At 41.5% G+C, this 71,942-nt stretch overlaps 2 protein-coding genes across 2 annotated transcripts; one reads left to right on the plus strand and one right to left on the minus strand.

The window, feature by feature from the left end:
- Positions 1-217: 217 nt before the first annotated feature.
- Positions 218-11,401, plus strand: CMAS (cytidine monophosphate N-acetylneuraminic acid synthetase). The gene is made up of 8 exons (XM_086610769.1): positions 218-390; positions 3,236-3,378; positions 3,588-3,743; positions 6,324-6,457; positions 7,765-7,859; positions 8,605-8,776; positions 10,256-10,406; positions 11,169-11,401. The coding sequence occupies exons 1-8, from the start codon at positions 230-232 to the stop codon at positions 11,399-11,401; spliced, it is 1,245 nt and encodes a 414-aa protein (XP_086466895.1). The 5' UTR covers positions 218-229.
- A 10,913-nt stretch (positions 11,402-22,314) lies between these two features.
- LOC104383581 (sulfotransferase 6B1) lies at positions 22,315-30,141 on the minus strand. The gene is made up of 6 exons (XM_009991771.2): positions 29,997-30,141; positions 29,060-29,244; positions 28,073-28,199; positions 25,535-25,629; positions 24,302-24,488; positions 22,315-22,433 (listed from the first exon to the last, which is right to left on the minus strand). The coding sequence occupies exons 1-6, from the start codon at positions 30,139-30,141 to the stop codon at positions 22,315-22,317; spliced, it is 858 nt and encodes a 285-aa protein (XP_009990073.1).
- Between the last annotated feature and the right edge of the window lie 41,801 nt (positions 30,142-71,942).

Genomic DNA, 71,942 nt, shown 5'->3' on the forward strand with positions numbered 1-71,942 from the left:
CATGACAGCCCCTTCCCCTCAGCCTCAGCCCCGCCCTCCGCCATGCCACCTCCCCTCCTCCGTCACGCCCCCGTCACGCCCCCCTCTCGCCCCGCGTGCCCGCCCCCTCTCTGCACGCAGGCGCAGTAGGGAAGAGGACTACACTTCCCAGCATGCACCCTTCCGGGCGCGTGGCAGTGAGCGGCTGGGGCGCGGCAGGCGCGCGGGGCGCCGAGGAGCGGAGCGCGGCATGGAGGCGGGCGCGGGGCGGCCGCGCGCCCACCTGGCCGCGCTGGTGCTGGCGCGCGGCGGCAGCAAGGGCATCCCGCTGAAGAACATCAAGCTGCTGGCGGGGGTGCCGCTCATCGGCTGGGTGCTGCGCGCCGCCGCCGACGCCGGAGTCTTCCACAGGTGCGCATGCGCCTTCGCCCCTTTTCCCCCCCTGTTCCAGTCCCTGCGTATCCCGCCGCCGAGGTGCGGAGCCCGCGGGGCGGCGAGGGCGAGGCGGGGGGGTCGCAGTGGGCGCGGGAAGGGGTGGAGGAAGCGGCTCCTGCCCGCAGCAGGCTGCCGGGGCAGCCCTCCCTCCCCAGGTGGCTTCTCCCAGGCAGGCTCCGAGGCTTGGCGCCGAGTCCCGGTACAGTGGAGCGGCTGGGCTCCCCCGGGGCTCGCTGCAGGTGCTGCTTCGTGTTGGTGGGCGAGGCGGGTGTGTAGCGGGGGATCCTCGCAGCAGGCGGGGGGTGCAGGTAACGTGGCGCCGGGTGAAGCATCAGGCGGGGCAGGGCGCACCCACTCACCCTCAGCGGGAAGGGAGAGCCGACCTGACGGCCGTCAGCTTCGCTCTCCCTTCCCGCTGAGGGTGAGCTGCGAAGGAATGAAGGAACCAAAGTCTTACAACACCGTAGTTTGAAATCGAAGTTGTTCAGATGCCTGGTTGAGAGCTGCTAGTTGACAACGTTTGCCAGTAAGCACTGATGTTTTTAGTTTATTGAGATGGCTGCATTAAGGGAAACTGCTAGAGTGTAGCTAATATCCTATGAATCACAGGATAACTGGTCCCACCCGCTGTGCAAAGCTGGGCTGGTTAGGGTCGCACAGGGTCGCGTGAGGCTGGGCTTTGGCATCTCCAAGGATGGAGACCCCAGAGTCGTTCCAGGGATCAATAGCCTTCATGGTTGAAAAATTGTTTTGCTGTTATCTAATTGGCACTTCTCTTCTTGTGGTACGTGTCTGTGTCCTCTTACTGCACTCATCCAAGAGGATTCTCTTTTCTCTCTGCCAGCCCAGCAGGTACTTGAAGATGGCAATAAGGTCACCCTCTTGCCTTCGCTTCGTAAGACTGAATCGAGATGGCTCTTTCAGCATCTCCTGGAATGCATGTGCTCCCAGGCCCCAGTCGTCGTGCTGGCTCTCTGCTGGGCTTGCTCCAGTTTTTCTTTCGTGTATCAGGGAGCCCACAGCTGGACACATCATGTCAGAGGCAGCCTCATAAACATCGAGTGGAAGAACATAATTGTGTGTGCCCATATGACACAGAACAAAAGCTCTGTTTGTGGCAAAGTGCGTGAAACTTTGGTAGCAATAATTAGAGCTAGATAGAAACAGCTGTGTTTTTAGTGTTTGGAATATGGGCATTACAAATTCCTTTTTTCTGCCAGAACAAACCTGAGAATTTTCTACACGCATACTGATAAACTTAAAACCAGTGCGCAGTTAGGATGCATTTGGTATGTAGCATACCTAGGTGCAGGTTCCCAGTACAAACCTACTGCACTGTGTTCAGAGCAGGGGCTTGATGTAGTCAAGTAGAAATGTAGCCCAGCTAGATTCAGAGCTGGAAGTAAGTACAAGCCTTCTGTATCTCACAGGTGCTGTACCATTATTTATTGTGGAAAATCTTCTTTACTGTATCTGAAAAGTAGAGGAAGCATTGCTGACTTGGCTTTATTTTTAATAAAGAAGCAGTCAAAATTGTTTCTGACCTAGATTACTCATAATTACTTAATGTATGTGAATCCATGTTGCTTAATGACCTGTGATGGATATGGTGGTTTGAGTCACCTCCTCATTTTCTGTTTGACATCTGAATTTGCCCAATAGGAAGTCAATTAAGGTTGCATAACCTAACTTTGAGGTGTAACAGGTGCATGAGATGGAAGTGTGCGAGGTTTTCTAGTCAACTTTGAAACAGCTGTGCTGACAGGGTACATAGAATCGTTTAGTTTGGATTCCAGAGACCTTGAAGATCATCGAGTCCAACAACACAACTCTGTTAGTTGAATGGGGAGCGTGCATTTAAGCTAACCAGCCTGAAGCAATGTATGGAAAATACCTCTTCTGCATTTGTTCACATGGGTGTGACTTGACGTTGCTGTCACTGTCATACATATTTTTGTTCTGATAATCCCTTGATGTCTTTGGGTGAAAAAACTGAAGTAAAGCTCCCTTTGCTATGTACAATACATTGAGAATGCCAGAGTTGCTGAGAGAAGAAAGATTGTTTTTCATAGTTTTTGTTTTCGTATCTCACATGTTTTTTCTTGTCACAGTGATGACTGCAGTGGCATCACAGTGTTCAGCCAGTGTTTATCATCACATAATGCTCAGACTTAGCCCTTCCTTTGGTAAATGTTTATTATCCCTGAACAATCACAATCTTGCTTTACCAGTATTGGAGGTTTTATGTGCCAAATCATATGTCATTGTAACTTGAACAGCTCTTTCTCTGGGATTGTATGAAGCCTAACACGTTTTAAACCACTTGCAGATTAAGCTAATCTTATAATTTATATAATCTTATAACTGTGTGGCAGTTTTGTTTCTTGTCAGCCTTGTTTCTGAACTCTTGAATGATTTTGAATGCCTCATTCAGCCCATTCACAATTCATTGATCTGTTAGCATGCCCAACAAATTGTGGCATGCTGACACTGGATTTTTCTGTAACACTTCTGAATTTTATGTTGTTTAAGCTTCCTACATGGAAGGTAGATCAGACACCCTACAGTATTAGACTGAAGTGCAATCCAAGCTTGAGATTTTACAATCTAGTGAATGTGTATGTTTTATCTCTATTGTTAAAAGTTGCTTGTTGGACTGACAGGGATAGTTTTACGAACACAAATGTAAGAACTAGTTCCTTTCCTTGCAAGGTGTAGTACCTACATAAACCAGGATCTGGTTCAGATTAGATTATGGCAGGCAAGCCAACAATATTGGGATTTGTTCTATATGTTCATTTCTTTCACTGTCTGCCAACAGTATATGGGTTTCTACAGACCATGATGAAATTGAGAAGGTTGCAAAGCAGTTTGGTGCTCAAGTTCATCGCAGAAGCCCCGAAGTGTCTCAAGACTCCTCAACTTCTCTGGAAGCTATCAGAGAGTTTCTTAATCATCATCATGGTAAATCAGTAATGAAATATTCTGATCTTTTGTGTTGTAGCCCCAGAGGGATGATGTACTGATTATGTAGAAAAATTAGTAAAGCCTTTAGTAAATAAAAGCTAGATAGATTCTCCTTTTTTTGTGACATTGACTCGCACCACACTGCAGTTGTGTGTATTAATAATATTTATTATTTCATAAATGTTTGTTTGTTTGTTTTTCTTTAGAGGTTGATATTGTAGGAAATATTCAAGCAACCTCTCCCTGTTTACATCCCAGTGATCTTATAAAAGTGGCAGATCTGATCCAGAAGGAGGGGTTTGATTCTGTCTTCTCTGTTGTGAGACGGCATCAATTTAGATGGAGCGAGGTAAAAAAAGGAGGTAATATTTAGCTGTTTCTGGTTGCAGTTTTACTGAATCAAATGTTTTTTTTTTCATACCCATGGTATTTACGTTAAGAATTGATGTCAGAGGCAGGGTTTGAGTTCTTGGAGAGGTGTGAGATGGCTCAGTAATTCCTTTTAAGTAGTGCTGTTTTGATATTAACTGATGATTGCTCAGCCTTTTTGTAATTGTTTTGTAGAGTTCTAAGGTATTGAAAATTAAAATGTTATTAACTTGTTTGGGCTCAAAACATAGCTCCTAAAAACTTTACATGTTAAATTCTGCTTGGTGGATGTTTACATGTATATAGACACAACACTGAGGTCCTGCCTTAACTAGGAAGGTGTTTGTTCTCACTATGCAGTAGCTAACAAATGGCAAGTAATGTGAGGTAAAGTCTTCGTGAAGATGGGATGGCAAACTCTTAGCCTGGAGACTTTGGGTTTGTTTCAGCCTGCTAATTTGTCTGCCAGCTTAAGTCAAATTGCAAACTGCCTTTGAGTCATGAGGACTGAACTCATTAATTAGCTCATACAGAAGAATATGACTCTTTTTCCCAGAGAAAAATATGCCTCTCAGCTACAGTTTCCAAGATGACTAAAGACTGATCTCATAACTTACAAATAAAGATTGTACGTTGTTGTAGCTATAGAAGTACCTTTTGTCCTTGTAGAAAGAACTGTTCTGCACGTTGCCTATGTTGTTTTTTGTTTTGGTGATTAAAGTAGAAATGCTTGCTTCTTTTTCTAAAGTAGTTAGTTCAGATACTGTCATGTCTTTAGTATTTTAAAAGTGAACGTGTTACTCAGACATTACAATTATTCTGTTGAGATATATAATTGCATCAGATGAAAAATCTTTTTATGAGTTTACAAAGCACTATGCTGTAAAAGAGCATGCGAAATAAATGAGGCTTGGTATTAGAGATAAGTTGGAATGAAAGTTAGGCCTTTATTTAGAATAAACAGTCAACTTGAACACATCGTTACTCATAAGAGGAGAAATAACGTGACAAAGTTTGTTCGTAAGTTATAAGAGGAGTATCAAAATTGTGGATGGCAGTTTAGGATTCTGTGGATTGCACTCCAGGCAACCGAGTGGAAGTCTGCTTCACATCTTGAGATGCTGGAATGGACATCTGGGAAAGACTAAATCTCCGTGGGATGTGCCGTGTGGCTTTCTGAAGTGATCGTGTGCCACCTACTCTCTATAGGTAGATTGTTAAAATAAAAAAGCTCAAGGCCTACCTAAAAGAGCAAATAATTCTCTAGTATAAAATGACATCTAAAGTCTTTAATGTGGCAAGAGATAAAGCATCGTTCAGTCGCCAGGAGCATGTGCGAGGAGAACAAGGAGCACGTTGTGCAAACGTTAGCAGCTTAAGGCTAAAAGCAAATAGCCGTTCAGGAGTGTGGTGTTTCAGGTGACAGTGGTTTGCAAGAGTGTTATACAGTTTAATATTGTACTTTTTTTTTTTTTTCTTTCTTTTTCCCCCAGATGGCTTTAAAGTACTGATTGTGTTAAAGTAATTTTATATCTTTTCCTGTGTATTTCTGTTGTTCCTTCTTCAGTAAGGTTTAATATTGATGAACACTGTGTCTCTCTGACTGGGAATATTTAATTCATTGAGCACAAAGCTCTAGTGTGTTTATGAAATACAAGATGTGTATGTATACTAAAGCCTCAGGATGTTTTGGGTGTTTGAGAATGCCCTCTAACCTTTCCATGGTTACTAGATCATGAGACCTGGTGAATTTTAGCTGGTTTGTGCACATGAATTTGGGTGGTGTAAGGACAGAAGTCTCTGGTCAGTGTTAGTTAGCACTACTGGCATTGATAGCTGTGGGATCTTATGGGATCATGTTTGTTCAAAGACACTTGTTTATTTGTGGACACTGATTAAACCACTTCTGAAAAGCTAATATAATGTGTATATGTGTTTTGAGGAAGTGCCACGATGTTTTCTCAGGCAAAATTTCTTCTCGTATATCTTTTTTTCACTTTCCAAATTTCAGGTTGATCCTCGCAGCTCTTGGAGTTCATTTAGGGTATTCCTGGTTGTAGATCTAGGTAGTTGAATGGATTTTTTTTTTTTGTATTTACCCTCACTGTGAGTTAAACCTCTTACTATTGTGTACTAGGACATAGAGTACAGAAAGAGTTATTCTTCTTTCACATTGGCAAGGACGGTCTAGAAGAACGTCCCTCCTGCTCCTTGCAGTAACCAGTTTTGGAGCTGATGACCTCTCAGGTGGTTTGGGTTTTGATTTTGGTGGTTTGGTTTTTTTTGTAGTTTGGTTGATTTGTTTGTTTGTTTTTGGTTTAAGTTGGAATGAAAAATTTCCTTTTCCTCTGCTAGAAATGCAGGGCAGTCCTTCAGGTAGTTATCCAGAGTTCTAAGAAAAAGCAAGCGATTCAGTGATTCTTTACAAAGTTAAGCAACGAGAGGCAATAACGAAAGATGTTGGTGACCGAGTAGTGTCCTTAATTTTTCAACAGAAAGCTATTTAAAGAAAGTTAAGTGACTCTGAACAGGGATTCTGGAAAACTGATTTTGTTGTTTTTATCTGTTAACAGAAAACAAAATGACAGAGCCTCAAAACTTGAATCCGGCAAAACGATACCGGAGGCAAGATTGGCCTGGGGAGCTGTATGAAAATGGCTCATTTTATTTTGCCAAGAGACATTTGATTGAGAAAGGCTACTTGCAGGTTAGTGCGTCTGTTTTTCATGCTCTTTAAAATAATGTATCTTTTACACTTTTGTTATAGAGGGTTCTGAATTCAATAATGTATTTCTGTTTCTGATGCAGTCAGTAAGAAGTAGCAGCACTTTGACCTCAGGACAGCTTGCTTATTATTTGTAACTTAACAGGGCTGACTGTAGCTCGGGCAGTTCCAGTAACAGCATCCTCCCCGGCAAACAGATTTATACAAATAATATTGAGCAGCATACAGCTAACAGCTGTAAGCCTAAAACAATGCAATATTGAGTTTCACATCCGTTCACCAGGATGTAAGTGCATATCTTACAATGCATTTTAGTGTTACTAAGGGTGTGAAACTGACCTTCATGCAGTGTCACAGGCTTCTCGTGTAATCTGTCAACTTGTGTTCTTGGCCAGTATTACACCAATTTTGTACTGTAACTTAAGCAGGCTTTTTCCCTTTCCTGAAGTTTGTGTCCCAGTGCAGTAATGCAGAACAAATGTATTTACTTCAGCTTTCATTTTGTTTGCCTACAAGTATAGTCTCTTAGTTTTCTCATGCAAGACAAGTTCTCCATCTTACAAATCATTTCCAGCGTTTGTCAACAGAACTGGAAAAAAGCCCAATGTAGGTATTTCCATATTTATAATGGGAATACCTTACTAGATACGTCTAGAATTACCATGTTCTTAGTTCTCTCTTTTCCAGATACCTCACTAATGCAGAGATACTAGCTTTAGGTCTCCATAGCTTGCACAGACCCATGTAGTGCCAGCTAGTGTTGTGTGGTCTTGAAAGCATTGATCTGGATAGTACAATTGTGTTGAATTCTACATTTTATGAAGGCTGGGCCGCTTACTCACTGAGGATTAGGGCTTTTAGGTTTTTTAATTATGTTAGGGTGTGGTGGATAATTTCAATTGGAAAAATAAGTCTTTGTGTAGATAACAAACAAAAAAGTAAGCATACTGTTTACTAAGTAAATGCTAAAGGTATTACTATTTTACTGTGTTAAAAGACCTAGTGAAATCAGTCTGACATAATGACTACAATGCATAACATCTTTCTTGCATGTTTTCTGTAGTTGTAAAATGAAAAAACTTGCTGACTATTGCCTATAGCAAGTTGTTTCAAATGCTTGGTTCTGTGTCACTGGCAAAAACATCATTATTGATGATGCACTTTATATATAAGCTGTTGTGACCACTGTATAACCAGATACTTGGCTTTCATTACGTGATACTAAATTTTACGGTTTTGTATTCGTATTAACCCAATCAGAAAGTTTTAATGGGTTCTATTTTATTTAGGGTGGTAAAATGGCCTACTATGAAATGCGTGCAGAGCACAGTGTGGATATTGATATAGACATTGATTGGCCTATTGCAGAGCAGAGAGTATTGAGGTAAAAGCACCTTTGTCTTTGATACCGCTCATTGTTTCAAAGTATGGTCATGTGAATTTATAATGTAAATAATCAAGATCAAAGATAATTGGACAACTTTATTTTGGGCCATCTTTTTTTCCTGTTTTTGTTGAAATCATCTGAATTACCTTTGCTATATGGTTGGTTTTGTTGTGTTTTTTTTTTTTTTAAAGTTCAGCTTAGGGAAAAGTATAAACTCCAGTATAGCATAGCAGTGTGTTAGCATCATCTCTGGCTTTTCTAGCTGAGTTGTCCAGGCTCCCATCGTCTGGACCACATTTACTGATGCACATGTCTGAGAGTGTTCATGTAGAAGGCATGAGCTGATTACATCTCGCCAGCTGCCTTTTCTTTGCAGATACTCTGCACCTCTCTAAGGAAATAATGAGTGGGAATGGAATATGTTTTCTGTGCCTTTTTCATCCTTTACTCTGATTTGGTTTTGCCCCAAATAAATGCTACAGAACATAATCTCTTATGCTAAGGAAATAAATCTCATCTTAATGTTTAAATGGACAATGTAACTCAGCTGTCTTTTGGATCATTCTGTTTTTTTCTTCGAAGAGGGAGAATATAGTTGGAGAGTGACGATGATGAGAAAAGACATGAACAAAAAAGAATTTCAAAGCTGATTCTTCTCTCTGAAGATCACAGTTGTATTTGAAATATTTGGTTTTGGAGTGTGCAAAAACTTCCATCCTAAAAAGATAACTTCTTTGTCTAGCTTTGGATATTTTGGCAAAGAGCCATTAAAAGAAGTGAAGCTATTGGTTTGCAGTATTGATGGATGCCTGACCAATGGTCGCATTTATGTGACGGAAGATCGGAAGGAAATGGTCTCCTATGATTATAGAGATGTTGTTGGTATCGATCTATTAAAGAAAAGAGGAATTCAGGTAAGTGTTATTCTGAAGTGTGAAGTTTTATGTCTGATGTAACCTGAACATTAAAAGATTCTAAAACCCTCCAGCCTATAAATTGAAGTTTCTTCAGAGTATTTGTGATCAAACAGCATAATATATTGGTTCATGGTTGGGACAAATGTTGTTCTCGGATCCCTTAGAGGAAAATAAAAGTGTTTTGAGAAAGTTCTCAATCTCATTCACAGTGGCTGTAGTATTTTTCTCTTTTTGTTCTGGAAAAACATGGGAAGACATTTTTATGGTGTTTTGCTAGCACAAATCGTATTGTTCTGTGTAGTCTAGACACTCATTAATTAGAAGTCAGCTTTACCAAGCAAGGATATGTTGTTACCCCTTGGCTGTAGAAGAGGAAGAAATACCCAGGCAGGTTAGTTGGTTCATCCTAGATCACCTGCAATTGTTGCAAAGAGGGGAAATCAAACCCAAAACACTGTTGTCTGCATAGTTGTTTTAACCATACCTTGTGTGCTTTGATAGTTTTAAGAATTCAGTGCAAATGAAAAACTCAAACAATACAGATTGTAACATGACTGCTTTCATTATTATTATTATTGCTGCTACTAAATTCTGCTGATCTGAATATTTGCTTGTATTTATGTAAAATTAGCCTTCTGGCTATTTTCTGTCTGTGCTGCTGTCTTTGGTATAGCTAGAAGAATTTTTGGGGGAGTAAGAACTAAGTACAGATTTAGGCTGCCTTCAAAGAGCCTTAACTCAGTGCTGTTGCAGACAGAGATAGGCATGGATAAGACAAAGGTAGCTATACCCCAAGTAGACTTCTCTAGATACATTTCTAGAGTCTCTATTGTAGGATTTTTTTTAACAGCTTAGACAGGACATTCACAGCTGTTGCTGCCTTGGGACAGTGAAATGGAGTAGTTGTTTTTTTCAAAACTCCCTCAGCTTCATTTTCTGTGAGGCAAAAGGGAGAGGAAGCCTGTAATCACTGTTCTGTTGCGTGTGGGAGCCCGTTTCCATACCTGCTGTACCTTGGAATATGTCATTAAAAACCTCCTGGTCTTTGTCCTGCACTTTATTTATTTCTGGTATATGTTGCTGATATACTCTTGGTTGTGCACCACTGTTGTTCATTCTGTACTTAGAGTCAGTACCAAGTATTTGTTAGTGTTTAAGAGCAATTAGGGAAGATAAGCTTGTTCGCAGGTTGGACAGAAAACTTGGAGGCACTGTGTCTGAGATTTTTTTTTAAAAAAGGGAAGACTAAAGAATGGTGTTTCACTTTCCCAAAGCAACTTCAAGACTGTAACATGGGTTTGGATGCTAATCACTACTGCTCTGAGTTTTGATTGAAGAAACCAGTTATTCAGTGTTTTTCTGGTATCTGAGAGTGCTTCTACAAGCAAAACTTCTAATGTTTTTTTTTCAATAAATCACCTTACATGTCATTTCTTTGTATGTAGAGTTTACTCTAACTTGATTTTATTTTAATAGGTTCGACTCATCTCTGAAAGAGATTGTTCAAAAACGCTGTCAGCCATGCAGCTGGGATGTATAGCAAAAGTTAGCGCAACAAATAAATTACAAGTCCTGGAGGACTGGCAAAAAGACATGGGTTTGAGCTGGAAAGAAGTCGCTTACTTAGGTCAGTTCCTTTCTTTTTGGTAGCAAAATTTCGTATAGTACAGGCAAGTACAAACTTCGTAGTGCTGCTCAGCTTCACAACGCTGAACTTAATGGGCTTGACGTGCAAATTACAGCACACAAGCTGTAATAGCAAAAAAACAAGTGCATATTTGAAGACGTGTCAGGGTGCAATCTAAATATTAAAGGCATCCACGAATCAGTGTCTAATTTGGTAACAGAAGTCTTAGCTGGTTTTATAATGAAATTTAAGAAAGTTAAATACAGGTTTAGACTGCCTTCAGAGAGCCTTATTTTTGCCTATTACACATGCATACAGTTACAGTTTCCAATTTAGAACTGATTCTAGTTTATTTCAGATGGATATTATATAGATTATATTCTGAAATGGAAACAAGAGATAGGCAGAATTAAAACTGAAAGCCACATGATTCTGTACAAAACTATATTTCAGTGGCAGCTTAAGTGCGTAGTCCTGCAAATGCTTATTCAGTTGCTCAAATAATTTTACTACTCTTAAAAGTACCATTCTCTTGCCTGAAGATTGCGTGAAGTGTGATCAGTGTTTACATGTATCACTAAGATTTTCCGAGAACTGACTCACGTCCGCAAGGTGCTGTTGAGTTGCTGAGATGAAAATTGTGGCAAGAATACAAATTAAAAAAAAAAAGAAGATTAATATGTATACAGGAAAATATTTCTCAGTTTGCTCAGTTCTTCCATCCTCTGACATTTTTGCCTGGTCTGTCATCTTTCTCGATAGGAAATGAAGAGTCTGATGTGGAGTGCCTGAAGAAAGCTGGCATGAGTGGTGTGCCTGCTGATGCTTGTGCCCTTGCTCAGAAGGCTGCTGGCTACATTTGTAAAAGCAATGGTGGCTGCGGAGCTGTCCGGGAGTTTGCAGAGCACATATTCCTGTTGTTAGAAAAAGTGAACTCTGTGAGAAAGCAAATGGGAGAAGTGAGTTCAGCTGGAAAGGAAGCGAGGGGGAAATGAAAACAGCAGGAGAGGAAATAAGCAACTAATGAAAAGAGAATAACACAGTTGGTCAATCCTACTTTTCTTCTCCTCTTCCTCTCTCAGCAAGTCTGTATCCTGAAGGATGGCTTATCTTGCCAGTTTTACATTGCAGTAGAGTTAAAAAGATGTTTCCCTCTAGTTTAAGGTCCCGATTTGATTAAGTGCTCATATTCATGGTTGTATGCTGATAATAATTATCACAGGCATGATTATTTTAAAAGCCATTTATGTGCAATGGAAGGAATGCTACAAAAGGTAGTGTCCTGTAAAACTACTCTTAATCATTACACCTGTCCTATGGGAATGATGCCTCTTTATTTCATAATCCGAATGTTTTCAGGGATCAATGATTTTGCATGACGTGAGGATTTGTAATTCAGACTTTCAAAAAAAAATTTACTGTCAGTTTTGCTCATTTTGTTTATGTTTCCTCTATCAAATGTCGATATGATGATGTAGTTGTTCACTTGCTTTTTACAGGCTTTGTCCCTAGTAAGGAAGGTTGTAGCATATGCTGGAGAGGTCAGGAGAAAAATAACTATCAAACTTCTTTCAATATCTTTAAAAGACAGCTCAGTTATTGTAAAACCAGTTAATATTAATATTAGTTAAGAAAAGCACTTAAGCATATGTTCAGTTTTAAGATTGTAAATAATTAAATGACATTTGGAATTAGGCCTCTTTATCTTTGAATCTGTTTATATTGGGTTTTGTTGAAGTGCTTAAATTAACATACTCAAATGCTTTGCCAAATATGGAGTTAAATTTCCCATTAACTTTGAGAACTTTCATTTGCAGACATTTGATTTCTTTCTCTGAAGGCTTTATTACAACCACTGGTGAGTTAAAAAAAATAAAAATCAGTGTTTGTTGTATGGAAAAGTAACTACTGTTTAAAAAAAAAAAAGCCTAGTTGTTGATTGTGGGTTTATATAAAAAAAAAGTATTCAGACTATTTTTATCATGTTAATTTAAAAGCTGGTGTATATGCGTGTTTGTATTTATGAAAAACACAATTTTTGCCATGTCTTGATTTAAAGAACAAAGTATCTGTAAAAATTTGTAGAACTGACACTAAAAATATGCATCAATTTTCAGACCTAGTATTTATCTGTAGTCGAGTTCTGCCTTGAGTTATGCTAAAAAATAAAAAATACAAAATACCTGTAGTACACAGGGAAGTGTTATTGAGGTAAATAATAATGGCTTGTCATTTTATTTTGTTTCTCTGCTAAATAGACACTCCCAATATAATATCACCTGATGTAGTGCCCTCTATTGATTAACTTTGTGTTTACTCCGTTTTACAAAGCAAAATTTTAAACTGAAATTTTTTTGCCACCTGACTGCAGTAGCAAGGTTAACAGATGAATAGTTTACTGTGCTAATCAGCTCTGAGTTATTTAAGTATTTCCTTTCAGTGAGGTGTTGGGGCTCTGTGCTGGATAAATCTCATGGACTTTGATAACAGGAGAGCCATATTTCGGACAGAACTACGGACTTTGGTATAGGTAGATGAATTATTGTAGTTCTATAGACTATGTGGTAAACTTGCAATCGTCAAGTAACTTGCTGACTTTGATTTCAAGAAGAGTTTCCTGAGAATAGATAGCTTTAAACAAGTCCACTGTGTTGAACTTGATTGCTGTTCCTTTCATGTTAGAGAGAGCAAAAATATGAGTAAGTGCAATTATAACAGAAATATGAGTTGGCAGTACTGTTTGTGGCTTACTGTTTGAATCAAGAACTCTTCTAATACTTCAGCTGCTTGCGGAATGTGCCACACATACACTGAGTCTCCACCCAAAATTTCTACATGTGTCAAAAATAAATGCAGAAATGCTTTTGTTGAGTGTTGGTAATGGGCAGAAAGAAATGGTAGCTGATATATAAATGTTTCCACTTTGACAAATTCTTGTTTAGAAGAACGTGGTATAGTCTTACATTGAGCATATAGGAAGAATATGAAGAATAAAAGAGCTCTAGAGACCATTTATAAAGTAAAGCCCCCTTGAGGCTATGGGAGATGGACAATCCGCTGCCTCAAGTGTTCAGATTTATATTGCCCACATGGCAAGGGAGAGCCTAACTATGAACTAGAGTAGCATGAGGGATGTCTTAATTACTCCTCCTGATTTTTCAGAAGATCCTCAATCATATGAAGGTTTTAGGGGTTGCAGAGGGGCAGAGATAATGAGACAATCCCTGATGGTCACCTCCAAGGGCAAAATCCCATGTCCCAGGCAAGCTTCGAAAGTTTAGCATCTTTTGGCAACGGCTGTTGTTGCAGTGCGTATCCTGGCACCATGACTGCCTTTCAGTAGAGCTGTGTGGTTCACTCAGACTAGATTTCAGTGGTCATTTTTGTTATAGTGGGCTGATTTTGGAATAATCTCTTTTGGTCATGTAAGCACTTGGGGTTTTTTTACTTTACATTGCTTAGTATATTCCAAAAAAGATAATGTGGGCTGTTTTATCATGATTTTTTTTTAAAACTGAAAAAAGTAAACTGTGTAATAATTTATAATAAGCTATTATGAAAAAATAGCTGATCACCTGAAATTTGAAATAGTTTTCTTTAGTCTTTTGGGTAGAGAATGGTTATGGAGTGGTTGATGGTGAATTTGTATACTGTAAATCATGCACTTCAAAGTTTATGTGCCAGACAAATGGATTATATCTGATGAAGGTAGACAGATTCAATGCCCAAAGTAAGCACATGCACACACAGTCAGTTACTCAAAATCTTTGTCTTGGTCTGGTCTTGGAGGCAAATCTTGAGTGTTTTGTGTATGTGGTTATACCCTCTTAAATAAACTTCGCTTGCCTGTGTTCCATATTTTCAAGTAGCTGGTTTCACAGCACTGTGTGCTTTGTGCCTGTGTTGGTGAAAACTAGGATTCATCTCTCGGTTTTCTGAGCTGTCAAAGCCAGCCCAGTATTTATATGGAAGGGTGATCTTGTAAATTAAGCAGAACGTTTCAAGAATTACTTGGCAGGATGTTCTTGGAGAGAATTCCCGTTTTGGTTAGGACTTGAGATCTCTACTAGTTTTGGCTGTTTGGTGGTTCTTGCCAGGAGAGTTGAGGAGAAAGATAGACAGTTAACATATTGTAATTACTTTTGCTAACTTTGGCACAAGGGGTAGGGGTTAGCCCTTCACCTGCTTCTGACTCCATTAATTTGTTTTTGTATGATCTTTTTCCTATTCAATATACGTTTCTCTCCAGTTCTGTGCTGTCTCCTATAGGGTGATCCACTGTGTCCTGACCTTAGTTCATTTCAAATCAGTATGAATCATATAAAACTCAGCCTTTTGAGATCAGAGAGATTTTTATAGTACTTCGTGTTTTCAAGTTCTTTTAAACCTTGAGCACACGTTAGTTAAGTAGCTTTTCCAGAGCCCATGTGGGAAGGTTGTTTTTAAAGTTATATTTTCTGTTAGTATTCTCCTAAAACACTATTTCCTGTTTCCAGAACTAACTCCAGATGAGTCTAGTTACACCCAGCAGGACTAATTATCTGAAATGTCAGCAATACAAGAGCAATGATAAGGTATGTCCAGTGGAAGAACACTATTATGCTTGAACCTATTGCATAGATGAGTTAGAAAAACTTGTCACTAATGCTCTTGTCTGAAAAATCACTGGATGATAGGTTTGTTTCTCTCTTGTTCTCAGACAGGTTTTGTTTTTTGCACATTAAAAAAGTTGTAGCACTCAAAAGGTTTATGGGAGGATAAAATCGATGATGAAAGGAAGGAATCAAGTTCAGTGTGAACAGTAGCTAAGTAAGAATTCTTCACTTTGGAAGAAGGATGACTGAGGGTGTGGTGCAGCTGGCATACTGGAGGGAAAGGATGCCATCCAGAGGGACCTTGACAGGCTGGAGAGGTGGGCCTGTGAGAACCTCATGAAGTTTAACAAGACCAAGTCCAAGGTCCTGCACCTGGGTTGGGGCAATCCCAAGCACAAGTACAGGCTGGGCAGAGAATGGATTGAGAGCAGCCCTGAGGAGAAGGACTTGGGGGTGGTGGTTGATGAGAAGCTCAACATGAGCCGGCAATGTGCGCTGGCAGCCCAGAAAGCCAACTGTATCCTGGGCTGCATCAGAAGAAGTATGGCCAGCAGGTTGAGGGAGGTGGTTCTGCCCTTTTAATCTGTTCTTGTGAGACCCCACCTGCAGTACTGCGTCCAGCTCTGGAATTCTTATCGCAGGAAAGACATGGAGCTGTTGGAAGGAGTCAGAGAAGGGCCACAAAGATGATCAGAGGGCTTGAGCACCTCTCCTCTGAAGACAGGCTGAGAGAGTTGGGTTGTTCAACCTGGAGAAGGCTCTGGGAGCCTTCCAGTGCCTAAAGGGAGCCTACAAGAAAGCTGGAGAGGGCATGTAGTGATAGGACAAGGGGTAATGGCTTTAAACTGAGAGAGGGTAGATTTACATTATATCTAAGAAGAAATTCTTCCCTCTGAGTGTGGTGAGACTCTGGAACAGGTTGCCATGAAAAGTTGTGGATGCCTCCCCCACCCGCGGAAGTTGTAGATGCCCCATCCCTGGAAGTGTTCAAGGCCAGGTTGCATGGGGCTTTGAGCAACCTGATCTAGTGGAAGATGTCCCTGCCCATGGCAGGAGGGTTGGAACTAGGTGATCTTTAAGGTCCCTTCCAACCCAAAGCATTCTATGAAGGGAGTTGTGTTAGACAGCTGTAAAACCAAGATGGACAGGGAGCCTGACCACTATCAGTGACCAAAAGCAAATGCCTGAGGAATATAAATTTGACATGTTGTATTTGACAGCACTTTCTAGTTTTCCTGTGGCCTCAAAACATTTGCAGCTCATGGATTTCCAAAGCTGGACATAGCTTACAGACATTTAATAAACCTCAGCATGCTTACAACAGCCTTTAGCTGTGTGTTCAACACATCTGACACCTGATATGGTTTCTCTGGTTCTGAACCTTGGTTTCTTCCTTGTTTCTTGTATGGGAAATACCTAAGTGCACTTTTGTCCTTATTTCACCATATATGAAATATTATTTCACCACTGATGTGGTTCATTCTAAAATGTCAATTTGTATCTCTGACACAGTGAGGAGCAGGGCATGGCATTACTATTACCAATACGAGTTAATCATCTAATCTGAAAAACTCAGTGAAAGTAGGGCAAAAGTGCACAGAGAACTGTGTCAGAGTATGATAACATCAGCTGAATTGGCACCTGTTGGTTGTAGATACTAATGGTAAATTGCTGAGGAAGTTCTTGGACAAAATGTGATTGGATGTTGGGAGAACGTTCAGGAAAATGTCACGTGCCTGTTGTGTTTGTTCACACACTTGCAGACACGTTTCTGGTCTAAATGGATATATATCTGAGCTAGTATCACCACTCATTTATTAAAGTTAAATGTGGATATAGTGTCTCCAGGGATGTAACTTTTAACTCAGGCTGTCGTTGCACAACTTCTTATTGCCTGCACAGTCCATGTAAGGGTTCGACTATGTTTATTCTCCCACCGTTTTTCCCTGGTTACATCTTGTCCACAGCAACACAATCTCAAGTTGGAAGGAGATGCACCACCAGTCACTGATCCTTCTGATCAGTGATGCCCAACTGAAGTATTGCAATTGATTAAGTAAAGCCTGGTTTAAAAAGTTTGAGAATGAGATGAAGTAATTTGAACTAGACAAATATGAAACACCCCCATTCGTTTGACTTAATGAACTTAAAGAGTTCTTCAAAATGTTTATGGTGATCTGCCTTTGGATTCATTCAATTCTATGAATGCTGCCGGATGTTCTCTTCAAGGAGCTGGAGCTACGCTTGCACCAGGCTGGAGTATGAACAGGTGTTACGGGCAGCAGTCCTGATGACTCGCGAACAAGCCCTAGTCCTGACTTGCTGCATCAGTATATCGACATCCTTGTGTCTTTGTACACTCCCACGGTAAAAAAAACTGTGGGCTGTTTGCAAGCCAGGCTGCATTTTACTTCTTGCTCTTGTATGCTTCATACACTGCCGGGTTTTTACCATCATGTCCTTGAGCACCTTGCAGCTGGTAAGAGCGAGGCTCCCCAAGTTTCTTGATTGTTTGCTTAAAGAAAGCAGACGTCTGATTTACAATGAAAGCCAAGAGATTTCAGGGGTTGTCGGGGGGAAGTTGCAGGCAGCGCTGGGCTATGTAGAGAGCAAGCAGCTGACTGGATCTGTGCCTTGCAGTGCGTCTGTACTGATGCCCCTGCTGAGAAGCCGGGGAACTCAAGTCTGGACTGCTTCAATGGTGGTGTCTGAGTTTGGATGGCACAGAGACGTATGAGTTAGCTTTATATTGCATTTCAGTCACCTGCCAGTGAAGTCCTGCTGTACCTTTCTTTTTTTCTTTTTTTTTTTAATTTTAATGTAGGTAAATCCTTAATTCAGCCAGTAGGCAATGCTGTAGACTGATGAGTTCCTCATCCTTCTTAGGTAGTTAGGCAGCTGACTGCAGTTTGAGCAGCACAGTGATGCCTACCTGGCTGTTGGGTTAGGTCCGAGTAGTTGACCAAGGTCACAAATGACAGAGAACAACAAACCGCAGTTATCCTTTGTTTTCCTGAAAGGCCTTGTAGACAGAGAAGGAAAATCTGCTTTTATTACTCCTAAGCATCAATATTTGCTTACTTGTGAATACCATCCTCTATCCCATCGTCTTGTCTCTACTGTGGCTGCTAGTAGGTTCTCAGTGGTGCGGATTGATCTTTCCCGGATACATCCTTGCAGACCCTGGCAGTCAGAAATGAAGGACTTCATACGCAGGCTGTGCATCAGGACTGTCCCTGGGTCCGCAGAGACAGACCTGCACCTCTCAAACCTGAGTCTGATACCCTTCAGGGTCGGCTTCTACTTCTGAGCCCCGCGGCATCCTGCGGAAATGAATGCCTAGTTCTTGTGCAAGGCTTTGCAGTTAAAAGGCTGCAGTCAGTAGGTGTCAGTGAAGAACAAGCGTTTCTGTTGCCTTCGGAGGCAGCGCTGCTTCCCTTTCCTGGCAGAATGCCTGGATGGCTGCAAAGCCGGCACCCGAGCGGACATGCCTCTGGTGCCGTCGGGTCGCAGGCGTTTCCGAAACGGCTGTTTCTCCGCTCAGCGTTGGCCTGGGGGAGCCAGTTGGGAAGGAGGTCAGAAGGAGACACGGCAGTGTAATTCGTGGCTTTGTGCTTTTCTGTCACTGGATTTTTCGCTGGAGCAGCTGTCGGTGCTTCCACTGGCTCCCTGTTGAGGCCGCACGGTGCTGCTGCTCCTCTCTCCTTGGCCAAGGAGAAGCCTCTTCTGCGGAGCCCAGGAGGGGCTGTGTCTCACTATGCACACCCACCGTCTTTCGCTGTTCTTTCCTGCAGTTTATCCTCTGTGGTATGCAGGACAGGGGAACAGATTTGGGAAAAGGCGAGGACTGTCTCTTGTCAAAGTTAATAGAGAAGCTGCTGCAGAATTGTCTCTTGTGGTTGCTGGTCCCTTGAAAGAGTGTGGATTGTGGTCACCTGTGAGGCTGGAACCGGTGATGGAGCAATACGGTCGCTCAGTCCTTTCTGAACATGGTCTTTCACCAATGACCTTCATGCCCATGCTCAGCCCTTTCTGTCAGGCTTGATTGCTCCTGTCCCATCCCTGACGGGTCTTTGCAGCAGGAGTGCTCTTGGTCTGTGACTGTCTTTCCCCTCTCACTGGCTGGTCATGGAGCGAGCCTCATGCAGACTCTTTCTGTTCCTCCACGCTTACTTTTTCAGCTGAGATGGTTACAAGGAAACCCTTGTCTTGATCCCTTGAGCATCTCTGCTTTACTTAGACCCAGTGCAGAAGCCCAGCAGGGGATCTCCTGCCCTGAGTCTTCTCTATTTTCCTATTACTTCTGGCTTCAAAGATTACCAGAACTGGCTCAGATTCCTTCCCCTGCCTGCTCTTCCCTGGACGCCCTTGCATTTTCTACAAGGTGTTCCTTGAAGCTATTTGGAGAGATTTTTTTCACCAGTCATTGTCTTGCTCCAAGAAACTGCCTTAGGCATCAAACTCATTGTATCAGAACTAATATGACTTCAAGACAGGTTGTTAGGATGTTTACCTGAGCACCTTTTCTTCTCTTAGAGCTGCTTTAGAAGATTGCGATGTTTTCAGGAAAAAGGTCCTTGAAGCAAGGCTTGGAATTCACGTGTTCCTCTCACAAGAGTTCTGGCCTTCCAAATGCTCTTGCTTTTTTTTTTTTTTCATCTGACCTGAAGGCCAGGTGAGCCTGGGTAGCAAGCAAAGCAGGCTGACTTTGACGAGGGCAGGTAGAAGCCTCATGTCGCGGCTTGGCATAAACGTTTAATGCTGTCCTCTCTAATTAAATCAATCTTGAGAAGAGCCCTTACTCAGGAAGGTGGAATATATTACCTAAACAGGAAAGCAATATTGTAACCATTTATACTTAACAGAGATTGCACAGGGCTTTGTTTCTTCCAAGCCTCGTGTGGCTGTATTGCTGTGGTCTAGGTACATTTTGGACCAATATTTTTCCATTTCATAAGGCTGAAATTTCTCTCTCCAAAAGTTTTAACTGTTACAGGAAAAAGAAAGAAAAACGGAGAGGGGAAGAGACATTTTTACTATGGAAGTTTTGAAAATTTTTTTTAACATCTCCATGACCTGCCAAAATGACTTGTGGAGCCAGATTGACAATTCTTTGAAAAATTCAGTTTGAATCCCTGTGTTACAGTCATAGGAAGGGGAGGGGGAGTAGCAGCACGGTGAGGAGAGCAAGAGAAAAGAGGATGAAAGAAATGGTAGGTGTAGCAACTGCTGCCAGTGCCTCGGGTGGGCCTGCTACCCTGTGGTTTTACTAACTGAAACTGCTTTCTTTCTCAGGCTGTTACTCACTGCCAAGCAGTTGCTGTGCTCTAGCTCAGGTGTGGCTGCGTTGTGTAAAGCTTGAGTAAAGCTCTATTTAAAACACTTGGAGATCAAAAGTGCTCTATAAGTACAAAGTGTTACTGAGAGGAACTTTATTTTAAAAGTCTGTTTAAATCTGCAGTGCAGCGCTAGAGGTCAGAGAGCTGGCAAAACACTTGCTACCTTATATTCTAATCCTCCCCCTCCAGCCCGTTCAGGACTGTGTGCTTGAACCCCTCCTTGATCCACACGGCATGTCCTCCCCCTGTCCCTTCACACACGGTTTCATATTGTGCAAGTACACGTAAACGCCACTTACAGCAATCATCTTAACACAGTTAATAAACTCACTTGCAAACTTCATTTGCTCAAGGACCTTTTGGCTTTTTTCCATACTCAGAGGGCTAGAAAACATAAGTCTTTAAGTAAAATGTTCAAGCATCATCATTGCCATTTATTAGTAGTGGAAGAATGACACCTGAAAAGAGGGCAACTGTGGTTCATGGCATTTTTAGAGGGAGAGAGAGTGATTTTAGTGTCAGAATAGCAAGGCAACGCAAACTTCTGGTTTCCAGGTGAGTCGTTGGTGTAAAACAGTGCTCAGGGCAGCATCTCCCTTGAATTGTGCTGAACTGGTAAATGGCAAGGGACTGCTATTGAACGGGGTTTTTTTTCTCACTGATCTCTTCAGCACCCAACTTCTGTATCATTTGTGCCGATGCGAAATCGGTAGGTAGTGACGGCAGCCTGCACAAGCAGGCATGAAATGAAAGGTCTGTGTGGCTGGTGTGAAATGTGTGGCAGGGAGAGCGTTTGCGTTCCCTGGAAATAAGGCCACACCTCAGCTTTTCAGAAACCACAGGGGATGAGTTTGCGTTACAGATGTGTACCTTCAGAGCACACAGGAGTCGAAGCAGAGTGGTCGTGCTTGTCTGCAGGAGTTTCTTTTTGATCAGCTTTTGCTGTGTTTTTTTCTGCCTGCTGATGCTTTGAATTGCATGGTTGGGAGAACTGGCTTGGGGAGAAGCGTCCTAAAAGCCAGCCTGCAACACAGATTGAACGTGAGGATAGAAAACATGCCATGGAATGAATCAGAAGAAAAATCTTCAGTGGATTCCTAGAACAGTCCCTCTGAGGTGAACACAGGCAGCTGATTCTTGGAAAATCTGTCTTACCAGGGCAGGGTAACTAAGTAAGTCATGTTCAGACTAATCTGTCTCTGGGTAGCAGTTTGTTTGCCACAGTGGAACTGTGGAGTTCTATTGCACAAGGACTGTGAAGTAGAATTGTTCTCACTGAAACACTGGAAATGAACATTTTGCAGGAAAAAAGTCAATGGAAACCCCCCACATGTATAGTTTCCAACATATGGTGCAGAAATGTACTTGGATTTGTATCAGTTGCATTTAAAACACACTGTGCAGTACCTAACTCAGATAAGTCACATCAAAGAACTATATGTTGTAAATAAAAAAAAAAAGAAATTTTATAAACAAACTTCACTTCAGATCTTGAAAACTGCAGCAGTAGGTTTGAATTTCAGTATCAATAACAAAGTCCAGTAAGATAGGCACTTTCCAAGTCATGTAGATCAGGGAGTGATCAGACTCTTTGATCATTTTCTTATGACGTGTTTTTAGACTTTTTATATGTTCAGATTCTTATGGGTTCGGTTTTTGTTTTTTTTTCTTAACATGTTCGGTAAAATTCCTAAATCAGATCTAAGAAGTCCACTCATATCCCTCTAGAGCAAAAAATAAATAAATTATAAAAGAGATTTCATTGTAGAAAAATGAGTCTGATACCTGACTCTGTAAAACATCTGCCTGCTAAAAACTGAGTTCGGCTCTGGCATTGTGACAGAATTTTCCTGTCCTCGAAATCTTGTTTACAGTGCTTTCTATTGGGATAATTGGATGAGCCCCCATTCAGAATTTCCCACCAGATGCTCTATCTGTGTTTCTTGATAACTGGGTATTGTTCTTCGTATGGAGTCAGAGTTCATAGGTGAGACTTTCTGCCATTTTGCTGAGTTTCATTTTCTCATTAAATACCTCCTCAAACCTTCGGTTCTGTTTCGGAGTGAAATGGTTCTTCCAGTCACCAACAGCACCTAGGAGAGCAGGGGCAGAAAAAGAACAGTGAGGTTTGCAATATGCAGTGCAGAAAATTATTTAAAGGCAGCTCAGTTTTGTTAATGTTGCAGTTGGAAAAAATTATTAATATGTTATTAACCATAGTCTCTGCGGTAGGTCATGATCATGAGTAATTGTTTTACTGGTCTGGTGAGGCTCTGATGCAGCTGGATCATCAGCCATAAAGGGTGTCGAACCCTCAGCCTCAGACTTGTTTAGTGCCAACAACACTATGTGGTACGTGAAGAGCAGCAGGTTTCCTAGATGGAATTAGAGCTCTTGGTCATCTCAGCAGAGAGGCATCTTGCTGCACCTTAGATGTATGCAGTTAAAGATGTCCACCTAGGCTCTTTCACAATCAGTAGAGGGAAATGGATACTTCCTGCTGAAACCCATCTCATCCTCGCCAACATCTAAAACTTGTCAGATGAACGGTGCTGCCAAAGCAGCTATATCTCTCTGTTTACTAAAGACGACTCCTAAAAAGGGAGCCCAGAGTGACCTGGTAGATTAATCCCACCCTCACACCCACTCCTAATCTCTAGAGCTTTCTATGGATGACATGTCCCACTACTGAGGTGGGCAGTTAACTACTTCTGGGTGACCATGCACTCGTGTCCAGTAAAGTGTTTCAACTCTTACTCAGTTTGAGTAAACACGAAATTGGTTTTTAAACTGACATATTTTAATGAGACAATGCTTACAGTTCCCCCTCATCTGCACCCTATAAAGACCCTGCATCCCCAAACTACTGACAAAAACAGCATTCTGGAGAGCAAGGACAAGAAAAGAGAGCCTGAATCTTCTGTAAACTGGCTGAAACTGGCTAAACCCCTGGGATTTGCATAGGAACTGCTTGGAAGTGAAGCTGTTGGGATTTTCAAAATTTTCAGCATAGCTTTGCTAAAGTTCATTGATTTAGAAAAGTGTATCTGAGTTTTTTGTTTATTTGTTTGCTTTTTACTGACATTGCATTTTGGCATTTGCTTTAGCTCATAGGTAAAAACATTCTGAATTAGAAAAATGTACTGTTTCCCTATTTATAAATGAAAATAAGTTTTTCTTAATTGAAACAACTCTTAGTTTTAAACGGTCAATTATTGTTCAAAAATTAACTAAGTAAAAATAATCAAAATCCATCTAAACATGATGGTTTCCATTGGCTTACTTTCCAAATCCAAGCAAGCTTATGAAACGTCAGTAGCAAGAAAACAGCTCCTGCAGGTATTTTTAAGTCACGTCTGAGCTAAGCACTGTTGGAAGATTTTACCGCAGATTCCAGCTTGGAAAAGGTCTGAAGGCTACCTATGAGGCCATCAGGTGACTGAGTCATCCATTCTTTCCTTGTTGTCCTTGTCAGCATATTGCTTTTTCAGGAACATTTCAGTAAGATAAGAGGTGGTACAGAGGATAAAGGCTACAAGCAGTTTCCTTCACAAGGAATGTGTCTTGCTCTTTCTTGTTCTAGTAAACTAAGTGACCTTCGCAGGTGATATCATAGGGGACGTGTTGGGGCTTGTGAAAGACTGAGGTGGTCAACTTTGAGATAAAAAAGGACAGATAAATGGTAATGCTTTGTGAACCTTTACTTTTAGATCAATAGCTCCCATGGAGCGATATCAGTCAGACGGTTGTTCAGCCTCCTCCGTGCTTCTGTAGTGTGAGCCTGCATTTGCAGCCAGAAGACTTGGAAAGAAAGTGATTTTTAAGATGGCTTCAAATTGAAGAATCCTGTGGCTGCTTCCTGGGGGTGACCCAAAGTGTCGCTACAGTCCAGGGAAGACCTGGACTGAAGTCCAGGATTCCCACTCTTTCTGCTGAGTTAAGCCCGGCCCAGGGAACTTACCTTTTCGGAAAATCAGCTTCTTGTTGGATGTCAGCGCACAAACGGTGTGACTGGGATCACTGTTCTTCTTTTCTGTGTCGCTTTTCATCTCTGAGAACGAAGACTTCTTGCAGATGTCTTGAATATCATTGTCATTGACGTTTAAACCCAGGAACAAACTAATCTCCTTTACAATCTTAGGGAGATCCTGAGGAACAAGAAAAATAAAGCTTTTATATTTCTGAGCTGATTATCAGACTTTTAGTTGAAATGAAAGCAATCCTTTTTATTACATATCAAATTTATCTCACATTTATTTGCTCTCAGGCAAAGCTAAACATGTCATTGGACTACGTAGATGACAGGTACAGTAAACCCGATTCTCCTCTTACCCATGCTCACAGAAAAGAGTAAATGCTGAGTATGTGATATCAAATACAGTTGCATTGCTAATTTTACTGCCAGGTCAGGTAAAGAGTTCTCCTGTCTCTCAGAATTACTTCACTAGGAATAGAGAAATACTCAAAGTTCAGCTTCTGTGTAAGTAGCTTATTTCATTGGAGGTGCTATATCTGGAGATCCAACAAGTGACTCAGGATCCCAAATTGTTTATTTATATTTCCTCATATTGGATTTTTTTTTTCAAAAAAATGAACAAAACTATTGTAATGGAAACACTAGAAAGTGTTTTCTATTCGCCCAAAAATTCTTTCTCTGAAAGCTAGGGTATGTTGGTATTTGACTTTTTTTTAAGAATAGCAAAGCAGTTTCTGCATAATAATTTCCTTTCATCAAAACCTTTTTCCTACCCTTCCAGCTTTTAATTTTTTGTTTATTGGGAACACAAGTCCCTCTCACCATGAATAGTTCTGTTGTCTTACATCACTTTTTGAAAATTTCACCTTAAATGTCAGGCATAGCAGGTGGCCCTCAACAGATGTCCTTGGTTGGTCTTTCCATAGGATCAAGAACAAGAAACTTAAAACTCTTCTTATAGCCTGGGGAAAATAACGTAACATGTGTCCCACTCCTGCATCTATGAAATGCAACTCTCACAGGATTTGATATTTATATAACTTGTGCAGTCAGAATTAGCTCACTAGTATAAAGTTTTATGCAAATATAAAATATGCCCAAGGACATACATTCACATTTTCCTTCTTTCTCCTTTTCATTATAATTTGCTCTTTGATATTTTAATGGTGTTAATTTACAATTAATGCATTCTGAAATAAGAGCAGAGAGCGTATTTACCTTCTTCATGTCTTCATAGAACAAAAACAGGATGTTTTTGTCATTTTCATGTTCTTCCCAACTTAGGAAATGATCAAACCAGGATCCGCAGACAACTGAAGAGAGAACCCATGTAAAAGAGATCAATATAAACTTTATTCATAAGTAACTCTGACTGTATCTATCTCATACATTTAGGGAATGATCCCTTCTTAGTGTGTACCTTCTATTTCTCTAAAATAGATTAAATCCTTATTGTGAAGTTAATCACACTCACAGTCCAAAGAAGTTACCATTCTTGTTGGAATTTGGTTTTGTATTAGAGATGCAGATATTGTTCCTAGATAAGTTTCTGTAGTGAAAGTAGGCTCCAAATCTAAGGAACGACCAGTAATGAAGGAAAATGTACTGGCCTAACAATGTCTGAGCATCTCAGCAAGTGTCTGCATGTCTGTGGTCAAAGCTAGAAATACAGTCACTTCACTAGGAAGTGAAATAAGGAGTCTGTTAAATGGAGCACGCTGTCGTTAGCTCTATTTTGTCCCAGCAGAGGGGAATCTGTATTATTTTTAGAAGTCAAAGAAGAGTTATATAAAGAAGAGTTATTATGCAAATACATCATTCAGCCAACAACATAGATCGCTTATGATTTTATAGTTGACTCATAGTATTTGTTTTGTCTGAATGCTCAACCACGGGAGGAGAGCTCAGTTTTGGCTTTCTCTTAAAAAACAAAATTCTGACCCTTTCTGATCAAAAGACAAGATGGACTGCATTGAAAGAGGAGTTCAAAGACTCCTGTAGGGTGATAAGAAGAGGCTTGGCAGAGCAGTCACAGCCAGCATTCTGCAGAACTGTGATTTTGCTTTACAACCACCTCCAGAAAAGTATAATATTGTGATGGGCATCATTTTGGTTGCGAATTCTGAGTTGTAATTAAGTATTTTGCTGAATGCTCCAGTCTGTAGCTGCCTCCTGCAGGTAAAGCACTATCTAGCTGCAAGGCATGTGTGCTCCGTGGTGTGCAATTAAACCCTCCTGCCCTGGTCAAACTCACTGGAGCTGTCGCCAACGATAGCATAGGAACAGCCCTATGGGCTTCAGGGGTAGAGCGTACAGCCAGGGACAGCATCACGGTTGTCTCTGTGCGTCCTCACCCTTGTTCTGAACTGAGATTAACTCTGCAAGAGTGCTACAGGATCTGAATCAAGTAGCACAATCTTCATATGTTTCTGTTAGGAGCAAAAATGACAATAATCTCTCTCTGTATGGGCTCTTACATAAATTTATTTTGTAAACAACATAGTTATCTTTTTATGCTATGTGTAAACACATAGAAAATAGAAGGTGGCTGCTAATTTACAGATAAATAGGAGATGCTTCTAAAATTTAATATAATCCTCTTTTCTTTTTTCACTATTGTATGTTCAGAGTTGATACTAAACAGGCCATGATCCTGCAAATCACTGAAGCATGTGCCTTAGGGCTGCTCTGAACTGGGAACACAAGATCTGAGCCAAACCCCACACAAGCCAGTAGACAAATTGACCTCTGGAGCCCATGATGACTGCAACGGCACTTTTCTTTCGATGTTTGCAAGCTGATCTATCATTGTTGCTGTTATCATCGCTATGATTGTGTAGCAGGAACACATGTCTCAAAGAAGTAATAAAACACTATAAATGGAAGTGATAAGTGAAACACGGTCCTGTTGTCGGTTTCTGTGCCACCATGACCACTCATAAAAACCTCACTCTTGTCCTTGGTCTTTGGACCCCACCACTAAGGCAACACGTCAGGCAGAGCATGTGCAGTAGGGCTTTATGAAAGCATCTAGACTCCCTTTGAAGGGCCACTCAAGGCTGTCTTCAAGACTGGAGAAGGCTCTACCCCTGCAAGCACAGCTCCCAGTGCAGCCTGGGCACGATCTCCCCATGCCCCTCCTTGCCCGCACTTTGGCACAGCGACAAGCCACGTAGGGCTGGCTGAGCACCTTCAAACAGAGCACCTGCCCCACTGACCTGCTGACAGAGGACAGGAGCTGGCTGCGGTGAGCCTAGCTGCCCTTAGGTCTGCTGGGGAGGAGCTGCGTATGTGTACCTCCTCTATCACGACGTAGACATGAATTCTTGGTGGGAAGCTGTTACTGTGGTTCGCAAGGTAAGGTTGGAAATGTTTTAACGCAGGCAAATCTGCGTCAGAATCAACAAGTCGTCAGAGGTTTCAGGGTGTTTGTGGCAAGAAATGAAATCAGTAACTTGTCTGTGAGAACATGTTTTTTGAGAGAGATGTCAAAGAGCAGCAACCTGCAAAGAGCAGCTGTGCTGAAATAATGTCGCCACTTATCGAACTGTCTCCTTGCAGGGCTGAAGATAGCATCCTATTATTTGGTCTTGTTCAGTTTGACATTAGAATTTATGCTGAATGCCCCCTACTCCCTAGAGCCATATGAATAAGGAATTCAACAGGGAGTTTCCACACAGGTCACATTGCTTAACTCTCTCTGTGCATAGTAAGCTAATGTAAACCTCAAGGAGAAAACATAACATTTATCCTTACCATCTCCTCTTAAGAACAAGTCAAAGAAAGCAGTCCAGGTGTCTATAGTGGGAAGGTTTGGGTTATCTCTGTAGTAATGATACATGGACACTGCGATATCTTTTGGATTTCTGCTGATGTAGATCATCTGCAAATGAAGATGATATGGTGGTTAATGAGAATATCCTTCCTTTATTTTAGAGGAGTTTTATGTGTAAATGTAGTGTTTTCACAGGCTGTTTGCAGCATCAAAACTCTTTACTTTAGGATTCCTCCTCCGGTGACCATGCCACGGAAATAGAAATGTGTTTGTCTCTTCTCAAGCAGGAGTCAATAGTGGTTAGTAAATAATCGCATGTGGACAGAGGTGTGTTTGCTACAGCTGGGTAATGTTTATCTTTTATGAAAGGGGCTGTGTTAATTTTAACTTGTGACTCATTATACTATTCCATATATCTAGCATATGAAACTGTTTACTAATTGACATTCACAGGAGAGCTGCAAAACATGTTTTGGCCTTTCATTCAAATTAGCTTTGTTCCAAAATTCTGATTCTGAATAATCCTGAAATTTTGAATTTTTAATATAAAGTCTGAGGCACAGAGCTTTGCAAAGCTTCGAGAGGAGGGGCAAAGGACCTTCGACCCCAGCTCAGCCTGGAAGTACCCAAGATAACTATTTTCTAAGCCAGTGCTTCAGCCACTAGGAAACACTCCCCCATCCCTAATAATATATTTCTGATTGAAAGATGTTGATGTTCTATTTTGTGTGTTGCCTGGTATACAAATCACCCCGTGGGAGCCATGGGGCAGGAGCAGAAGACAGTCCCTAGCCCAAGTCTCTGCTCACCCTGCCTCCTACTGCTGGTCAGCTGTGTCTCCAAAATTCACAGCAAACCACTTCTGGAAACTGTAAATCATTTAAAAATTATTAAGGATCAGCAAGACAAAATGGATTCCTAATAGACACTTAACATATCTTAACTGCTTTTATACCTTTATGCCTTACCTTGCATTTTTTTTTCTTAAAATTTAGAGGTAACATATTGTAGTCTAAGTGCGTTGGGATGATTCTCTTTGATGAGAGTTTATTCAGCTCCTCCAGTTTGGAAATGTCTCCAAATTCAATGGGAGATGTTAGTGTAACTTGAGTGTTGTAAAGCTTTGTTATAACTCCTGCAAGCCAGTGAGTGCCTGCAGAAAAGTAATTTTAAGGGGAAAAAAAAAAAAGAGAAAAAAAGGAAGATTTGTTACTGAGAAAATACGCGGAACATGTGTTTTGCATATGGAAACAGCTTGCTAGTGCACAGGTGATACTTCTAATCTGAATAATCCTGTCGGCTCCAAATGTGTAAATGCTGGAAAAATTAGCTGAAGTAAAAAAATAGCTGAAGTAAAAAGTAACTGTGAGAAATGTTACTATAGGTATCAAAATCTCATTAGACAAACTGCTTGTCAGCTGAGAGGTGGTTAAATTATTTTTGTCATTTATTTTAGAATAACCTGTGTTTTTTTTTCTTAAAACAGTTGAGTCTGTGTATTTGGAAAGTACTGACTGAGCTTCCTCTTTGGTCCGTGCTAATAAATCTATAATAAATCTACAGCCAAGAGCCATACAAATAACACAACTCTTGACTTGCTCATAATTGAATGTAAAAAGTCCTCAGGAAAATCCTTCAAGCACAGATTTTGCTTACAAGATATAGATATTTATTTGCTTTCCTATATGAAAATACCTGAGATTATTTTCAGTGAAAGAATCAAAATTTAGATAAATGACCCTTTTTTTTTTTAAATTTGAACACTTACTGACAGAATAATATATTCACATACTCAAACATCCTTCCACATTTCTTGCACACAGACATTTCCCAACTACTTTAAGCAGAGAATATGAAACAAACAATTGAGACTTCTTGCAATTAACATCTGAAAATAGAACTTACCAGATTTGGGATAGGAAACCAAAAGGACATCATCTTCTCTAGCATCAAAAGTATCTAAAGATTTTAAAAGTTCTGGAGAAGACCTGGTGGTAAAGGCAATCCCCTTAAACATGTGAATGAGTTCTGCCTCGCTGGGGTTGGACATAGTTGCTTAAGTCTTGGATTCTTGCAAATCAGATAATGGTGAAATGACGAGTATTTAAGAGTCACTTCTAAGTCAGATGGTTTGAAGTGACAAACTGAGACCAAGCAATACAAACTTTGTGCTTATATACTTTGCTACACGCCATGGCCTCTTATCAGACATATTGATTTTTCCAGACCGTTGATAAAGACGACTGAAATATTAGAGGTAACTTGAGAAATGCAGAGTCATGAAACCTGCAAGTAATTTGTCATTTATTAGCTTTCCAGATAAAGTAATGAGGTGAGAGTCAAAATGCATGAATTGTGGAAAATTACAAGAATGAACGTTATATATTGCCTTAAGATTTGCTTAACATTATTATTCTATAAGTTATACCTCGTTGGAAGCTGGTTTAGCTTCCAAGAAAAAAAGCTACATCTTAGAACACATTCTATGAATACAAAAACAATGTCTTATTTTATATGAATGAAATATTTTAGGTTTCATTTTACCAAATATACAACAGCCTGAATTTTCAAAAGTGCAAATCGCTTCCAAATGCCTGAGTTTTGGGATATTAAAGAACTAGTTTTTTGAACATTTTCAAATTTCAGGCTGAGACATCTTAAAAACAGAGGCACTTAGAGGCAGAACCATTTTTTAAGCTGTTATATGTCTCCATAAGAGGAGTACAGACAAAAAAACCTGCGAATTTAAAATGGGTATTTAACGTTGGCTCAACTCCTGCATGTTTCATGGCTAGAAGTGGTTGAAGATTTTTAAATCTTTCCACAGAATATGTGGATTCACCAAAATAAAAGTCGCTTGCAGGAAACAGGCTGCAAGCCTGTTAACTGCCTGTTTTGAAATGTATTTTTTGAAAAAATTTGAATCTGTGGAAATCATCATTAATGTTTTTCAAACTGAAAGTTCCACTTGGTTTAAAATGACCTCAAGCAATGTGAATGCATCACAGTAAAATAAATAGCTGAGTTTTGATTCCAAACATTTTGGAATGCTTAATATTTTCAGTTTTTCTTTCAAAGGTGACAAATTAATTTACTCATTCTTTTCCTCAAACATCCAGTGGCTTCGATATTCCTATTGAGAGCCTCCTGCAATATATTCAGCTGAGGCCCTTCAGTATCTTCAAATCAACTAGACAACCTGCATGCAAATCTTGTTCTAAAACAAAGCAGTCCTTCAGGAATTTCCCAAGTTTACTGAAGTTCCAGTTCTTTTTTTATCATAAACAATAACTTCGGTTTGGTCATGGGAGCTGGCTACCGACTGCACCTTTCATGACCCATGCTAAGAAGTTAATGATTAGAGATACCCTTCCAAGAAACACCTGAGCAGTCGAAATCACTCACAAGGAGTAAGGACACTTACCAGCTTCTGTACTTGCTTCTTTCTAATTCAATCTCCAGAAAAGCCAAAAATATGGCATTGATTTTTCCCCTTGCTTTCTTTTCTTAGCAGTATTGCCAGCCTACCAGCCAAAGAAGTGAAGTCAGCAAGCCTAGATCTTCTTGCCTGTGTTGCCTGTAAAATTGCCCTTAAACAGTTATTGCCTGGAAAATGTGCCCTGTACCATCAGTAAACTCCAAGTTCCAGTTAAGCAGGGCCAGGTGGGGATGAAAATCATGGAAAATATCCTCTGGAGAGATGTTCCCAACCACTAGAGATGAGAGGAGACGGGGAAGTCTTTCCAGGGGGTAATCAAGGGAGTCAGTGAGGGTACAAGAAACACATGGATACTGTTGCTCAGGTAGGAGTTGAAGGATCTCTCAGCAGTGAGGAGCTAGACATTTTTCTCTTGCTCCCAGTCTGAAGACCTAAGCCATCGCTTCATCTCTGAAGGTGTAAATCCTTAAAAATCTATCCTCTGTCAACAGATTTCACTTTGGTTACTTCAGGCAGACAAAGTATGTTTGGAGACATAAAGACACCTGTTTCTGTGTTGTTCTGATTGTCTGTATTAGTCTGAAGATTAGAGAGATTTCTAAAGTTTATTTTGCAGTCATCATTCCAGCCATATACATTTAGCACAAGCTAACAAAACTCTATTACGTTGACCTAGCAAAAATAATCTTATTGCAAAACGTATTGTGTATTTACTATGCCCGTTCCCTTTCATTTCTTCCTGCATTCGTATTGTGTTTTGAGTCAGCACATTTGCCTGATCTAATCACTTGGACCTTAATTAATCATTCACAAATGAAATGGCTAAGGTGTAAACCAGAAGCAATACAGTAGCAAAGATAATTCCAGTTAACTCGTCTCAATTGCTTTTTATACTGGCTTCTCTTTTCAGCATGCATATTGTTAAACCAGCAGAATCACACTGAAATTAGTCCTCCTCAAATGCTGCCTGTATTTGGAAAATAGGGCCCACCCCTGCAAGGGTACGGCATCCTGAATTGCAATGACTTAAGGGAAAAGAGAGTATTCAGCACCTTGCAGGAAAAAAGTTATAATAAAAACTATGCCAACTATATAAGCATAAAAAGTACATTATTGTAGCTACATTATACAAAAAGAGCACGGGTTTAAAGAATGCCACGCCAAATCCGCCATCCAACTTTAATTTTTTCCTTTATCAGTGTTAAAACACAGAATGTAGACTACAACTGATGCATTTTGAACCAGATGAACACAGGCATGGCAAGCTAATACCGAAGAGTTCCTGTGCCCATTGCCTAAATCTCTGCCACAGGCTTTGAGGAGCTTGTCCCAGCACCAGGTTGTCCTTGTCCTGGTCTCTGGCCCTGCTATCGGTACAAATGGAGTGCATATTTTACCAGCAGGTTTTTCAGATACTTGCTAGCAAGACAGCAATTTGGAGTTGGAGGTTTCTTTGTGCTTTGAGGAAAATACAGATTGGTAGCTGGACACTGTGCTCCTGGGCTGCATCAGTCTGGCTCCTTCTGCCTCGGTGTCTGCCTTACCTTCTCCCATCTCTGTCCTTGGCTGGGTGATCAACTTTTTCTGTTGCTTTAAACGACTCAAAAAATTTGACCGTTCTGTTCCCACCTCCACCCTGCCATCTCCACTTCAGGCTCGTCATTCTCTTCTCTGCTTGATAAAAAACGGTACCAGGTACATCTCCTTCAACTGAAGGTTTCTCAACTGAGGCCAATCACAATACTGTTCTCCTCTGAACACATCTCAGGCAGCACGTACTATGAGAAATAGTGACATTGTGGAAAATATTCAGGTGAAGTCATATGTGTTGGTTACACGTCAGAATTTGGATGTACATCGACAGGGTTCTGAATCTTTTTAGCTAGCACTGTCAAGCATCAGGTTTCTCATTTTTTTAAATGCCCTAAAGCTGTGAAATATTTCAGTCTTGTCACATTGACTAATAAATGGAGAGGTAAAAGTGACGCGGCTGGTCATAAGGTCTTGCTGCTCTCGTTCTCCACCAGATACACCGGTCGCCTGAAATCAGTAGAAGTTATGTGTAGAAAGATTATCCCTGTGCATCTATGCACAATTTGTACACAGGCTTTGCAATAGTGACGGAGGAGTGACATCTTTCAAGACAATTTCAGTGCAAAATATCAAACACAGCTACTGTTATAAAGTGTGCAAGACTGATCTCCAGTACAGCAGTTCAGCTAGGAAATCCACTGTTATGGGTAAGCTGTGTAGTCCCTTCCACAGCTCCAACTTCTTTTCCATACCTCCACAACAGTCTGAACCCCACAGTCTTTTCAGTAGGGATCACTCCATCCAACCTTTGCTTTCCCATGGTGCAGAAGGACATCCCTATTCGTTTTAATGTTACAAATGAAGTGTCTCTTCTAAGTGTATGGTCAATGACTATGTGATAGAGACAGCCTGTGAAATGTTAAATACAGCATGGGTGCTCAGACTCCTGGGGAATTTCAGGCACCTCGGTGCCTAGATGTCGACAGCTTAGGAACCTAACCCTGGGCTTCTATGTGGTTCTAAAAAACGTTCAGTTGCAGGGTGGATGTAGGGTAGTTCACAACATATCAAGACTCAGCTGAGCTGTAGCACCTGTCCATCAGTGCACTCTGAGCTGGTCCCAGCCATCAGGTAGTGCAATTTAGTCAAAACTGCTTCACTGGAATGGGCTTTATATCGCTTTACGCTTCCAACAGCAGTCCTTTACCTAATAGGCTTTCTTGCAGCGCCTGGACTCTTGCAGAGAAGCCACCCTTCATTGTCCCATAGTTCAATAATAATCAAGTACTATGATTTAACAACTCTGATTTCAGAAGTCTCTGATTTCATAGGAACTGTTATCTGTAGCAGCTACACCTGCATTTAGGCATACTGTGAGGGAAGTTAACCGTATGTGCATAGTCATGTTGCGTTTATGGCACCGTGGTGCCTTCAAGGGGTGAACACACATGTAACGAAGACATGAAGCTGTGCAGTGGCAAAAATGAAAAGCAAACAAGTATTTTAGCCTTCATTGGGGTAAAAAAGGCGATGCTGTGTACAGGCAGGAGGGCTCAGCCAGATCAGCTCTCTCCCTGGCAAGTGCTCGTCTGTCAGGGTTGGATTGCTTGGGGACATTGCCAGGTTCCCAGGGTGAGAGGGAAGGCCTTGGAGGCCTGTTGTATTCCCTGTTAATCTTTATTGTCATATCTAAAGTGGAGGCTTACTGGGAAGAATTAAATGACAGACAGTAATGAGTCACCCTGTTATTGCTAGTGCACTTTGAGTGATGCCAGTAACTTCACTAGTGGCTTGAACCGGTTCCACCTTGTTTTGACTTGTTAGCATAACCGCGTGGAAATTGTCTGATATTTTGAAGGACACATATAATAATAGGCTAAAGTATTCTGTAGGGAGGCAGATAAATTCCAGCAAGAAACCTTTTGACATACATGTCCTTCAGAGACCTACGCCCCGTGGTGCACCACTGCACTCAGCAAAATCAGAGCCAACAAGTCTGATGGCAAATGCTATCCTGTGGGTTCACACGCTGCCTCTATATCCAACAGCTGGGGAAACCAGTAGCCCAGAGAACCACAGCTACCCTGGGAAGTCCTGGGGGCCACAGCCAGTGGCAGCATATGCGCTTGTGTCCATACATGCAGTAAGACAGTGCTCAGGCTGTTGTACTCGGCTCCCTGGTGGGTCCAATCCAGAAGAGTTGGGCTGTCCTGAGGTAAGAGACAACACAGTTTGCATTTGAGGGAACTGGCAGGAAACCTTGGCCTTGTGCAAACGCCAGAGGGAAGCCGACCTTGGCCACCAGGCAATGGAGGCCTCCAGGTCCCCGAGCTGCACACAGAGCTTGCAGAGAGCCTCACACGGGACGGCTGGTGGCCCCATTGCACCGTGTCTCGTTTGCCTCTGTCCTCGTGACTGCAAGGGCCAGCTAACATGTTACAGCACAAACTTGGCAGCCAGAAGCATGCACCTCCAATTTTGCTATTCCTCCAGCCAGCCCACTATGACAACACTGCAAGAACCTCTCTTCTCCCAGGAGGAAGTAAAGCAGGGATCAACCAGTGCCAACCTTGACTGTACCTCTCCCTGGCCCAAGGAGGGTGACCCACGGGCGCTAGGTCTGCACCCCATCGGTCAGGCGGTACCACTCAGGACATGGACACGGAGACCCGACAGTGGACGGGCTGCAGGATCCGCATCAGTGGTACTGACCTCATGTTGCAGCATGGCTTCTATCTGTGGTGGAAAGTCAGAGGAAATATCTTGTTCTTAAGAAGGACCACCTCCACAGCAGCCATGAGGAGTTTGTGATAAACACGTCGGGTTATCAAGGACTTGTTATCTTTTGATGTTCTATGATTCTCTGACATGTTTGAGGAGTGGGGTTGTTTCCTCATGCCCAAGAGAGGTTGGGTCAGCAGCACCTACGACCCCAAGTTACAAACATGCTCCTCAGTCCCATCCACACCTGCAGCCCCATAGCAGAGAGCTGAGCCCCACAGCCCTCAATCAGGATGGCCGCCTCCGCCTTCCTAGGCAACAGAGCTGCACTGCCTTGGTCCTAGCTTATTTTAAGGTCCTAGCTTAAGGTCCCTTATTTTAAGGTCCTTTAAGGTCTCTCAGTCACAAGTTATTAGACATGAGCTGTAAAATGCTACAGGAATATCAGAAGGTGGTAGAGAGGAAACACAGCACCGCGAAGAAAGCTAACTCCTTCCCAGCCTGGCCCAGTACAGCCTAATCATCCCCAAAACTGTTAGACAAATTGATCCCAAAGTCCAAGCAAAAGTTACTTGGCTGCTATTGATAACAGCTTTCTGTCATTTGTAATAGGAACAGGAATCGAAACACGGGCCAGATCCAGGCTGGTTAAATGAAACACATTTGTTTAGTGCGGATTCTCTACATGTGTCCTGCAGTGGCTGCAATATTCTGCAAACTTTCACATTTCTTCACTCTTCTTACATGTTTTTTTTTTATATGTTCATGTGTTATATGAACTATTTAAGCATAGAGGTTTTATACAGGAAAGATTTTTTACTTTTTTCTGTAAGTGGAGAATTCCTGCTGCACACTCGTCCTCTCTGGCAGAGTCAGGACGTGGTTCAGAACAAAGGAAGAACAGATCAGTCATTCTCAGCCATGCAGTCGTTTAGTCTTAGTATTGGACAGAGGGAAAAAAAAAACACCTTTTATGGTTCTAAAGGAAGCTTTCAAAACAGATGTTTTACAGCTGTCCAGACCTTTTCCTGAGATAGAGTACAGCTCATAATTCTTTCCTCTCATCACGTGAGATATAGTTTTTTTCACAGACTTAAAGGTACAAAGAGCTCCATAGATCCTATAGCCTAACCACAAGTCTAACACACCACACAGTTTCATCCAGTTGTACCTGGTCAGATGTCAACAGCCTGTTGCACACAGGTGCATTTTCCTCCCAGCCTTCATTCCAAACAACAGAGAAGTCGCTTCAGCCATTCCTTTCCCAGTAGATAATTACTATCACTGCTACACCTGTGTCTTACTGCTAACTTAGAAAAGGAATTTTTCGAAATGTGAATAACTGCAAATCACTCTACATTGTTTTTTCTATCACCTTTCTGAGAAGAGCTAAAATATAAATGGCTTAAAAATCTTCATCTTACCTGAATTTGCCATACACACCGTCATCCTAAGAGAAAGTCTTACAGCCAAGTCTTACGACATACCATGCAGAAGACCGAATGAGTTCCAGTCTCTTTGAGATTTTGCTTCTCTTATAATCCTTGCACAAAGCAGGGACAAAGGGACAGAATGTCCGCAGATGTGGGCAGCAGAACGCCATGGGGAGTGGGCAGCCCATTGCCCTGGTCCAGGGCTAAATCTCTGTTGCACTCGGTTATCCCAGTGTGATCAGGATCCTGCTGGGCTAACACAGCACAGAAACCGGGACTTGCAGCAGTCTGCCTGTGCTCCCGAGTGCTCACTGGCTCTGCTAGGACTGCCCCAAAGTTCATAAAACTGGAAAGCAAGCTTTTTTTCTGCAGTTTATGAGAGTATCAGAGAATCACAAAAGTTAACTGATGCGATGCAGAGTGGAAGTGTCTTCCCCATCACTACTAATGAATGATCATTTTCTGTCCTAAAAATGTTGGGTAAGGCTCCAAGATCTTTGTAACTTTTAGAATATAATTGAGTAGTCATGTATTATGTGTAACCATATCACAAAAAACATGGTGTAACTTATCTGAAATAATGGTCCTTGTCTTACATAATTGAAAAATCAGAATCCAAGCCACACTAACTAGGCTGGCAACCTTTAAAGACTGCTGGGCTAACATCTACATCAATTTTTAAATTCGTGGATCCACATTAAGACCTCCTAAATGTCACCCAAGTCCTTAGGCTTAATATTTCACATTGATTGGCTCTCTGTTTTCAGAGTTACTGTGGCAGAAGTTACAGTAAAGTCTGTGATTAAGGTGTAATGTAGGGTGATCTATTAGTTGTTTTTTTTTATTCTACTTGTTGACTCACTAGGTTCATCAGGGCTAGCCAGATTCAGTAACTTCTATTCACAACAGCAGCATCTTTATTAACTGACCGAGTGCATAATTTCTTCAGATGCATGTTAATCAGCAAACTTATTCAAAAGTCTTTCATGCTGTCAGCTTAGTAATAACTTCATGAGCTATGTCTGAAGAAAAGCAAATGCTTCTGCAGACCAACAGGTTAAATGCAAAATCGAGCAAATTAGTGCCAGCATTACAGATCTGGAATTCCAGCTGCTTTTCACAAAATTGCCCTCAATTTCCTGCATTTTCAGATAATTTTTCTTATACAAGTACCATCCTATTATTATTATACAAAAATAAGAAAAAGTAACTGACTGAGGAATAAAAAGAAAAGTTAATGGAAAAGAAAGTATATGTGGTTTATTTCTACATGTTCGATTGCAGTCAAATTCCTAAAATAATCCTTCAAATAAAATACAGAAAGTGAATATAAATATCAAAATATAGACTCATATTTCTTCAGGCTTCCAAGAGTATCCAACATTTTGCCTCAAATCTATATACCTAATTAAAAAATATTTCTTCCTTCTCGCATGAATATAACTCTAGTTTCAGTACTGTCTTTCGTATTCAGAAAATAGGAAATATCATGGAGTTTAGTGGGAGCAGTATGTTTATGCATGAGTGGCAGAATCTGTATTTTTCATTAGTAGGTCTGAGTGATGGGAAAATAATTTTTTTGTAGGATAGAAATAAAAACATTAAATGTTACCAGCTGCAAGTATGTCACTTCGCAGTAGTTCCTGATTGCTAAATATACATTGCAATAATTATGTGCATGGCTTCTTTAAATGTGTATGCAAACGTCATGTGTGTGTATGGAAGATATGGCTTTAAAATGTGGAAATGAATACATGAATATATGAAATGAATATTTGTAAATGTAATCCAGATTTTCCTTTATTCTTAAAATCAGAGAGATCTTCAATTGAATATTTATAATTTGTGCAAACATCTTTACACAGTTATTAGGTCTATTTTCTTTCCTTTAAGCTTGTAAATGATTTATCCTGCTGACTGTGAAAGATTATGATCAGAAGTCTGTCCTCATTGTCAGGCAGCAAAATAAGCAGTGGCTGCATCACTCTCATTTGATGAAGATATATTAAAATCTTCAAGCTATTTTTCAATTACTTTTGCTGCTCTTTCGATGAAATATGAAAGAGAAGTGCAGTGGAAAAACAGAGCAACTGGCCAATATCGTGCACCTTAATGCAGAATTAACGCTTATTAATTTTTGAGACAGAAGTATAGAGGTGTACTTTTTGTGCTGGGCATTCTGCCACTGGTTAGTTTTAAATGAGTAAATAACATTTTGATTGGTTTGAATTAATTTCTAAATAACCACACAATTATATTTATGGTATTTATTTATTCACTTAGTGAACAGAAGCCAGTTCTACCACTAAGGCATATTTCTACCGACCAGCAACAAACAGAACTCAGTGCAATAGATATTCCTTCTGTCGTAAAAGTATAAATTAAGGCATGGCAAACAGTAGAGCTTGAATGCAGTTCCTAATCTCTCAGTTTTGAGCTCTGGATTGTAAAGATCCTGGTTTTAGACAACGATAATATAAAACCCAAATCTATTGAGTCTAAAATTCATAGAATGGTAGTAAAGCATGCTATTGTCTTCTGAAGTTAATCGAATGATGTTCTCCCTCTGGTCTCAAGGTGCCTTTTTATCTGGCTGACGATACAAAGATTCACTATGACTACCTGATGCCAGTAGCTCTCCTGCCAGTACATTGGTAGACCTGAGCTTCGCACCTCGGTCTCAGTCTCAGGTGTGGAGCAGCACAAGGAGCAGCAAACCCACTTGCCCCAAGCCATCTGGCACGCATTGGCGGGGAATCGCAGGTCCTCTTCCCTCAAGCCTTGCCTGCTCTCAGGGAAAGAGGAGGATGGGTCTGTGCAAAGGGACCTGAGCTCTGCCGTCAACGTGCTTCTGAATCAGGTCTGCTCTGCGCTGGTGCAGGTAACAGCCATGACAGGCTGAGCTTGGTCTAGCCACGTATATCCGTATAGACACAGCCTTGATCGATGCTCTCAGATCTTGACAGATGTATCAGCAGGGAGCCTGGTAGCTAACTGGGGGAAACTGGCACTTCTCTCATGTTCTACAGTAATTTCCCCTCAACATGCACTTCTTCTCCTCCTCCTCCTCCTCCTCCCCCTTCCAGCACTTCTTCCACCACTCCATTGCTGTTATGTGCTATTGAGCTATCAGTACTAGTAGTAAAAACATTAAAAAAAAGCTGATTTTTGCTGACTGACACTTCTTGCTGTTGTGTAGGCACATCACAGCCAGCAGCTTATTAGAGAACATCAAATCAGGCCCTTACTAGCTCCTACATCTCTCCTTCTACTGACTATCGCTCTCTCTCTTCACTCAACACCTCTGTGGCACAAAAGACCTCATACTCTTTCTCTTGTGAGGGAGGTCATGAGAGGTGCAAGACTCGAAGACATACAATACTATTATAACTTGTCTGGAGGTCTTAGAGAGGCGTCCAAGACCCTGAGGCTAAATCCCCCAGCCTATTTATGTATGAGGAGATTCAGAGCAGGTGAAGGTCTCCTTCAGGCTGCAGGCCAATTTTCCGCTTCTCTAGACACCAGCACGTGTGCTGTGGGCAATGAAAGTGGATCAGTCCGTTTGCTTTCTAGCCAGGAGACCTCCAGAATTCTGATTGCCAGAGGAAGGGAGAAGAATGGTTTAGCCATGCCCCCAAATTGAAGAGATGCTTTCAGTCACTTCCTCACTCATGAGATCCTCCCCACCACGTCATGGAGAATCCCCCGTTCAGATCCACCAGTATCTTTCCCCTCACTCTCATGCCTGCATCAACCTCAGCCATACCTCTTCTCTTCTACCCTCTGTTTCTGGTTAGCTGCAGTCCTCGTAGTCCCCGGCTACTCTTCTCCTGAACCTTTTGCCAATAAATGTTCACCAGTGCAACTTTTATTCTTGAAAACGTACTGAAGGCATCTGCACCTGACAGCATTTCTTACCATCTCAAACAATACTGAAGGGGCAGCTTGTTTCTTCCTTTTTTCTATTTCCACCTATCACGCTCAGGTTGATGTTGTCCACGTGTGGTTTAGGTACAATAACTATTCAAATCACATGGAAAACAGCCTTCTCAAAACCATCTTAAAAAGTCTTCCTGCACATATGCAGGACAGTGTATTGGTATGTGAACATTTTGCATAGCCATATCCAGATAGCTTTGTGCTTTTTGAATGTCACTGTATTGGTATTGCTCCAAGTGTGTAGAGTTAAGTATGCAGCATACAGGAAAATTATGAATGTTTTAGATTTGGGGACCCAGAAGAATAAGAAACATTGACAAATGCTTCCTTTCATTTTTCAAAACAGCAGGATTATATTAGAGAAACCCCTAATTTAAGTGACCTCATTTCTGACTTCTGTTAGCTTTACTCTACAAGTCATTAATAGGCAAGCACATTTCAAGATAATGAAGGATTTAAAACACTTAGAATTGATCTTTATATTGTCTTCTTGTCATATACTAGTAATATAAATGATGCTCCACTGTGATACAGGGTGACAGGCAGGATGATTTTGTGCCTGAAAAGAACAAGATACTTTTAGGACCTGTGTCTCATACAAGAACCTAAGTCCTGTGGTCTGGGCTGATTATTGCTTATTGTTATTGTTTATCACTTACACTCTGGCATGTGCAGGAGGCAGTTCAGCCCAAGTCACAGGAAAGTCTTAGATGCATCTGCAACCTGGCAGATGATTTGCCATATTGGGTATATTAGAAAACTGAGAGCAACCACATGAGAAGACAAATAACAAGATATTTTTACTAATGATCTCTTCAGGAGTTACAGGAGCACTGAGTCTACAATCTACTAACAATACAATTGTTTGCAGCATCTGTTGAGCAAGAGACAAAGAGCAAAACACTGTCAGGAAAATATTTGCAACTTGGAGGGGGGGCAGGACATAAAATCCTCAAAAGAGATGAGATCCCCTGAATGTCCAATCCATTCCAGCTTCTTCTAAATCGTGTTACACCTGTTGGGCTAAATTCTCCTCTCGCATCTGCTTCTACAACCTTATTATCCTCTCTTGACCCATTGTGTTTAAAGAAACCAAAGGAAAAATGGGAAGTAAAATGAGCATCTAAGCAACATTATTTCTATGGATTTGCCACAGGTCTCATATTAAATTAGTTTCTGGAGGATGCTGCAGCTGCTACCTAGAAGATCAATCACTTGACTTTCATTAGATTTGACAGCTATAAATGCTTCTAGATGCAGGGTCTGGCAGGCTTAGATTAGTCTCCTTACAAGTGAAACATCACGCATCAATGTAAGCTTAGGATAATTGCCCTAGTTGGCATTTACAGGGGACTAAAAGAAAAATATTTCCTATTTGCATAAGTGGGTATATTTGGAAAAGAAAAAAATAAAGAAAAAAATAGTTAAATCTTGGAAAGTAAATATATAAGTATCTGAGTTACTACTTCTGGCTTAATAGAGCAAAACGCACCACAGAGCGATCAGACTCAGAAATCCAGATCCTTGCTCTGGAAAGTTATTCTGCTATTAATTTGTGTGTGTTTGTTTTCACGGGGCTTTGTTTGTTTTCTTGCTTCTCTGACATACAATAAAACCTTTTTGAAAAGCCAACTGATCAACTGTACTAGGCAGATTTCCAAAGCAGAAGCATCTTCCAAAGCCTATTGAAAACAAATGAATTGATGTATTCATCTGATCCAACATAAATATAGATCTGTTCTTCCTTTATTTGGGGACCATCCCACATAATTAGCTGACTCCAACAGTCCAGTCCTTTGGATGCTCAGTCCAAACGGGTTTAGTTCTCTTCCCACAGGATAACTTATACTATGTTGAAAACCATTAGAAAAAGCACAAAACAGCCCAGGACATGCAACCGAGCCAGCCTGAAACATCTTCATTGCACACCCCTTTCTGCAATCCTCTTCCTTGTAGAGTTACTATTGAAATGCATGAAAGTGATGAAGGATCCCGTGGTTTGGCCTACCAAGCATTAACTGAGGGAGATTTTATTTCCAGAAGTCTTTCAAAGCTTCTAACCTTTCTTTTGGGAAAGAATCTAGCAACTGAGTTCTAGGTGATAATAAGGGCTGCCAAGAAAACAAACTATTTATTTAGTGAAAAAAAAAAAGAGATAATTCTTACCTTGGTGTTTTTTCAATATCCTTTCCAAAAAACGAACCATTACAAATTTTTCTCGGCAAAAAAATGCGGACTCCCATCAGTCATTTGCCAACAGCTGAGTCAGGTAATATATTCACATGAACATTGAATAAATCAAACTCCCTTCTTTAGCTTCATAAAAAATGTTCTAGATCTTTATGTTAAGTAGATCATCTCTTGCATTCTGAGGATATTTACACCAGAAAGTACATGTTTCTGTAGTCTGCTTGGGGCTTGATGAGGTGGTATTTTCTAGCAGAAGAAATGTTTGTTGGTGACTTGGACAGTGGGATCGAGAGCACCCTCAGCAAGTTTGCAGATGACACCAAGTTGTGTGGTGTTGTGGACATGCTGGAGGGAAGGGATGCCATCCAGAGGGACCCTGACAGGCTGGAGAGGTGGGCCTGGGAGAATCTCATGAAGTTCAACAAGGCCAAGTGCAAGGTCCTGCACGTGGGTCGGGGCAATCTCAAGCGTAAGTACAGGCTGGACAGAGAATGGATTGAGAGCAGCCCTGAGGAAAAGGACTTGGGAGTGCTGGTGGATGAGAAGCTCAACATGAGCCGGCAATGTGCACTGGCAGCCCAGAAAGCAAATCGTATCCTGGGCTGCATCAAAAGAAGTGTGGCCAGCAGGTTGAGGGAGGTGATTCTGCCCTCTACTCTGCTCTCGTGAGACCCCACCTGGAATACTGCGTTCAGCTCTGGAGTCCCCAACACAAGAAGGACATGGAGCTGCTGGAGCGGGTCCAGAGGAGGGCCACAAAAATGATCTGAGGGCTGGAACATCTCTCCTATGAAGACAGGCTGAGAGAGTTGGGGCTGTTCAGCCTGGAGAAGAGGAGGCTCCGGGGTGATCTTATTGCAGCCTTCCAGTATTTAAAGGGGGCCTACAGGAAAGCTGGAGAGGGACTTTTTACAAGGGCGTGTAGTGATAAGACAAGAGGCAATGGCTTTAAACTGAAAGAGGGGAGATTTAGATTAGATAGAAGGAAGAAATTCTTCCCTCTGAGGGTGGTGAGGCACTGGAACAGGTTGCCCAGAGAAGTTGTAGATGCCCCATCCCTGGAAGTGTTCAAAGCCAGGCTGGATGAGGCTTTGAGCAACCTGTTGTAGTGGAGGGTTTCCCTGCCCATGGCAGGCGGGTTGGAACTAGATGATCTTTGAGGTCCCTTCCAACCCTAACCATTCTATGATTCTATGATTCTATGATTATCTAGCCAGCTCCATTAACATCTTCAGCAGTTCCACCTGATCACTTTACTTAACGATGTCCCCAGCTGTGACAGGTGTGTGCTCTCACTACTTAGCACAAATTGTACTCAGTGCTTTGTAAACACTGAACTTGGTGACAAGTAAGGGTATTTGGAATTTGGGCCATTATCTAATCAATCTCTGCACAACCTTGTGGGAAGATATGTGCGTTTTTTCGCTGTTGGTGATGTTCATTTTGTCTTTTTAGAGCTTGACTCCGGTCCTAGAGAATTCCACAGGTGTCTGTAATTCTCCCTGTGGTGATGTGATCCCGTTGATGCCATTTCGCACAGCTCAGAGGGAATGGGATGCTGTCACAGGGTAGTTGAGCTCGCTTAAATTAAATGAACTAATGTATAGTGAACAGCAGATACATATAAATCAGAAAAAGTCACAGATGGGACTTACACAGGGGATTTCATGAGGAAATGTTAAAAATACATGGAGTCTTAAAGGGATTAGTGTCCAGGTGTCTTCACTAAGTGAAGTCTTGTAACAACAGCCTTAGAGAAGAGACTTCATGTATTTAGGCACTGACCGATTCCCTTGATATTAATCTGCACTGGATTTGCGCCACTGATAGAGATGTGCAAATCTGTTACTAATCCCTTAAGCTATTCAGGCTTTCTGGGTGTATTTTTGTTGTGCTTTCTAGTCAAATTTGTTGCTTAAGAATTTGATATCTGTACTTGGCTTTTCTGATATCTCTAGATAAAATATCTCACTACCTTCAGAAGCCTGTTCAACAAAGTTTGGCAGAAGAATTTCCGCTGAGAAAAAAGAGAGATGTGCAACCTTTAAACAGGTGGGTATTTTAGTCGGGAATGTATTCCAAGAAAACACAAAAAAAAACCCTATAAAAAATACAGGCACAACAGTCTCCATTTCCCAGGTAGTTACCTCTTAAAGATGTCAGGAAGTGCGCTGATGAAAGTTTTATGCACTTGATAAAAGTATTCAGTCCAGACCATAAATAAAATTTAGCCTGGGGATGGGGAAAGGACAGACTCCAGCACACTTTCAGCAACTCATCTCCATCCACATCAGCCTTCAACCTCTGCCTGTCGTAACCTAGGACATACAAAGCAAAGCCAACGTGGCAAATACAGACCAACTGCTGAAGCAATAAGAATGCATTCATAGCCGTATTTTAAAACAATTGTTTGACAGACATTTTGCCAGGGCCTACCTTCACATTTGAGAATAAAGTCAGGTATGTTGGCCAATTTCTGTGGCTTTTACTGTGAGCATCGCATGTCTTAGTCTGTTATTTCTTTTTGTCTTCATCCTTGACTAACCAAGGACTTTGGAACTGCCCCATTGCTCCTTAAAATGCAGTGTAATTGTTAAATCCCAACTCAAAACCTGTTTCTTGGTCTTAGTTTACTGTCTCCAGCTGCCGTCAATGTGACTTTTGTGTTCAGGCAAAAAAGAAGAAAAACCTACTGAAAGAGCAACTGGAAGAAAATTGACCCAAGCTTCAATTCCCCAAAATATGTCAGTGCTGAGTTCCAGCAAGGGAAGGTCACCAGATTTTCCTAACCCCATTGAATAAGATTTTTAAAAGTACGATGTGTATCTGCCTACCTATTTTTAGTTAGGAATGAGCCATAATGAAGACCAGGCATGGGAGGAGGATATTTTGACTGATAGAACTGAAGATAGCATCATGATGACAATGGAGGCGTTAGGGAAAGATATAGAAACTAAAGAAAAAAGACATTAGAATAACAACTGGATAAAAGTGTTACTGGCAGAGGACATGTACAGAGAGAAGAGAGAACATGAAAACAGACACGAAACAAACATCTGCAAGAGGAGAATGGCCTGGGGGAAACTATGCCTATGAGGAAGAACTAGCCTAATCAGACAGATAGTTTACATTAAAGAACAGCAAATCTGGATTTGCTATCAATCTCTGCCTCGCATGTGTTTTGTCTACTTACATGGTACTTTTTGAAGATAATATCTTTATTATGTGTTCAGTGCGTAACACTGTAGGATTCCAATTGCAACTGGAGCTGCTACATGCAGTGGTGATACATAAATGGCAGAGGATATAAAACTGGCAGAGGGTTTAGGAGATGTATAAGGAAAAGGGAGAGCAGACAGAGGTGGGCTAGAGAATGCTTGTGGCAGTCAACATGCTCAGAGGGCTTGCAAAATGCCATGAAAATAAAAATTCTGAGATCCACTCAGCTCTAGCCATAGGGGAGCACAATGTCAGTGATATGAGGGAAGACAAATGTGTGAATCCCATTAACATTACCAAAATACATGCAGCTAAGCCTCCCACTGAGAGCTCCAACAGCTGGATCTAACAATGTGGATAATTCACTCTGTCTGTTTTCATGCACTTCTGTTTGGTTGACTTACGAGAAATTTCTAATTGAAACATCATCTCTGTAAGTAGATGGAGCACTTGTGGGCACAAATGTCAGATGTGTTATTATTCATGCCAAATCACTGCTGGAGGTAAGTCATTGTAAGCAAAGGAATTACAGCAGGGAGGAATTAGCCCTGCAGTAGTTAAAATATCTATTTATACAGCTGTTTCAGGTAGCTGCGCATTATGTAAAATTTTGCAAGTGATGGTTGCGGTGACATTATAGTGAGGAATGAAAGGAACAATACAGGCAATTTAACTGTATCTATGGCCAGGGTCATATTAGTCTCATAAACTAAAGTACAGTGGGATTTTCCTCCATTTTAAAAAAGAGTAAAGTCACAATTATAGAGGGGACCATTTCCTGTTGCAGCTGTCAAACCAACTATGGTAAATAAAACAACACCAATACATACTTTATGAAGATGTAAGCATTTATTTTTCTGGCAAAAATTTAGCTAGGTCAGGGATTTTCACTTCTGGGGAAAATTATATCACAGTAGTAGTTTTGAGGAAAGGATATTGATTCTGTAATCTGTTTCTGTGCAAAGGGCCATTTTCAAATGAAGAGAAAATAAGTCTGTCTTCTCACCTTTATCCATTCACTGCCCAAGCAAAAACTGCAGGGAACATTGGAGATGTTTGCATTTGAGTCAAATAACCCCCTGGTCAGCCCCTGCGTGCAAACTGGTAGGTTTAGTAGTCATCTCAAAGATAAATTATTATTAAAGATTAATGCCTCTTTTTCATGTTTGAGCAGCTGCACATACCTGCCCTCTGGGATGGCTTTTTTTTTTTTGAGGCACATTGTGAGAGAAGTACCTGCAATGACAATGTGCGTTGCTCAGCCTTGTGAAGGGAACTGAAAGCCATCAGAGGTGCACTCCTCCTACAGTAATCCAATTTCACAGTGTCAGAGCATCCTGGAGGTACCCTGATGGCTGGAAAAGAGACTCTTCCCTCTCCAGCTCTCACCTTGGAGAGGTTTTTTTTTGAGGTCAATGCTTTCTGGTGCCCTCAGAGCAGCTAAATGGACATAACAACTCCATCCATACAAACTGCACGGTTCATCCCAACATTGTGGATACTGACTGAAACCAGCCACCCTGACCTGACAGTGAGTTTGGGGACTCCTTTCAAGATGCCATCAGTCTATAATATCAGCTATGAATTGCTGATCAAGGCTATGGTCACATGGAGCAAAGCTCCCTAGGATTTACCTGAATGAAGAAGTGTTTGGTAGCGATCAGGTCGTCTGCAAAAGCAGATGAAATCACCATTGAGGTTTGTCGGAATAAAATGGAAATTTATATACAGGTGAGGGGCTTAATATTCGTGAGGACAACATCTTCAGCTTATAATTTTCATACAGGTTTCAGAAGTATGGAAAATGTCACTCTCCAGCGACATTTTTTTCTGCAGAAGCACTGCATGGAGATAACATTTTAATGATTCTCATCTCGTTGCCCGTGGGCCCAGAGGAGAAATACTTATCTGCCTATTCAGATTGATTACAAAGTGAACTAAATGGAATCAAAAAATATTCATTCCTGAACTGGAAATATTGGCAGCTTGCCCACGTCTCACCGCTACACCTTCAGCTGCTCATTGCAACCTTTATTCTACCTTGTGCAGAAACAAATATATAGTCTATGTGAGAGAACACTGAAGACACCAGTCTTGAGAAACAAATATCCCGGTTACACAGTCAGCAGCAGGGACACCACAACCTCCAGACCAAATTACTTTTTTTTTAGAAATCAGGATAGTTGCTCAAAACAGGGCCACGAAGATGATCTGAGGGCTGGAACATCTCTCCTATGAAGACAGGCTGAGAGAGTTGGGGCTGTTCAGCCTAGAGAAGAGAAAGCTCCGGGGTGATCTTACAGCATCTTTCCAGTACCTAAAGGGGGCCTACAGGAAAGCTGGAGAGGGACTTTTTAAAAGGACGAGTAGTGATAAGACAAGAGGCAAAGGCTTTAAACTGAAAGAGGGGAGATTTAGATTAGATATAAGGAAGAAATTTTTCACTCAGAGGGTGGTGAGGCAGTGGAACAGGTTGCCCAGAGAAGTTGTAGATGCCCCATCCCTGGAAGTGTTCAAGGCCAGGTTGGATGAGGCTTTGGGCAACCTGTTGTAGTGGAGGGTTTCCCTGCCCATGGCAGGGGGGTTGGAACTAGATGATCTTTGAGGTCCCTTCCAATCCTAACCAGTCTATGATTCTATGATTCTAAAATGTAAAGGAAATGAGGGGGGCAAAAAAAAAAGGTGTCGTGGAAAATGGGAAGTGGGATAACACGTGGGAAAATATGTAAGTGAAAGGAGGCCATCCAGAATGACTGACGTGAAAGGAGAGAAGTGCAGAAACTCGAAGCCTGACCCAGCAGTTCTGCGAGCTCACTTCTCAGAAGTGCGAGTGTGGACGGACACAAGAGAAGTGTTGTGACACAAAAGCCAGCTGGCATCTGCGGAAAAGCAGATGACGGGTTGGTAAGAGTTTTCTAGCTTTATTAGCCACTTCAGAAGGGTGGCTGTACGTTTTGTATTGTTGTAAAGCAATTTTGATAATGTGCTAGTGGCGCTGCCGCAGGAATTAACAACAAACACTTACCAAAGGATTAAATAAATTATTCTAAGTGACTATTACTATGTAGGCTGAACTGTCAATGACCCTAAAATAAGAATATGTAGAGTGAACTCTCACAAGAGGATAGGAGAGGTTTTGAGGATGCAGGCACAGGATGAAGTCAGCAGTCTCAGGGTTATAAATAGACATTTCGAGTCACTGATTACTCATCACTAAAGGAATACAACAATGAGAGGGACCAGTTTTAGGACCTAACAAAATAACTAACCCTGTAACAAGGAGGTACGCATGGCTAGATTGTGTTAGTGAAGCCTTTAGTTATGCTATGAGGATGTTACATCCCAAACACTGTGGAAGAAGAACAGGAACCTCATGATGAATAATTGTATACACATCCTATAACTAAAACACAAAAAAACATACTACGTATGCCCATAACTGATTATTTTGAACAAAGACATCTTTTGTCTTTAGTGTATAAAGTGTTTAAAGACTGCAATTGAAACAACTAGTTGTGTAGGCATCAATGCCTGCTAGTCAGGTATGCAGAAATGGTCATTCTGGCACTCTGCAGCACTGTATATATAAGTATTATCTTACTATTGCTGAAGGGAATTATATCTTCAATGCTTGCATTTGCTTTAGGAACCAAAGGTTGGACTGTAATTTGGATGCAGCAGTATGAATTAATAACAAAGTGAATGAAGAGGAGGTCTTACAGATAGTGATGATGAGCCAATTCGTTGGGGAGATTAATTTTTCTGATAAGGAAGCAATCTGGGGATGCTGGGCGGGGCTGAGGGAGTTAGGAGCCTGTGCTTGGTGGCCTGATAGCGTCTTGAAATGAAGCCAGTCACTTGCTGTGTCTGTAACGGAGCTCTGCCTGTGAACTTGCCTCTTTGGATAAGCTAACATTGACTCAGCTGGGCTGTGAATTTGCTTATAAGTTCAGTTTGTCCTAAGCTAGCTTCCAGGGTGGACTCCAAAGTTGTACTCAAAGGCTTAGAGGTGTTTAGAGTGAAGCATGGGACTTAGCATGCAGAAAATTGGGGAAAAAAACGTAAAAAAACACGAGAGAACTTATTCCAAACTCCATATACTTGTGGTGGGTCATATTTCTCAGACTTCTGTTGTGTCAATACAATCACATCAGCCCGTGATACTGCAAAATAATGTAAAGCTTACCCAAGCAATTTTTCTTCAGTACCACCAGAGGCATAAACACTACCTTCTTCCCAAAGCAGAGCAGAACTCTGTATTTTAATTTGAGGCAGCATTAAAATTTTCAGAGCAAACTGCAGAGGAAAAAAAGCACATTTCAGCTCTATGAGACAACCCCCACTGCCCATTTTGAACAAAGGAATTGAGTTCTTTGTTTTCAGTTACCTTTTTTTGATTCATGTATTCGAGCAGTAGTAGTACTGACATACCCCGGGTTCTGCTCCATCTGCTATTCAAAAGAGGGAAAGGGTTTCTGGTAAACCAAAGTAAGCTACAGACTGCCTCATTTTGCGGGGCATTGATACCAAATTTCTCCCTCTAAAAACCATTTTGCTACTGTTTGGTTAAACATAATTCCAATTCTAACAGACATTTCAATATTTTTGTCAGAAGTTTCTTACTGTTCTTGATACTGCTAACATGCTTAGCAGGTCTGCTCTGACCTGAGGAGAGTATGTCCTCTTTCCCAAAGCTTTTATTACTGAACAGTGGTCTTCCTCTGTCCAGGAAAGGCCTATCTCTCCCCTCAAGAAAGAGGATAAATGTCCCTTTCATTGAGAGCAATTCACATTGCTCACCCCCCAGGAACCATCTCAGCACAGAGAGGTGTGCTGGCTCCACGTCTGCAAGGCCAGCCAGTTTCTTACATGCTTCAACACTGCACTTTAAATCACCATATATATAGGCTTTCAGATTTATCACCTGGCTCACACTACGGCAGCACAGGGACCAAGAGAATACCAGCCATGCACCAGAGTAACAGTGATGGACAGCTGTCTAATGGATTAGTGACATACCATGAATTCTAGCACATGTTTTCATCAGATGAAAATGTATTTATTACCTTGTATTATTTCTACCTGAATGCCTAAATACAGCCCTGTATTTGTGCAAAGCTTTCCTTTCTTCTAACTTGCATTGGACTAATGTCATTGATTGATACCATTAACAAATGAGCCAAGTAAGGACCAGGCCAGTTGAATTATTCCATCTGGCATCCAGAGGCATAAACATGCAACAGTATGCTGCTGATTGCCCAACACTGCACGGCATCATTTTTTCCCGGGCTACCTGTCTCTGAGCAGTGCCTCTTTCAGAAAGCAGGAGCTCAGCTGATGAGATCAGATGTGAATGACAATCAATTCTCTCCCACTTGAGCCCACTGGCAGAAATCGTGGAGGCTGGGCTTTTGCAAACACATTGTCTTGCCATGGCTACTCCCTACACTAAAGCTTATTGATTTTCTGAGATATCTCTTCTACCCATTAGAAATACTCCCTGGCTGCCCAGACGGCAGATTTCTGCATCGACAGTGAAACTCATTGTTTGTGCTGTGAGGCATCCAGCAAGTGTCAGAGAAATAGAGGAAATTTCTATTTCATGTCTATTTGTCTCCCGCAAAGGAAGAAGTGCTGCTTGAAGAGACAAAGATTTTAGCAAGAAATCCACTGAGCATTCAAAGAATTCATTCAAATCCTCTTCTGTGTGATCCCTAAGCAAAATAATGGCAAATTTCATGTAGACAGTGTTTTGGCACTTTGCAGGCTGTGGATTGTGTACTGGGCTAGGGTTCAGGACTCCTGAGTTCAGTTCTTGACTCGGCAATTGCTGAGCCACCATGGCGTTTCCTCTCTTTGCACAGCAGAGGTGAAGCAGGGATATTGGTACAGACCTCCCGTGCAATCTAGAGTCAAAAGCCATTACAGAAGGATCAGGCATTATTCTCTTCAAAGCAGTGGTTAATAGCAACATCTTATGTCTTTGCACAGACAGGCAAAGTTGAATTTGGGAGGTTAATTTGGGAGGTGGCAGTTTGTTTTGATAACATCAGGGTGAGAGCTTCGCAGTCCTAGCTCCCTTCCCTTTTTCCAACTCCTTCTTACAGAGCACTATATGTCATTTAACTAGATGTAGTATTGATCTAGTAAGACACAGAATAAAACCCTAACAAAATAATCAAGTGGAGAGAAGAGAAAGGAAAAAAAGGACCCTGAAACTGCTTATAAGTGCTTGTTGTATTTCTGTTTTAGAGAGTTCAGTCTCAGTAACCCAAAGGATAGTCCTGTCCTTCATTCTCTTGCAAGATTTTTTCAATGTCTGGAAAAGGATGCATTTATTTGACATCAATCAGTTACCTAAATAACATTTTTAGCTAAAGCCAGGCCAAGATAAGAAGACACCAAAGTATATCAGAAAACACAGTTTGCAAATGCTTCTGAAAACACAGGAACAAAAGGTCAGGTGCACTGGGGTTCATCTTACCCAACTTTAGGGTCCACCCACGGGGACCTATGAGCTTGCTTGCTAAGCTCCCTCTGCAATAACAGGGAGCTTGGCTGCAAGGTGTCTGCAGAGGAGGTCCGACGTAGTTGCTCTCGTCTGACTTTGTCCATGGAAAGCCATAGGCATTTCAGGGTGCAGCTCCCTTAATTTAGAAGTCAACAACAGAGTGAGATAAATTGTGCCCTAGAAATGCTGATTTTGCGTTGATGATCAGAACGGAAGCTTGGGTGATGGTCCAGATAGGGACACCTCTGCCTCAGAAAATTATGTTGGGTCAGATAACTATAGTGAGGCCTTCCCTCTGGGCTAGGAAAGATCTGAAGAACGCATTGAAGTGTTTTTATACTTTACCCTTTGTAGTTCATTTGCTCCCAGGAAGCACATACAGCTGTACCTCATACAGAAAGTGACTTATAAATGGGACATTACTGTGAGAAAACACAGAAGTATCACAGAATCACAGAATGTTAGGGATTGGAAGGGGCCTCAAAGGATCATCTAGTCCAATCCCCCTGCCTGAGCAGGACCACCTAGATCAGATCACAGTAACTGATCAATAGGGGCAAAACGAAGTTCTCAGCCATGACAGGGACTTCTTGTGTCATGCAGTCTGAATGACGCCTCTTGCCACGAGAGTACTGCTAGTTATAAATCCTGCAAACAACAGATTGCTCTGTAAACAGACACTGGTGCAAGGTCCTAGCCCAAATGGTATTTCACCATGGCAGGTTGCAAACTTATTAAGCATATGTAGTTCCAGCTGACTGCTAATGAGCATTTGTAACTAACAAATTATTTCTTTCTTTTTTTTTTTTTTTTGAGTGGCCAGTTTGACAGAGAAAGCGCACAAACAATGCTCACTCCATCATATTTGATAAAACTGTTTGAAAAATATAATCTACGTTTTCCTGTCTGTGAAGTTGTTGAAAAGACTTTGACTTTGTCTCCAGCAACTGCTGTCCTTGGTTATTGCTGAACAAGGTCAGGAAGGAATAGCTGGTATACATTAGGCATGGGTTTTAACTGCGTGTTGTTGAAGCAGTACAGTGAGGACTCAGAGGAAACAGGAATGACTAGCTGAGATGGTTGTGGCAGTGCAGGAAAAGAGGATGTAGCACACAAAACTGTAGGAAATTTGACTTCATTAGTTCTGTTGCTCTTTTGAACGTTTGTTTTAACCTGCAAATCATCAAGAAGTGGCGTCGTTAAGAGTCAAAGAGAATTAAGTTCATTAAGTAGTAGTAGTAGTAGTAGTTCATTATGCAGTGCTACTGCATCTGCACTCATTTCCTTTTGCTAAAAATGAATTCTTTGCAGACAGCAGTAAAACACTGCCTAGAATAGACTTTGTTTTAGCCACATTATTATAAATAATCCTTTAGATCAAGAAATGTTTCTTCTATCTTCTCCTTCACTAGTCTAAAATCCCTGAAGAATTTTACTTACTTTTCTGCAGGTGGGAATAAGTAGTTAATGACATGATTTTTACTATATGTGAGAAAAAGGATAGTCTTGTGCTTAAGGCATGATAAGAGGAGCTTGTGTTTCAGGTCCTCATTTCCTTCAGAGTTTGCAACATGTGAGAAAAGTGTAAATAATAGTTATATCAGTTAATTTTGTGTTCTTCTTTTAATACAACATCTGCACATTCAATGTCATGTTGGAATTGTACGTCTGGATGTGTATGAAATTAAATTTTGTTTCTATTATTAATTTATTTAAAAATTATACATTCAGGGTGCACTGCAGGGTTGTGATCAGTCACAGACTCACATTTACATTATTTTGTGCTCCAGGGCTAAAAGAACATAACTTTAGTTTTCAAGAAATTTCTTAATTCATTTAAATTTTAATTAGCTTGCTGCAAATGCATTGGCTTGAAAAGCCTGGGGAAAACTTGTTATCCAGAACTATGTCCAAGTCTTCCACTTTTCCAGGTCAAAATAAGATACTCCAGTCCCTCTGTCTTGAGCACTTGCTAAGCACCAGTTCGTGGTTTGCATTGCCTTGTCTGGTGATCTGGATGCACGAGGTACAATAACCTGACTCAACCGCAATGCAGTGTAGTGGAATAGTGGGAAATTAGTGGCATATTCCTATAACAAATAGAGCCATATTCATTCAAAAGTCATCTGATGTCTCAAAGAAATTAAAAACAACCCAAAGGCAATGCTTTCACAAAAGCAGGACCAGCTGCCATGGAAGCCAGGCATATGGCCTTCATGGGAACAGCATTAAGTTCCCAAATCCTACAATTGGCAATGTTTGGTTCTCCAGGGTAGCCTCATGAAAGGTGGTACATTCATAACTGAGTCATTAGGAGGGAGAGTAAAAGATCCCATCCAGGAAAACAATCAACTTATTATCGGAAAAATGCTGAGAACATCACTTTCTCTAGGTGGAAACAAACACTGCCTGTGTCCATATTCTCTCAATACTTCTGAGAAAATGAGGAGTCTTGCAACAAGCTTGATATTAACTGTTCTGCTAAAATAACTGAGAGGAGACATGGGAAAAAAAAAAACCAAACACCAAGCACCTAAATTAATCGGAAAAAAAGTTTTCTTATTTCTTGACACAACATGATAACACCATGTTGTTGTTGGCTTCTGAAGCAATTAGGAACACTGTCTGCTTGTATTAATTACTACTGATTCTTAAAAGAAAAAATATCCCTTTCCAGAAGCGAAGAAGTCGTTAGGATATGAGGAAATCCTGCATTAAATCTGCAGATTAAACATCAGTTCTGCATTGAATTAATTTATGGGCATAAATTAATGCCTTTACTCTTGAAATGATAGCATAAAACAAAGCCTCTCTGTCACTGCATGAACAAACCCAAACTTAAAGTGGATAGGGAGGAAACAAGATAGGTGAACAATATGGGCAAATTACCTGGCCTGGATCCCAGAAAATGTGAACTCTGTTCTACTATTTGCCATGACATTGCTACAGCATTTGAGGTAAGACTCGAGTGGGATGTCTATACAGATTTAAGTGAAGTCGTCCCATTTTAGGCACTAATGTGCCTCCAGTTCTTGGCACAGAAGTTTGTGTTGTCAGTGTTTCCCAGGCATGTAAATATCTGCCTCCAGACGTGCCTGACCATCCTCTCGGTAGGCTTTTGCATTCCCCACTCCATCTGCTGCACATGTTTAGTAAAGCAGGGCATATATCTCATCCTAAAGACAGATGAGTTCTATACTCCATTGTCTCTGATTCCCCACCTGACAATGTATTTGTATACACAGATTTGTAATTTTGGGGATGTCAGTCTTGTTGCTCATGTTCTGTACGTGTTCCCAGGAGAGAGGGCACTGTCTGTTGAGTAAATCATGCTGCCTCTGAGTAAGTAGATAAGTAATTGTGGGTTGGCAGAAGAGAAGGAGAGCAACACCAATCTATGAGAGGAGCAATCAGAAGAGACATGAAAGAAGCAGAGAAACTATCATTTCCACACACTAGGAGGTGGATATGTAGGATAAAAAAGCAATAAGGATTGCCTTGGAAATCCCACTACTTGTTTTTATTCTGGAACTGGAATAAATGAAGAATCAGGACTTGTGGGAGATAGCACATTGATGGGAAAAAAATAGGCTGTTTTCCGTCTTTCTCACACTGCTGTTTTCCTGGGTGGAGAATCTTCTCAGTGTTGTTGAATGCTTTAGATGTTTACACCTCTATTCTTCACAACCACCCAGAAATAATTCTCTGCTGTGGAAACCATCTGTCATGCTAGGAAGATGGAAACATTGACCTGATTCTGTTGAGATGGAGACACTAGGTTTCTCTCCATGGATGCGTTACGTTTCATGCAGTCAGAAGGAAACACACAGTAATTCTCTGAGCTACCCGCTTTGTTAAGGCAGGTTTTAAAACCATTAATGTAAGATGAAAATTGATGATTCCATGGAAGGAGGAATAATTCTTAAACTACTCAAGCTGGCATTTCATTTAATATATATTTGTCCCCAGAAGAGCCACATCATTTGTCTCGAACAGCCAAGCCAATTATCTTCAGAAAAGCCAGAGATCTTCACTTTTTAAAAATTACATTTTCTTGGCTGGCACCTTCCTGTTACAGTCCACTGGCTGATTTAACAGTGTAGGTTCTTCTCCAGTGAAAATACATTATAATTTTAGATTTACAACACAGGCAGGACTAAAATGGATGAACATATGTTACTTTGAAGGCTGTTTGCTAACAGTAATTGCTTTTACTTCCAAGAAATTTGTCAGGAGCTCCTCTAGCGCTGATCTCGCAGAGCTATATGGAAAGTAAAAAACAACTTTCAGAGATAAGTCTTTCAAAACCAGTATGAAATTCATCAAGTAAATCCTTCGTTGGTTCAACCCATCCGAACTATTAGGTTCAAGGCTGATGGCAAGGAAATCTTGCTGCGATTTATCACACTCAGAAGACAGGTAAGATGGATCAGCATTAAAACAGAGAGGCCTCAGTGAAATTGAAGCTGATTTTAATGAACATCGAACTCTACTTCTGGATCCAAGTTTTCTAAGGTTCAGGTTTGTCTTCAATACTACATCTATGATAGTTTCCCTGAACAAAGCCAAAGGCTCAAGTCTGGAGCACGTGGTGGGTCTGTCCTTTTGTCCGTTCTCCTTTTTTTTTTTTTTTTTTTTGCCATTCCCCTTGCTTTAAATTCACAAAACTTAAATGGCTTGTGACAGCTTGTTCTTTGCTAAATACAAGAATATCTTGCACTGAAGGCTAAAGCATGTATAGGAATGCCACAGGTGTGCACAGTACTTCTGATCTCTGAAAGTCTATGTCCGTGACTGGGCTCTCTGCAGGCAGCCAGTGAGAAGCAGTCAAGCCTGGCTAGAGGGACATGGGGGCTTCAAACATGCTAGTTCTGACTCGTTTCTAGCTCTTTATCCTCCTACACACTCATCTACTGTCTCACCAGCTAATAGACGGAGTCGTCCCAGTCCTTCAGAATGAGTGTCCTCAATCAACGTCTGTATGAGCCTGCAGAGGGAACATCTAATTAAAAAAGCTCTTTAAAAGAACACAGGTTGTAAAAATATCCAGTAGCCAGAAGGTAAAATACAAATGAGAAGTAGCAATTCTTTAGTAAGGCAAGCTGGTACAGACACCAACTGAAAGGAAATATTCATCCACACTCAATCCTTAAATTGTGATGTGATGGCTTTCTGAAAGATACATTTCAGTTTAGCTGAAGATTGTTGAAGTGCAACAGGGTTGTCTTGCTTAGGAGAGAAGATTATTTCCATCTATAGGTGGAAATATGGAGGGGAAGTCTACAGTTTATGCCATGCAAGGGAGACAGCTAGCTCAGGGCAAACTCCTTTTTGCTTAAAAAAAAAAAAAAGGGCAAAAAAAAAAGACAGCAAAACCACTGCCTCTATCAGGTCACATAATGAGAGAAATATGTGGTACCAAATTATACAGTTTCACGTAGGATGCCAGCCCTCTGCCAAGGTGAGAGGGATAAGTTCCCAGAACTGTGGAAAAGAGACAGAGGAGAAATCTACATCCATACGAAATTTTGGGAAACTCTAGTGTCTGGTTTTAGATGCTGCAATGGCTCCAGAGAAGCCAGAGTATAGTCAACTTAGACTAGAAAGTTGTTAATTTTCCTCTGTGTTTGGAGATCTCTGCGAGCAGCTGCCCTGAAGAAGCAAGGTCAGCTTGCTGCTATCAGCAAATGAGACCTGGACCATTCTACATGAACTAGCCACATCCATAAGAAAGATAATGCATTTCCAATTAAGCCCTCTTGTTCAGAAGACCCTTTGCTTTTTTTGTTGTACACGATGTATATATAAATAGAGTGAAGCCAAAAGAGTGTGCATGAGGACTGCAGAGGCACTTAGTTTAATGAGGGCCATAATGAGTGATCATGAATTAAGGAAGGCTGAGCTGTGGGTGCTGCATAGATACAAAAACAATATCCTAGCAAACTCCATTATCTTGCATCAACAGAGAAATAAACTCCACTTATTATACCTGTTGCCATCTGACACCTGTAACTCAATCATAAAATCTAGCTGATGTACCCATTGAACTGCTAATTTCGAGTTGGAGTTTCTTTGTGTTTTCTCCTAGGAAAAGCAACATCAGCATAGTTTTCCAGACTAATGGCAAAAGTTAATCTAAGGCATTCCCGTGGAACTCCCATAGTTGTTTCTCTGTACCTTTATTTCTTCATTTCACTAAGTCTGTGGCCCTTCTTCAGGTATGAATAAATCTGAATTGCAATAGAAAACATGAGTGACACCATTGAAGCCTGTCATGTGAGCTTGGGTATGTATAGTATATTTTTCCCCTTGTGATGGCCAAGCCATGGCTATGTTTTCCCCTGTGTTTTGCAGAAAAGAGAGATGAATATGAAGGTGTCTGGAAGGAGGACAAGAAATAGGCGTAGCATGGCAGATGACAGGAAATTAAATAATTGCTTTCATTTCTTCTGAAGAACAGAAAGTTACGCCTATGAAAAAATTTCATGTTCCAGAGCAGTGTAGAAACTCAACAACAAATGACGTAGATTAGAATTCTAAAATAATCACATTTTCTTCAGGAAAAAAACCCTAAGATTTAGGGCTACATGGAAGGCTTAATTCCCACTTCACTAATAACACACAGGAAATCAACATTTCCCCAGTGGTTTCAGTTCAGTTCATTCCCCTTCTTCTCCTTGCCTTCCTGTAGCAAATTTTCATGCAACACTGCAGTTCACTGCTAAGCAGATATTTTGCCCTGTCTTCTTGTTGAGTGAGATGATTACAGTGCTTTGACTTCTTTCAACATACAAAGTACTTTCCATGCCTGACTTTGATTAACGGCTGCCTTCTCCGCTTATTTCAGAAGACTAAATCTTGGCTGTTTTATTTTATGGAGTGGTTTGTGTCATTAATGACTGAAGGACTCTTTCTCTCCATTGCACAAACAGTTGGGTAGCCGGAGAAGACTAATTGAAAACCAGCCAGGAAGAACCCTGTATGGGAAGGCATTTGCTACCACAGGAAATTAAGACGCTGGCAGGAGGAGGACTGACTTGTTTTGAGATAAAGACCTATTTATATTCTGAAGTGCAGCTTGGCCTAACTTTGAAAGCTGTAATTATCTCTAAGGGAGAAATGTCAAGAGAAGAGCGTTGTACCATCTTCAGCTTCAAAACTGAGTTTCTGTACATGGCTATGCTTGTTCAAGAAGCCAAAATCAGAACAAAAAGTCTTCTTATTCAAAAACAATGCCTACTCAATGATCAAAAACTGGCATGGCTTTTTATTGCATCAGAGTCAGTGAACGATCAGAAGCAAAGCTCGTAGGTTTTGATATGGCCTTTAAATTACTGTGCCCCATTTTTTCTGCATAAGGTCTATAACTGTAAGAAATTACAGACATATTCTGCATATCCATACAATCCTCCATATCTTTGCATTTCTGATTACCCCATCTGACTAACAATTAAGGAGACTCAGTACAATTAAAATCTGAATGCAATTAGTGTAAGGATGCAGCTACTATAAGTGACAGATATATCTTCAATAAATAAGCCATGCAACATGAACTTTCCCATTCAGGCGGCTTCATCCATGGTGTTTATCAATTTGTTACAGCATCTGCAATAATCCTGAGCTGCTGCAAGTACTATGAAAACCGGAAATAAACTGGACAAGCCAAGAGCCTATTGCCAAGAAAATATTGACATGCTTGCATTGCAAAAGTATCAGGGAAGATATTTCCTTTCTTTCTTCAACTCTATATGTTGAATCCAGACAATTTTGGCCCTAGAATTAAAACAGCCTATGGGGAACCTGAACCTCTGACCATTCGCTCTCCTGTGACTCATTTGATCTCCTTGACCTTCTGTAGGTCTAAGGATATTCCAAACATCCCCCGAGTCTCTCTTTTTCTTCTATCTGCCTCAGCTGCTGAGTTCATCAGTCTTCCTACCACCTGCTTTTTACCGAGCTCTTCCAATTTCTGGCCAGCTCAGATATGAAGTCTAAAATGATGCTGACAAAACTGTTTACAGGGAGCGTAGCTGCAGGGATACATTTTAAACTCAGGAGTCAATTTACACAAATTGAAACTCATTGAGATACCTACTTGTGGTATGTTATCTAGTCATTTACTTGCATTAAGAGTGCTTATTTTGACATCTGAAACGTGGAGCTTTTACATCAGGATACGGTACTTCAGCACACAGACACTAACCTCCTATGGTCAGGAAAAAGATCCTACAACTTGCATGGAAACTGTCTCAAAGCATCTCCATTTCCTTAAAACTGCTGTCTGAAGTCAATAGCTGTGCCATTTACTGTGTGAAGTACTGAGCAGGAAAAGAAATGAGTAATGTCTTAATAGCTGCTGTTGATGTGGGCTGTTACAAACCATTTTAGCTGCTTGATGAACTGCAGAAAGAGTCATATTCTGTGAAGAACCACGGGGTACAGAGCTTTAGGGAAAAATTATAAACTAAGCCAAAATGTAACACAGCATCTCCGCGGGACAAGATCTGCTGCACGGAGAATCGTTTCACGGGTGTACTCTGGTGGGTCTAGCAACTGTGAGTGATTAAGCAGTTTTCTTTTCTCAGTAGTTTTTAATTCTAACAGCAAATTCTTCGAATATTTGACTTGTGCCACCTGAAGTGCCTCTACCACTGCAGCTGCTTGCCTGGTTTTCACTTGCTCACCTAAACTACTGTGTTTAGTCTTTTCTATTTACAAGAGAGCTGATGTGTTTATTCCCAGAAGTGAGAGGATTTAAGGCTGTGAATGGAGCAGTACGGCTGAGGGCATCTGAGCTGCTGAAGGAGTCATGCTCTTCACTGACTAATCCCACCTCAGCCTGGGCTTCCCACAGTCTCTTTCCTTTTAAGTGGTATGGACAATGGAGAGGAAGGAATGGTAAAAACACAGAAAAGTACACGGAAAGAAAATATGGAAGATAGCAACAAAAAATGTAAAGATGTTACAAAATCTTAAACTGAGGAGAATTTTTTCATAGATTTCCTAGATTTCTAGGTTGGAAAAGACCTTAGAGATCATCCAGTCCAACCATCCCTAATCCCCATTAAACCATATCCTTAAGTAGTTCATCCACCCTTTTCTTAAACATATCCAGGGATGGGGACTCAACCACCTCCCTGGGCAGCCTACTCCAGTGGCTGACAACCCTTTCAGAGAAGAAATACTTTCTAACATCCAACCTGAATCTCCCCTGACTAAGCTTATACCCATTTCCTCTTGTTCTATCACCCATCACTAATGTAAAGAGCCCTTCCCCCACCTCCCCACCATCCCTTCTCAAGTATTTGTAGGCTGTAATCAGGTCTCCCCTCAGCCTCCTCTTCTCCAGGCTAAACAGCCCCAACTCCCTCAGCCGCTCCCCATAAGTTTTATTTTGCAGCCCCTTGACCAGTTTAGTCGCCCTTCTCTGGACCCGCTCCAGGAGCTCAATATCTCTCTTAAAGCGAGGGGCCCAAAACTGGACACAATATTCCAGGTGCGGCCTCACCAGTGCCGAGTACAGGGGCAGGATCACTTCCCTGTTTCTGCTGGTTACACTATTCTTGATACACGCCAGTATCCCATTGGCCTTTTTGGCCACCTGGGTTCACTGCTGGCTCATATCAAGCCGGTAGTCAACCAACACCCCCAGATCCTTCTCCGCCAGGCATATTTTAAATTAAGCTAAAAAGTAGTGAAGTTGGCAATATGGTGATGCTTTAAATGCTTCGATGTATACATTTATGAACATCTGAGTATACATCTACCACCACCTTTTTTGTTGCATGTTTTGGTGTGAGAACAACACAGACTGGCAAAGTAACCTGCTCCTGTGTGGTGGTTGCAATGACACATGTACAGGGACTGAACATCTCCTGACAGTGAAGGGACACGACAAATCTCCTACTAACAACAGAGCTTCTCCCACATTGTGAGATGAAAGTTCCTTTGTTTATCTCCTTTTAAATACAATAAGTAAAGACTTACGTTAGACTTTGATGTATTAGAGACTGAAACCTAGTCTCCTTACCTGAAAATAAAAGCAGCATTTTTAAGGTATCATGGGTGGTGAAATGAATATGCCTTCGCAAAAAGAATAACAAAACGGTTAATGACAGTCAGTATACGGTCACAAAAATAAAGTCATAGCTTGAACTAATGCATTTGATGTTTTAATTAGACCGAAAGTACATACATCGTTAATTATGGGAGCTCAGATGGTTGATGGAGACTTGCTAAGCTGCATGATGCTTAAAAATAAATGTTCAGCTATATACCAAATTGTAATTTCTTTTCCTGCCAGTAAGAAATATAATGAATAAAAGCCTTATGCAGATCCTGCAGTTGAGTATTGAATACAACAGTACTATGGTTTAGCCTCGTGCTCGTTATATAAAGTCTCCACAAATTAATCTTTTATACATCAAAAGGAAATCACTCAGCAAGAAATTTTGCCATTAGTATGCCCTATAAGCACATAAAATCACTGACAAATTGTATTCCACATCCACTGTACTGCACAATGTTATCACCATGATAGAGATGTAAATGCAGTGTTGGGTCATTCTGATACTGGCAAGTGTATGAACCATTGAATAAATAACTCTTCCCCTGCAGTGCAATGATACATAAGCCTGTCTGTCCTCAGACAAGAATGAAAAATATACGTACAAGGGAAGCTGAAACTTGGCCTGCAAAGCTAATACTTACCCTGTATTTGGCAAACCTATTTTATAGTGTATCAAGATCTACTACTGAAGTAACTCTCCTGAGAGAAGGGTGGGGAAAGATGAAGTATTATGATCTCTTAAAAAGTCAGGATGGATTTTAAAGAATGTTGATGGAAAGCAATGACAGTAATAAGGCTTCACGTTTTAGATATAACTTATCTTTTTCACAGTCTCTACTGCATTGGCTTTGTCATATAATAAAATGATTGTAACTTTGTGGATTATGAAGTAAACTGAATAATTCATATGAGTGTCACTGAGACATTTTTCCCACTAATTGTGGTGATCCAATTCGATTTTCCTCTGCCCTGCTAACAGACAGTCATCAGCTAATGGATTAAAATATATGCAGTGGATTAAAATGGTGATGTTACAGAGTGATCACCTAGACTAAAACAAAGTGTCTGCAAGGATATCAAGGAATTACATATAAGATTAATAACCATGATGACAAGGAGGATAATTTGTTAGTACAAATATAGAGATCGCCCTTCACTCATACATGACCAGGGCTATAACAACATAGCAACCTGAATTCATAACAGATATGCCCAGATTGTATTTTAAGATGTGCTCCAAAACTATCTTTAAAACCAGATTTGACTTCTTCCCAGATGGTAAAGCTGTGGCATTAGGGCACAGGGCATCACTGGAAGGTGCCTTTTTGAGCACTAAAGACTCACCGTGCCCAACCTTGGCACTAGACACAGTAAAATGTGTCACCCTGTGTGTGGAGGGAGGCAGCCCGGGAGGCACTTCTGGAGGCTGCCTTTTCAAAGCTGTGGAGACTGAGCCCCCACTAACATACTGGGACTGGGACTTGCCGCAAAGATGTTGCACAGCTGCCCTGCAACTGTGGCTGCGCGCACGTGTGCGGAAGGGCTGGGAACCGTATCTGCTTCTGTCTGCTAACAGGAACTAAAGGCTGTTGGCTGTGCTGGCCAAATTCTCTAAGTATTGATTAAAGAGATTTAGAACCCAATTAATCAGATGTGAATTACCAACCTAGGGAATTTCTGAAGCTGCAACAACTCAAGTGGAAAAGCTTTGATGTATCTTCGTAATACTCCTGTATCTCAAACTCTCTCTATACAACAAAAGAGACCAATAAAACTCCTGAACATCATCACAGCCAGGGAAACCAATTTTCCCCAGCTTTTTATCTTCTTTGGAACATAATGTTCTACATAGCAAATTCTAAGAACATCTTCTCTTGTCCAGCCCCAGGTACGTCAGGCTTGCTGGATAGCAGGTATCAACAGGATCATATTGTCCTTTCTGTTTGGAATTTTATCTAAGGCATACAACATTATAATTTATTTTTTTTAAATCACAAGTACGCTACTTATTAAGTGGAAAGCATACTCTACCATGCAATCTGTAGGCTACCACAAAATCTTAATACAGAGGATTCCTAGGAGCCGTGTGATGGCAGTTACAACTGTAACAGGAGATAGCATGGATTGTCCACAAGGTTTCATACGGTGAAACAGGTCTTTATCCCTACACTAGTTACTGAATCTGACAGAAATGTACACACACACACAAACCAGGGCTTCCTCTCCTTACATCCTGCTGGCCAAGCTACCCCGAACCTTAGTTGTGGCAGGCTGAGGTGCAACATTTTGAAAGTCATCTTCTTCAGAGAAAAAAATAGACATTAATTGCACTTAAGGGCCAGATGCAGACCAGAAGGGTAGCAGCATGAAAAGCAGGCACTTGACTTTAACAGGGTGTTTCCTATCACCTTCTTGTTTGGAATCAAAGTTTCCTCCCTTGTCTTTACTCACTGATATCTCCTGTTCCTTGAGCTACGAACCTCTCATTTATTCTCCCTCTGGCCCTCTGGACACAGCAGTCCCTCCTGCACGCAGCCAGCCACCAACAGAGACCTGGCATGGAGTGCTGGTGTTAAATAACCAGGGAACTCTGGAGCGACAAAAAGCAGCACGAGTTGATGTAAACGCTTCCAAAAATAGGTAGTCCCAAAACCAAAAATAGGTAATCCCAAAAAGACGCTGTTCTGTACCTCTCCCTGTGTAAGAAGCACCTCCTTTTCCAGCCAGTGCCCGGAGAGAGAGACCAAGTATCCAGCATCTCATCACCAGTAAATAATATGGCCTTCCATTTGCTGACTTTTCTACTTCAAACACATGCTTGCTATCAGTCTAAACATACACAGCAGCGCTTTACTTTGTTGCACTGAACAAAGAGGCAAATGTCAAAAATTACTAAAGAGAGTAAAGTGAGATCAAGGTTAGGAAAAGTGAGGGACAGCATCACTGGCATTTTCTTATTTCCTCATTGTTAGGCTGGCTTCGTTTTTAATGGTTGAATGCTTTCAGTGGCCAACTTGATGCTTGGAAATGCAGCCATTACGTGCAATTCTGTGTCAGGTAACCAATGTAACAATTTTTTTGAACTAGTGGGAAACTTCACTTCAGGTGTTCACTGGTCATTATTTGGGTGGCAAATTGCTTCCTCTCGCTTGGCATTTTTTCCCCTTCCTGACTGGCTGAAACATCTAAAACCAGATAAAAAGAGCTAGCAAAGATGAGGTTTTACACTGAACTTTCATCTATAATCCTGGAGGTTAAAAATTGGAATTTACACTCAGTTTCATCACAGATTACCCAATATTCACAGATAACTAAGAATGCAGCTCTGAATATTTGGCTCGTTTTAATGGCCAAATCTGAATATCTTGAAGGTGAAGATGAGTGGGAACAAGAGTCAGAGACGAGAGCAACCCATATTCCCCCACCCATTGTGAACCATTTTCTTAAATACCGAAATATTCAAAGGTTGTTTTACCCACGCCACAAACGTGCATGGATTGTCACCCTTACAGATGAGCTAGCACTGAACATGTATGAGCTTATGCTCAGGCCTTTCAGGATTGCTGGACACCTGCATATGCAATCATTTCAAATTGGCTGGTGTGGTTAAAACTCAGCTCATTACTCTCTAGACCCTCTAAAACTGCACTTGGTTTCATTAGTGTGCACGAGCTGCGGGTTTGGCACTATGCCAGGAGACTACAGTGCTCGGTTTCATTTACGTTGCGTTACTGCATCAAAGGAATTAGCATCACACATGGCATTACTTCAGTATCAAACACTGAAGAGAAGCAGTTTCTTCAACACTGTTCTCTGCAGCTTTTTAAAAGGAACACTTGAAAACAGTGTCCACCAAAGCCTTTTTGGTCTCACTCCATGATATTGTTTCATACACTGTTTGTCTCCGAGGTCAATGGGGGGGCAACGTTATCAAAAAGTTCAAGTTAAAGCAGTGGGAAAAGGAAAAGTCAAAACCTTAGCAAGCAGAGAACAAGGGCCTGCTTTTATCCTGAGCTCTGGAAAAACCTTAAAAAATTTGGTGAAGCATCATAGAATCATATAATGGTTTGAGTTGGAAAGGCCTTAAAGATCATTTAGTTCCAACCCCCCTGCCATGGGCAGGGACCCCTTCCACCACATCAGGTTGCTCAAAGCCTCATCCAACCTGGCCTTGAACACTTCCAGGGATGGGGCATCCACAACTCCTCTGGGCAACCTGTTCCACTGTCTCACCACCCTCAGAGTGAAGAATTTCTTCCTTATCTCTAATCTAAATCTCCCCTCTTTCAGTTTAAACCCATTGCCCCTTGTCCTATCACTACACGCCCTTGCAAAAAGTCCCTCTCCAGATTTCTTGTAGGTCCTTTAGGTCCTGGAAGGCTGCTAAAATGTCTCCCCAGAGCCTTCTCTTTTCCAGGCTCAACAACCCCAACTCTCTCAGCCTGTCTTGATAGCAGAGGTGTTCCAGCCCTCTGATCATCTTCATGGTCCTCCACTGGACTCGATCCAACAGCTCCATGTCCTTCTTATTGGGGGCCTTAGAGCTGAACACAGTATTCCAGGTGGGGTCTCAAGAGAGCTAGTGAAAGTAGCTAGACATAGGAATGCTAAACCAGGGCTGATCCAAGCAGCTGGGGCTACAGCCAGGGACCAGCCCCCAGGCTGCTTGGGGTGAGGGGAGAGGGCAGGAGGGAGGGGGGCAGACTCCCATCCTCCCCTCTCACACCCGGATGCTGGCTGAGAATATCTGTGCCCCATCGCAGCACCAACACCGCTGGAGCACCCCACACTCACTGTGAGTACACCATGGAGTCGACGTTCTCCTGCACCTTCTCCAATCTTTGAGACCTCCAGATGGGCAGAAGTGCTGGGCAGCTGTGCCCTGCAGGGCACTTCTGACACAGCCCCTAGCGTCCCCTTGGTAAATTTGCTCCTGTTGCACAAAGAGAGGAAGCTCTTGGGTCTGTTTGAGGTTTAGCCACATAATCTGGCTGGAGGTGTGGTTTTGGTGTGAATCTCTATTTGCAAGGGACTTCCTCAACTCGTTGGGGCTAAATGCCTGGGCTTCTTTATAAAGCAAGTTTATGTGTGGAGCCACTTGTCTGGTTATTCCACCACCTAATCATCTCCCTCTCCTTCCTTTACAAGAGAAGACAGTCTGCTTCCCGAGGGAAAAACCTAACCCTCCATCCTAAAAAAGCATTATGAGAAGAAGTACATTACATACTGTAAGGTCTATAATGTGGTGCTCAGCTCTCTTCCACTGGAGAGGAGGCCAGGCAAGTCCTAAGGAGCCATTGCAGCACTCAGTAAAAGAAACAAAGGCATTTTTCTCTTTTCCCCCTAACCGATCACAATGCAGACTTCACTTACCTGTCTGGGCAGAGCTGTGGTCTGGCAATGGTCACCCAACGGCGGGCGAAAGGGCACGCTCCCGTCCCTGGCTCTGCCCAACAGTTTCTCATGGCTCCAGCGGGGCGAGGTATCCTCCCTGTGCCCAGCAAAACCTGACACCAGCATGACTAGACGGGGTATTTTCTGTAACAGGCCTAGAAAAGCCCTTTTCTTTACTCCAAGGCCCAACAGTCAGAAGTAAAAAGTTGCCAAAAGAGAGCTTAATAACTACTCTCCAAGAATGAAAAGAGTCTAATCAGGGAAAAGCCTGCAGGTCAGCTTCACATGATCTTTATCATGATGACTGTAGTCATCACAATATGTCCTGGCTTCGACCTTTTCTCTCCATCTCAATGGATGGTGCATCATGACTTCCCATGTGGTACCTTCTCTTTCCTGAGCAAATCTCACTGCATGTCTCTTGCGTCCTGAGAGCAAACATCAGGGCACTCAAGTTTTTTCCAGGTATCTACACAAGCATCGCTGCACTGCACAGCAGAGCTGTGATGTTATTTGAAGTGTTTTCTAAGTTTCTCTATTTTTCCCCCCCCCCAGCTTAACGGAGCTTCAGGTCCCTACAAACCTCTCCCAGAAAGGGAGGTTGAAAGATATGAATAGAGGAGCTGGTCCTGAAAAAAAGGAGACCTGGGATCCTTCTTCACTCCTCATGGCAAGACCAGCATGGCAGGGCTGTAATTTCGGGAGTGCCTTTGCTCTGGGTCAGCACATCACAACAATAACGCTGCCACAGCAGGGTCCCTGGCTGGAGGATCTCCTCCCACAGTTCTCTTCCTGCTGCTTTCCAGCACAGTGCTTTTCCCATGGGCTTTCTCTGGGGTACTGACAGGCAGCAGCTCCGAGTACCCTGAAATGATCCACTTGACAGTATCACGCTTCAGACGTGTAGCACTCCCCTAAGAGGTATTTTAGCACAGTTAATTAGTAGCGTTCGTTAGTAATAAATGCAAAGCATAGAGATAAAACGTGGCGTACATGGGTAGGAGATATTTCCTCTTCTGTATGTTTCCCTAAAGAAAGTACATCTCTGTCATATCTGTTCGTCAGTGGCAGTAACATACTGTCCTCTCCTTCAAGGAAGCTTTAATTATTTAAAGCCTGGGAAATTAAACAGATGATCTTATTCATTCTGATATACTGCAGGCAGGTTTGATTTAGTAGGGAAGAGATATCTGATTATTCTGCTGAGAAATGAAAATAGCTAAGAGCAAAATTAATTAACTACTATATTAATGAACACAAGTGGCTCTAAAATTAATCTGGAATCTAAATTGAAGCGTATGTGGATGGGTGCCTGAATGAACATCAATTGTCAGGTTAAGCCTCAAGTGAGGTTGGTGGTTCTTTGACGGTTCTTATCAGTGGAAATTTCTCTTTCTTTGACTGATGGGAAGATAAGTCTCCTTCCCTTTGCACAAACCCAGCTCCCTTGGTCAGGCCCTTACATGAGGAGGTGGTGAATCAGCCTTTCCATGCACAGCTTCCAGAGCTATCCCCCTCAAATTAGCAAAAATAACTTGTTAGTACACAAGGAAAACAGTGAGTCAGAAGGCAATCCAGAGCCTCCATTCCCATATCTGAAACAGGACCCAATGTGCACTGTGAATAGGGATACTTACTTTATAAGGGTAATGCTGGCTTGAAAACTGAAGCAATCCCATGCTTCTCTCACACACTGATTGCCTTAGACCAAAAAAAAAAAAAAATCAAAAAGCAGCTGGATCAGGACCAGATCCAGGCTTTGCCTTGTTGACAGGTACATGGGGTAACACAGATTTATGCAAGTAAAGGATCCAGGGCAGCTGCTTGGGTTTCAAGGAGGGGTCTGCTTGGAAAGTGTTCAAGATGAACAAAGTTATACCAATACATAGTTATTGCAAAAGAAGACAGAGAATTTTAAGGAGCAAGACACTCACGTCAAGAAGCTTGGGATCTAGCAAATCTGCTATTTTGCTCCTCTTTTTGGTTACAAAGGCTGTATTTCTCTCCTATTCTTTGCAATAATCAAAAACAACCAATTAAATCTTGTGCTGAAAGCATTGGTTGGATTTTTCCAGCAAGTTCGTGAGATTACAGCGGTTTTCTTTACCCCCCTGCAGAAACCACCTCCCACGCACCCCTGTACACCGCAGAGAAAACTTTGTTGCAGAAATAATGAAGAAAGCCCTTCTTACAGATTACTTGGATTTGTAAAGGTCCCAATGGCTTTTTTTTGAAGAGCTTACCACAGGGAAGCAGTAGCAGGGCATATCTGGATCTCTGTGTTTGTTAATGGAGAGCTTTCATTCCAAAGTAAGCAACTACAATGCGGAGAGGAGTGTATTTTACATGTGGAGATAAGGCCTTCTCAACAGACCAGCAGGAGAGGTGTGCAGCCTAGAGAACTCTTCTGTAAGTGTTGCAGATTTTTCTCTATCAAATACCTACACCAGATTGTTTTAGTGACTGATCAGAGACTTGAATAGTGAAGACTGGGGAACGCATCCCCTTCTGAGGAAAAGAAAACTAAATTTGTTTCTGGTCTATACTGAGCCTATTGCAGACAGTAGTTGGCTGAGGTTTGTTTCAGGTTCCCTTGAGGCTCTTTGAGCACTTCAAGTGGTGTCCAGGCGTGCTCTACTGGCGTGAAATCTTCTCCATAGGGATAAATAATGGGCATTTCTGTTATACCTAATATGCAGGACAGACAGAGGAATGGATGTCTGTCAATCACCGGAGTAGGCAACAAAAAGTAAGAGACTTTTCCAGTTTACAGTTACTTGTATTTCTTAGAGGCTTTGACCTTCACGTAACGTATGTGTAGTCCTGTAGCACATATATGTCGTATCATAACGGCTCATATCTGTAAAAACATGTGTCTGCCACTGTCTGATTTCACTCCTAATGACTGACCACAAGAATTACAGGGATAGGTGGATTGGCAGGACAGACGTGAGCAAAACATCTTAACTGAAAGCTGGGGTGAGCTTCTTGTGCTTTGTTTTCCAATTCTGTTTAGGAAACCGAGCTGGGCTGCACGACACACAGCAAGACACCATGGCCTGACTATAAGCACGACTTTCTTTGGTGTTTGTGACTAACAATTTTTTTTTCACTGCAGCTGCAGGTCACAACCTCACCTGGACATCTCCTGGCAGGCATCTTCTTCGCAGAACATGTGAGCCCAGGAGTCAACCTTCCTCTCAGGACAGAGCAGGTGGGAAGGCTCACCTGAATGCAGGTCTGCAGGTCTGCCCTGTCTTAGCAGGGATCTTTTCTCACCAACGGAAGGAGGTGCCAGACTCCATGTCTGCAAGGCTTACGGCAGCAGCACTCAGATGAGCAAAAGGGAAAGGACAGCCAACACCCCCACGCCAGCACGGCATGTCCCAGAAACCTCTAAAGA

This window comes from Tauraco erythrolophus, chromosome 4 (genome assembly GCF_009769465.1).
Source record: "Tauraco erythrolophus isolate bTauEry1 chromosome 4, bTauEry1.pri, whole genome shotgun sequence".
Taxonomy (NCBI): domain Eukaryota; kingdom Metazoa; phylum Chordata; class Aves; order Musophagiformes; family Musophagidae; genus Tauraco; species Tauraco erythrolophus.

Bases quoted from the DNA above. Each gene is read 5' to 3' on its own strand.
- CMAS (XM_086610769.1), top strand. From the start codon at position 230: ATGGAGGCGGGCGCGGGGCGGCCGCGCGCCCACCTGGCCGCGCTGGTG. The intron at 8,777-10,255 runs GTAAGTGTTATT...TTATTTTAATAG, and splicing joins TAAAGAAAAGAGGAATTCAG to GTTCGACTCATCTCTGAAAG. The intron at 10,407-11,168 runs GTCAGTTCCTTT...CTTTCTCGATAG, and splicing joins GAAAGAAGTCGCTTACTTAG to GAAATGAAGAGTCTGATGTG.
- LOC104383581 (XM_009991771.2), bottom strand. From the start codon at position 30,141: ATGTCCAACCCCAGCGAGGCAGAACTCATTCACATGTTTAAGGGGATT. The intron at 28,200-29,059 runs GTAAGGCATAAA...CTTCATTTGCAG, and splicing joins TTAAGAAAAAAAAATGCAAG to ATGATCTACATCAGCAGAAA. The intron at 22,434-24,301 runs GTAAGTTCCCTG...CTGCTCTCCTAG, and splicing joins GAAGCTGATTTTCCGAAAAG to GTGCTGTTGGTGACTGGAAG.